The sequence below is a fragment of the Thunnus albacares genome, chromosome 1, assembly GCF_914725855.1.
Source record: "Thunnus albacares chromosome 1, fThuAlb1.1, whole genome shotgun sequence".
Lineage (NCBI taxonomy): Eukaryota > Metazoa > Chordata > Actinopteri > Scombriformes > Scombridae > Thunnus > Thunnus albacares.
Window position 1 is genome coordinate 31,403,010 of NC_058106.1, and position 70,905 is coordinate 31,473,914.

Sequence of the window (70,905 nt, forward strand, 5' to 3'; positions counted from 1 at the left end):
CAAGTTATGCTGTTCCTTATTTTCTTATTCAACATTTGTAAGTGTAGTTTTTCTGTCATGTCATATTTGCGTAAGAACATGCTTTATTTTTGTAACCACTTTGCATTAGCACACATTTCCCTGGAAACGCTATACAGGTATATGTACAAAATAAATATGATTGGTTAAAGTTTGTGCACTGTTTTCATGTTTTTATTAGATTCTGATTGTTGGAATCTCCTACTTCTGGTCAGTAGGATGACGGGATTATGAGGTTATTTTGTGCCTTTTTCACTTTTTAGGTTAACTGTAACTGTAAAGTGTTCAATGAAATCAAGTGAGTAAGGGCCGATACTCAAAATTTAAGCTAGTATTGAGCTCTTTAACTTCTCAATAAGTCATGTAAGTAATGGTTTGGGACCCCTTATACCCCTGGGACTGTGCCCAATAGGCCCATATGTAGGAATCCATACATGGTAAATAGTAAAGGTTTGTTTATGGCTAAGCTGTCAAGAGGGCCGTGGGGCAAAAGTTTGCTCTTCAGCTCTTGTTAAATGGTCTTTTTCAGCCATCAGCAATCTTTCTTAGTATCAAGGCCAAGCTGGCACTGTCCCCAGAGGCTCCTAAAAGTCCCTGGTTTGTTGCTTTATGGTAATTTTATCACTTGTAAAGTTGTTTGGGATTTTGCACCACTAAAGTCCACTATCACTTGGGTGCTGCATCATTGTGTACTCTGGTGGAGGGGACCTGTTTTAAAATCAATTAACCAAACAAACTTTATTTGTATAGTACCTTTTGTACAGGTTAGCGCAATTCAAAGTGCTTTACAGATAACTGATAAGCTGATAAGACAACAAATGTGTACAGTAAAAGCAATTGGAGACAAATGCACACACAAAAAAAATACAAATGTAATGAAACCATTAACATAGATTAAAATCTACCTATAACACCTTTATTATTTTGTGCTCACATTGTGCATTTTCCTAATTAAGTTGTGTTTAATCAAATTACCACAAAGTAACTGACATACAGAAAACCTGGCGCAAGGTTAAAATACATTTTTTCAAGTCTGCCTTAAAACAACAGTCAGGTGCCCAAATGAACATTGAAATAGCTTTTTCTTCCCATAATCATTCCTCCAGTTCATACTGGATCCCTTCATAATGCATTTATAATGTAAGTGATGGGGGACAAAATCCACAATCCTCCTTCTGTATGTAAAAGTTTATCTGAAGGTAATATGGAGTTTCAGTTATCCAAATAAGTCAAATCAAATAGATATCTTTCAATGCTACAGTCTTTTTAGTGCATAAATCCCCCTTTTTGAAATTATACTTCCACAGCAGCTCAACAGGGAAACACAAAGAGGGAATTTTATGCTAAAGAAAGTTTGTAAATGTGGCAGATATCCACTTGATATGACTAAGTCAGACTGCTGAAGCCTCATCTAAGCCTCAAATAAACTTTTTAATGCATTTTTGCACAAAATGACTGTGTGGACACACTGTGGATTTCGAGCCCCATTACTTACACTTAAAGCACATTTGAATGGGACCTTTTAATAGCCAGTATGAACAGGAGGAATGATTAGTGAGGAATACCTGTTTCAGTGTACATATGGACACCTGACACTTAAAAAAAATTGTGAACCCATCCTTTAAATTGCTGACAAACACTAATGGATGTTTTTCTCAGTTGCAGACTGACACCTAAGTATTATTAGAAAAGTTAAACATATAGTGTGTGTGTGTAATAGTTAATTAGCCTGTATCAATGTGACCTGGAAGTGTGCGCCGTGAAGCGGGCGGTGCCGTGTTTGTACATCCGGTGTGTTCGAACCTTTCACGAGCAGCGGAGGCAGGCGAGCAGTGAAGAATGGAGAGAGCTGCTACTCCGCTGTTAGCGTCAAACATCAGCGACCATAAGTAACACCGAAAACCTCACATCAGGCTCCAGCCATTCGTGTACACGTACCAAGAGCAAATACCCAAGCCGTGTCCGGATCGTCCGGAGTTAACCACAGCGAAGGTGAGCCTGTTGTGTTTGTTTGCAGCGAGCTAGCAATCCAGCGTTTGGAAGGAGGCTTTTTTTTTTGGTTGTTGGCTAATATTTTCGTTGCTAACGGAGCTAATTTCCTTGTTGCGCTCGGTCCTGCTGTCACCTAGCCATCAGTAGATGTTGGCTAAGGCGTTAACACCAAGCGATGAGTGTGGTTGCTTTATTTGCTTCCCATTAACTAACTAAATATTATGATTTATCATGAAAATGTCAGTATCTCGATTTTTCATAGATGATATTATAAGCTAGCCCAACCACTATCGCTAAGTAATGTTTGGCTAACGTTAGCTTTGCGGCTGGTTAGTCGGGTTTTACATTTGGCAAGCTGGAAAGCTAACTTGGCTAACGTTTAGATCGCTCACTAATCGATGTGAATATCACTAATGTTTGGCTGCCAGGGCTGGCTTTTGTTCATACAACGTTGGCGTACAACTGCCAACTCGTTTCCTTGTTTTGATTCAACCGGAGGCCCGCTTACAAAGAATCGATCATCTTAAAATGAACCCCAGCTGCCTCCACCAAGCACTTCCTCACATATATAGTGTTGTCACTGTTTGTCGGTGCAAGCTAAGGGATGCACAGACAGGATGGCACAGAATCATGTGCAATTTGTGATTTTTTTTATCGAGGCCCCCCTCCTCAACCTGGTCACCCTTGGTAGAGTTGTATTGAAGCTTTTAACCGGTGCAAGTTTGATTTTTTGCTCAGCCCAGATAAGGGGAGTGGATGTCAGTGTAACTGTACCTCCCAATGTAAATGTTCCTTGCTCATCAGCAGGAGCACATAGCTATCATGTATCTCAATGTAAACTGTGATTGGCTAAACTGCTAGAAGGCTTACTACTGAATTGACAGCATATGTTTTCACATGAACAAATGGGTGCTGTTTTATTACCTTTCACCTAGTACAATAATCGTTTCCTCCTATTTTTTGTTTTCCACTCAGTGACACATTGACATGCGTTAGTCAGCAGTGCAAACCAGATCTGATGTTGATGTTTTATTGGCTGACACATAACTTGCTGCAAATCTGCACAATCTAGAGTTGAGTGGATGAATGCTGATCTAATGTCCCACCAAACCAGAGGTTGACATAAAGTAACTGTTGTGCGGCATTTATACAAAAGTTGTAAATGTAAGCCTGTTTAACTTTAGTAAATCCACTTCTCAAATTAAAATACATTGTGTAGATATGTGAAATTTTTTACACTTACATTTAACACACTGCAGTTAATCATATATTGGACAAAACTTAAGTCAAAGGCAAGTCCCTTACCATGTGTGCTTATTTATTTCCTACTATAGACTAACTCAGTTAAGTTCAAATAAGTTGTAAATTGTATTAACAAATTGTAAGATGTGCTTCAGTTGATGATACAAAATTTTTGAGTTGAATACTTAAGGGGGGAAAAATGAGACTATTGTCAGTGATGTGGGTGTACATGCCAGACATGCGTGTATGCATCTGTTATTCTCTATGAATTGATGGAGGAGGGAAATGATGGATAATCTGAATTCCCACCAGTTACAGTTAATAAGAGCTGGCTTTAAGGAGAGAGAGGCAGCTGTTAGCTGGCGCTGCCACAGTAGGAGCCTGCACTATTGGCAGGCCCCCCTCTCAGGCTGATCTTTCCACTGAAGGTTAATCACTCCATTCAGAGCCTTTATGTTTCTATGAAAATGAAAAGATGTCAACAGATTAGTAGTTTTTGATGATGAGCTAGAAGTATCTCAGGTCCTCAAGACTTTTTGACAAGCAAAAATATTTGGGTTGTAAATACTTGTTGAAGTCTTGAATACAATTTTAACGCCACCTTGGTGTGTTGCTGGAAGAAATGTGCTAGTGAATAGTGCTATGCATCTTTTTGATTACATCAGTATGTCTGAACTCCTGAAATGTTTATTCTTTTTGGGTACAAACAGCATCAAATAAACCTTTTTGGCACTCTTTACAGTTGCTTGTCTTGCTGCCATGGTTTTGTTCCTGTGACTGGACAGTAGTAAGATTTTAATAGAATATCCCCATTTAACTGGAATTTGATAACAGCACTGTGAAAATAAAACCATAACACCTTTTATACATTTTTAAAAATACAATATTTCTGCTGCATCATTTTCAGCGAGATTGCAACTATAATATATTATTGTCTGATGCATATTTTCTGCTAAAAGAATATTGGTGATGTGATGCAGATTTTGTAAGGATCTTCATTAATATTACTGGCTGTCCTGTTCTTGCAGAATAAGCTTTATTCAAAAGTATAAAGCAGAGGAATTTCCTCAAGGTAGAGAAAGGCAGCTTTGTTTGAACAGAATGGCGTAGGGGTGCGATTGTTCAAAATATGCAATGTATTATTGCATTTTATTGGAATTTTTGTTTGTCTACTTGTACTATGAGGTCGGTCCATCAATAAAATTAGATTTGCCATTTTCTTGGAGGCAAAACCATTATGATTTTAATGCATAAATGACAAAAAGAGAAAACATAAATCAACACATAACAAGTTGAGTCCAGCAAGTTCTTCAGCCCAAATCAGAGAGTTGAAACATCACCTTGGAGAAGTAGGGATGGGAAATCAGAGTCAGTTTCCATGTAAACATGTTTCCAAAATGTCTCATTCCTGGCAATCATGTAGCTTAGACAATATCAATACTTCTCATTGCTTACAGTGACTAAACACCAAACTGAACAATGGCAAAATGCAATATTTGCTAAATTAATTTTAAAATAAACCTGGCAGTACCCGCAATATACTTCAACATTTGTTACCAACACATGCTATTATTAGCTCTTATGAAAAAAAAAAAAAAAGATTTGTTTAACAAACCAGTAAAGAGGTTTAGTAAGCTGATGACAAGTGGAAGTTATAAAATCCTTTTAATAGCTCCTTCTTGGAAATTGCTTTGAGAGGATGCCAGAAGGTGTGTTTTCTCCAGCACGTCTAATCTATCAGGAGACATGGCAGGGATGAAGGCCGGGGATTCCCCACCTTACATCCAAACTGGAAAAGCTATTTGGATAAACCACAGAACATTTTCTATTCCACAGTTTACAGTAAAGTGCGTTGCTTAAATTTGTTCTTTCCTTTATCAATTAGGTGGTTGATGGAGATGAATTTACCCCCGAATGTCCGTGCGATATAATGCTGTAGCTCCATAATATTTATTTTGTAATTTTTTTAAATACATATAGCAACTGAAAACAATTACAGCAACACAAAGTAATACAATTCAGTTCACCACCTACTATGTTCTCAAAATGACAATGGAGTAAACCATTTTAACACTTCACTCAGCTAAAATTTAATATCATAAGCCCTCCAAAGGTGGTAGTTTTATGTGGCTATAATATTGGATTACATTACATTTTACACCTTTTGTGTGTGTTATCGTGTTCACCTTCTGCAAGCTGGATGAAAGCCAAGTGTAACAAAATTTCATTGTGACTTTAAGATGTGAGTGAGATGGAAATAGACCGGCTAGACCATCGCCAGGACGTAAAGTAAGGTTCATTTTTAACAGATTTACATATATTTAGTATTGAGCATGTAACAACACATGAAATATGACTATGTCACAATAACCAGAGGAAATGATGCATAAGTAGATACATAATACATAGGGGCTCATTACATCATGTTGTTTGCAGCACTTAGGCCTATTTAATTAAAGGCTGGAAATTTGTTAACCCAATGTATATACACACAGCGAGCACTTTATTAGGAACATTTGTGCAAATCTAATGCAATCCAATACAACAGCTCTGCCATAAATTCTACTTTTACTTAAAGGTGATAATTGGGGTGATAATTTTATCCACCCAATTAACATACATGAAGGGGGCAAAATATTAGGAACACTTTTTGATATAATGCACTCCAGTCCACCACCACCACCACCACCACCACCACCACCCACCATGGCCTCAATAATAACCATTAAGTAAAATTATCACATTTCTGACAATGTCAACAAAAACTAAAAATGTTTTGTAAAAGTAGAATTTATGGCAGAGCTGTTGTATTGGATTGCATCAGATTTCACAGGTTTTCCTAATAATAAAATAAAAATAAACAATATTTTTCAGTCCTCACCCTCAGGTTAGACATGTCCCAACATGTTTAAATACAGACTGTGATTGTGTAATCTGTTTAGTAAAACAGCACAAAAGGAAATTCCAACCAGGTTTATGTCCAAAAATAATAAACTTGCTCGTCTTGTCCATCTTGTGACAAGAATGGATCAGTGTATACTACACCATACTCTACCTGGAAACACCTGTTGCAAAAATGTTTTTGTGTACTTGCAATTCAACATCAGTAATTAGCTCTCTGAGTTTAATTGCTGTTATTTTCACTGTTTGTGAAAACATGTTTGAACTGCCGACACATAACGTCACGCTACCATATGGATTTGTCAGAACAATGAGATAGGCAGCACATGTGTTTCTGTTTAAATCAAGCTCTTATTTTTTCACTTTAAACACAAAAACTAATAAATAAATCTAAACAAGAATCAATTAACAGATGAAATTATTTAAGATTGGTAAGAAATTATTGAAAATTTTAAATAAATTCAGGGCATTGTCCCCTTTTGAAATAATTACTTCTCACATTCAACAGGATAGACTTATTAGGCTACTGTATTTCTCTTTAAACATGAAATTAAAAAAATAAATAAATAAACACTTTAAACACTTGGAATTTAAGACTTGACTGACCAAAAAAAAAAAAAAAAAAAGACTGCTCGACTTGAAGAATCTCAGTCGAATGAGGGGTACCTGACAGATGATTCGACTCAGGGGACAACCCTACTGTAGCTTCATAAGCTGTAACATCTTAACTTCCAAAAATAAGGAGCCAAAACATAAAATAAACTTAACTGCCCATCCTTTGTGAATGTAGGTATGACTTTGTTTTTTTTGTCTGCACTCCAGGAGAAATGTTTGTTTTAGAAATAGCAGTATTTATGTGATTTACAGTGAGAGGAGAATATCCGCTTAGTCTAAGCTAACCGTCATTATTTGGTCATTTAGTTGTTAACGTTAACGGCTTAATGTTTTGTAATTTGAGATTTGATGTGTAAAATGTGTGAAATTTAAAGTGTTATGTTGACCATATTCCATATTATCTCTTTCACTCGTCCATGTAAAAAGGGCGGATATTGGCAAGCTAACGTTAGCTTTATCAGTTGGTTCATCCAGCTAGCTAACGCAACAGTTCCACCTGGCAGATTGTGGTTGTAAATGTTTAGTAACAACTCATCTCCACATGAGAACTAGTTTGTGTGGTGCAACTGGTTTCAATTTAGATCTCCCTGTTGTAAACTCTTAGGTTATAACTTAGACTAAATTAACTTCTCGTCCTTTTTATATGAAGATATTAAACTTCATTAGAATCTTCAGGAAAAACGACTTGCTATAAAGACATTTGGAAAAGACAAAAGCATTTAATATATGGTCAATTTACAAATGATTATTTGCACAATGGAAAGAGTTACAGCTCAGCATTGGTCTTTACAGCAAACCTGTTTTATGGCCATGTTGTTCTGTTCCTGGTTTTATGTAATAGCAACAGTGCACGGTTGCCCTTGAGAGCAAACTAGCTGTCTTTGATGTTGAGATCTGTGCAGGCAATACTGAGCATGAGTCATCCGGAAGCCCACACACAAATACTTCTCAGCAGCAGCCTTTCCATGCTCAGGAATTACAGCATAGTCATGATCTTTTTAAATAAAAACATTTACTAGGTGTCCATGAATTGAAAGCGAGTGTGTTTTTGTTTTGGTTGAATAATTAGCTAATAGTAGTTGGTATTCTGCCTAATTTACAGTTGAAATTAACAGCATAGGAAATCCCCTAAAGAGGCCCTCACTTGATAAACATCATATGTCTTATAACATCATATAGGGGAATGGGGGTTTGGGGGGGTAGCACGCACCTGGGCAGAAAAATGATTTTCCTGAGCACCTGATAAAATCAAAGCAGTGTCCATCAAGTTAATCTTTGGTGTCCTTGGGAGCAGACAGTAGCTTTTATATAATTGTTTACATAATATCCCCCGCCGACATTGGCCGCTAGGCTATAGCTATGGGTGACGGAGAGTCTTAGGAGATGCCTCCATGATCAGAAACTCTGACTTCTGTTGATGCTCAGACTGGTTGCTGTGTTTTCTGTGATGACTGTTAACGTGATGATTATCTCTTAAGCTCAAAGGTGTCGTCACAGCGAGCCAATCCTGTCCTCATCTGGCGTTATCTACCTGTAAACAGTGATTGTTTTTCAAACAGTGAATATGACTCATGATCTTGCTCATCTTGATCAGTAAATCTTGCAACTTTATGGTTATAATTTTGAAAATAATCATTGTTAAGATACCAGTGGAAAAACTAGTCATCACTGATGACTGGGTGGTTCTGGTTTTTTTTTCCTTTTTGATATGAAAAACCTATGAAATTTAAATAAAAATTGGCAAGTTCTCACGATTCAAATTCTTAAGATGCAACGTCTAATTGTGGTAATTAACCAGTTCACCCAGTGAAAATGAGTCCCCTCTAGCCACCCCATCATGCCCACTGTCTGTGCAGTATATGACCTACCATAAACCCTCAAATGAACTCAGATGCAGTTTGTTTTTATTACACCTTTCATCAAGTAATATTAACAATAATGAAAACTTAAATGACAGTGTATTTCCATTTTTTGCTCCACCAAGGCACTGGGCCTCGGAGCGGGAGTTGGTCACTGGGCGCTGCACTGTGGCTGCCTGCTGGTCCTAAGTAGTTTGGATGAGTCAAATAGGACAAAGTTCCTATATAGCTATAATTTAATGAAGCATAGCTACATGTACCCTGCAATAAAGCAGGTGTTGTCTGGGTAGTTTTAGGGATGTTCTAAGCTGATCTGATAACTCAAAGTGCATTTTAAATGATCATTACCAAATATTTTATTCCCAATTCAGTTCAAATCTTTCTACTTTATTGTGTTTGCTATATTCACCACTTGGGTGAGCAAGGCATGTTTTTTTTAAAATGTAGAAGTATCTAAAATGTCTTCAAATTCAGAACTGTTTCAACTTGCCATGTGTCTGCTATGCCAGTGTTTCTGGAGGCAGTAGTAGTGTTTTATCATTATCAAAGTGACTAAGGTAATATCAGATCCCCTGCAGTGGAATTATAATGTGAATGTTTTAAGTATTTTTATTTGATTTCTTGTTCAGTGTTTTTTATGTTTGTAAGAGCTAATAAGATATTTGTACAGTTGAAGCATTTTGAGAAAAAGCTCCCTGAAAAGATTAGCCTACGTGTCATAGTTGGATTTATAAACCTAACATTATTTTTTGTGATTTTTATGAGAAGGGGATTAACATGGGAGACAATCTGTGGGAACTGCGCTACATATGGGATGGTCTTTGTGGATGCTTAATGTCTTATCTCTTTGTTATTTGCTGCTTTGTTACAGGTCTTCCACCTTCTTCCTTCCTGTGACAAATGTTGAAGCCAGAGATCAGCCTGTACAACAAGTGTTAGAGGTGCCAGGGCGAGGACGGGAAGGAGTGTCTGTTAGCCTTAACAGCTTTTGTCTCATGAAAGTGACTGTGCCGTTCAGGCACCGCCAGTGACCAGGGCTGTGGCTGTGGTGGGCCCGGCCCAGGAGGCCTTTTCGTACATCACTCCAGGCACTTGCTGACCTGTGCTGCTCACACCATGGATCAACAGAGAGATAAATATGGCGAGCGACCCGCTAGGAGCACTAAAGTTTCCCAGGGAAGCCGCAGCGGACACTCGTCCCGACCGTCGGGTTCCTCTAGCTCCTCTGGGGTTCTCATGGTGGGGCCAAATTTTCGTGTGGGCAAGAAGATCGGCTGTGGAAACTTTGGTGAATTGAAGCTTGGTGAGTTGCATTTAAAACTTGTGTTAAATGGTTCAAGATATAAAGCAATATTAAGGACTTGTAGCAGCTCTTAATGGTTCTGTGTTAAGCTTTACAGAGTTTGCAGGAAATGTAAATAAAAACTTGTGTCATCACTTACAAAGTTTCACATTCCCTGGCAGATTTTTGTAAAGCCTGAAAGGTGCCCTGTGGAGTTTTCTTGTAAACAAAGTGTTTCTCGCTGTAACACACATCTCATTTCTCATAAAACATTTGCAATTTTTGATATATTTCTAATCCTGCATTGTCTACATCCATGTTAACTACTTCTTCTTCTTCGTCACTGCCTTTTGTTGGCACATTGCTACGTTTCTTTGAGCCTTACTGTCGGCAGCTGTTGTTCAGCAGAATAGCATGAAACCAATAGGCGGGATGTGAATGTGTTGTGAATCACCTCAGCCATGTGTTTGTGTTTGTGCTTGATCCAAACAAAATGCGGACACATGTGTAAGAAATATTGTTTGTAGCACTACTGGTGGTCAATAACTCCACGGGGTACGTTTTTTAAGTGGTGTAGTTCATCTTAAAAAAAAGTATCTAATGTATGCTATTCTTTTCCTTTCTTATTCAGGTAAAAATCTCTACACCAACGAGTATGTAGCTATTAAACTGGTAAGTGCACCTCACTTCTGCAGATACCACAGTCACCTGTTTCAGTCTGTAAAGTGGAGCTGACATTTTAATTCAGGATCTATGATATCGGTATTAAGGCAAAATTTAACATGAGTCTACCTGAGCAACATCACTTCATTAGAAAGGGTTGATTGTTTTATGATTGTTTCTTTTTAAACAAAGAGGTAATAAAGAGAAACTGAAATTGTTAATTCCATTCCTATAAAGAGGTAAACACCTATACCTAATGATGCAGCTTCTATTCTTGATTGTAGATATGCAGCAAAGTGTACTAATATTAGACTGTTTGTCGACTGTTGTGTTAGACAGGAAAGCTGCTGCATCAGGCAAAAGGTTATTATGATTCATTTTGACACAAATTGCATGTTTTATAATATCCATTTGAATATTCGAGGATGAAACATAACCCGACATTTTAGTTCATTGTTCTGGTTGTGCTGAAGTGGTACAGTAGGGTGTTTTGTTATACAGTGAGGATACTTGGCTAGGTGTGTCTTTCCAGTGGCCGCTGGACTGGAAATCATGACTCCTGACTCATGCCTTTATTATTGCTCACTAGAGAGTTGTAAATTGCCACAGTATCAAAGTATTAAGCTCACCAAGCCAAGTAGTTTTCAGCTATATATACGCCACTGTATGGCGCGCTGACACTGATGTAGTGCTTTTATATGATTAAGAAATGATTCACTTAGATGTGTGTTGAGTTTGAAAGCATCAGTGAAGTGGAAACCTTAGATTCGGCGGCACTATGGGGCACTCGCACAAAATCTGGTAGTGTAACTTTAGCTCGTACCCAGGTCAGTTTTCTGATTTTTTTTATTTTTTAAAAATTATAATTGTTATTTTCAATTAATTTTAATTGTCTACTTAGTAATCTATATCAAACTTACTTACATTTTTACATTTTACTGCACAAAATGAGATGTGTAAGTTGAGTGTAGTGTTGTGAAATATTATATATAAATAGGTGGAACAAAACATGCAAAATGAAGACTGATGGTGGCTCTTTTAGGATGACTGATAACGTAAGAGTCCATCATCTTCTCTTACGGAGTAGTTGGTGGAGGACAAACATGGGAGGAACGTGGTTTTTAATCCTAGGTGACGGGACATGATTAATATATTTGATATATTGGCAGTAGAAAGAGCTGCTGTTGACGTTGGTGCAAACTGCTACCCAAACACACATCTCTGACTATGTTAGAGCTGCAAGAGTCAGTTAACTTGTAGTCCTGCAAGTGGAAGATCAGTGAAGTTTCCTGGTTCCACCCAAATTTCATGGGAAGGCATGTTTTGTATATACCCTCGGGTGTGAAATGAGTCATCAAAATTGTTGTTGACAATGCAGCCCTTTAAATAAATTTCCACATGAATGTAATTCCTTTTTCCTCTTTTCTTCTTCTTCTTCATTTTCACTTTCACTTTAAGAAGTTATGTTAGTTGAAGTCGTTGTCATTAACTGTGTACTGGTTTTGGTGTCTCTTCTGTGTAGGAACCAGTGAAGTCGAGGGCACCACAGTTGCATTTAGAGTACCGGTTCTACAAAACACTGGGAACTACAGGTAAGGTCCCAGAGTTAGCCTTCCACTCATTCCTGCGTTTTTTTTTTTTTTTTTTTGTCCTGCATGATTTGACCTTTACCGTAGATCAGCCCAGAAGATTGCATCATTTCCACAACAAGTGATTACTCCTCTCAGGTTATGTATTGATATTAAGCTGGCTCAGCAACTTATTTTAATCTCCAAAACTTTATGTGTGTGTGTGTGTGTGTGTGTGTGTGTGTGTGTGTGTGTGTGTGTGTGTGTGTGTGTGTGTGTGTGTGTGTGTGTGTGTGTGTGTGTGTGTGTGTAAGTTTGTACGCCTCCGTGCATAGGGAGTGTGTTGAAAGCGGTGACCTTTCTTTTCAAGGGGTGCAATTCAAAAATGAGGAAGGGAGTTGACATACAGTCCCTACATAAAGCCACAAAACAGATGTAATATTGGATTTTTCTTCTCATCCCTTGAAAAGACATCCCTGCTGTTATCTAGGCAGAATGCAGGAGGTGTCACAGGCCGTGTTTGAAGGTGTAACTTATGCTCAAGCTCAGTGCTGTATGTCGGCTGTATTATTCAGTGTGGCACACTGGCACAGTGTTGGTCTGGGTGTGTTGGAACATGTTTCTATGTAGACAGTGAAGAACTAAGTGACTTTTTAAATTTAGGTAAATAGTTGCCTTGAAAAACTCCCTTAACACCTGCTATAACTGATTTTATGGTAACAAGCTGTAAAAACACTGTTGACATATTATCACCCTATAAAGTTGACGTAGCTGCAACTTGTTTGCAAACCACCACCTGATGAATGCAAGTCCAATATTTACTCTCCTTTTAGCTTTATTTTTGGTTTAAGGGAAATATCTGGTTCTTTCGCTGCTGAAATGCTCCACTGCGTTCACCAGCTAATTGCTAACTTTGCATGTCTGCTGTTAGGTGTTGGGCAGGTATCTTGCAGTGGGTTTTTAGAGCTTTTTTTCACTGAAAACACCTGCCTGTTGTTGACGAAGACGATGCCGATGAGAGCTGAGAGAATGAACCGAAACTGTAAAGTTGCAGGACAAAAAACCAAAACAACGAGCTGAAAGATGCTAAAAAAAGCTTCGTAGAGCTGAGAGGAACTGCTTAGTCAGGTGGTTATTTTTCTGTGGCTTCATCACCACAGCTCCTTCCACATTTCACATAGCCATTTGATCCATTGTAATAAAAAATTATTGATTGTAGCCACTTTAAGGAAATGAGTCTGTGAGGTTGACCTTAGTGTGCATGTTTGCCTGACTGAAAAAATACATTTTAATTTGCCCACATGGCTATATATCTGCAGCGTGAGGCAGGCGTATATATATTGTTGCGGCGCTGCTGAATCACTTAGTAGGGGGGCTACCTTTTTAGCTTTCTGTTGTCTTATTGAAGCATCTGGAATTAATGGACAGAAGTTATTTTCACTGCGTGAGGCCAGATCAAACAATCAAAGGTTACAAATCACCATATGGTCTTTGTTTCATATATTAAATATGCATGTTATGAAATGTCAGTGTGCAGTTTTCTCAGTTTGTCATAAAAGATTAGTCAAGGTTCGCTGACGCATCCCTGTTACAGCAACCGCTGACAAGTATCTTGTGAGGATTAAATGAACACAACAGAGAATTAAATTAAGGCACAGACTCTTTTAGTCATGGTATTAGAGGAAATGGGTGGGAGCACTTGAAACAATAGAACAATAGCTTGTCATTGCCATTTTGATAAAAAAACGGGCAAAATGATGTGCACATTGCCGGTAGTCACATGAATACACTTAAAACTTGCAGCTGTTGATCGATTAAACTCGTGAGATCATTTTCAATCCTGTGAAACAGTAAAGTCACAGATTTGTACCGGCCTGGGTCACAGTTCGGCACGGAAAATAAAAGCTATGTTTTTTTGTGATGCATGATCTTTTGATGTGCTTTTTCGGAGCTCCTCGTGCGTATATGATAACCAGACTGGGAATATAATGGCTATTGTTTTGCAAAAGGCAAGGGCTGGAAAAGGCCAACTGTGCGGAAACTCATTAAATATTTAGAGAGTGGGTCTGCCTCTCTCTCTTAGTACTAACCTGCCTCTGTCCTCTCCTCCAGATGGGATAACGTGACCTCATTTCTTCGTGTGCTGTGTTGCTGTGCCACATTCCTCTCAGCCAATGTTGTTGTCGTCGCTGCCTTTTTGCGACAGGATCTTTTATGAATTAATGTAGTCTGACTCAGACGCTCAATCAGGTGTTGTTTTCTATAACCAACTGTCACTGGATATTCATGAGGATTATTCAATTAGGAATCACGCATCTCCTTCCAAATATGTAAGAATATTTGCCAGTGAAGTCGACGCCGGTAGCGTCGCTGTCATGGCTTTATAAGAGCAGTTATTGTGCCAAGAACAAGACGGTTGTGAAGATCAAGAGGTTTTGTTCAAGGGTGGGTGGACACAATTGTGCTGTTAAAGGTATTGGCAGCCAGATCTCATCATAAAACATTACAGCAGCTCTGTAACCATTGCAGTCTCAAGGAGTAACAGCAGTCAGTGCTTCATAACGGCATCATTGTATTCAGCCATTTTAGCTGCAGTCACATAATTTTGACCACGAAGAAACTGTCATGTACATTTCCTTGTGAAACATGATCAGGCATTGCGGCGATACACGAGCACTGAAGAAATGAATTTAATATTAGAAAATCCCATTGAACATGATTGGCCTTTAACTGTTTTATGTTTTTTTTTGTGCAGTTTCTGTAACTTTTTCAGACATATGGTCACTGGTTGCATTAATAAGAGAATTTTCCATCCTTTGCCAACATTTATAATAATTCATAGATTCATTTTGTAGAATACTGCAACACTATAACTAATAGAATGCAAATGAATGTGGCGAAGTGGCACACAAATGGCCAGACAGATTGTCAGCGCTCAGCAGCGCAGGTTTCTGGAAAAGCGAGCCAGCAAATATGTCAGAAATCAAAAACCGGCCAGCTTGATGTCGAGCGTAGAGCCGAGCGATCGGAAGGCCGCGGCCGATCAAAAGCGTGTCAGCGCGGCGCACGAATCCTCACGTGAGTCGAGAGCTGGCTCTATTCCACAAGAGAACGACGTACATATTCAGTGGAGTCATTGCATTGTAGCCCTCGTCTCCTCTTTTTAAAGTGTAAAAACTCACCTTTTTAATAAATTTTTACAATGCCAAAATCCATCTATCCATCTGTTCTCTAAACTGCTTGTCCCGCGCAGGGGGGCTGGAGACAATCCCAGCACATAGTGGGTGAAATGGGGTACACTTTGGACAGGTGGCCAGTCTATCACAGGGCTGACACACAAACACACATACATGTATATTCTGATTAACACATTCACATTAACACACAGAACGACACCAGTCAGTAACGATGCAAAAAAAAAAAAAAAAAAAAAAATTCCAGTTTGCTACATCGAACCCCTGATGTAATATCTGTCTTTTCCATTATTTAAAAAGCATGCTCAAGGTTGAAGAAATCACTATTTTTAATCTTTCTGCAACATTAATTTTTTTTTTTATTCCGAGCCAAACTTCCAAGCACAGGACTTGCTCTCCTCAAGTTTTCCAGCGTCTAAAGAAAAGGTCTGCTCTTTTTGAAAGGTGGTTTGAAAAATCACCGCAGAGAAAGCAAAGCGGCGTGCAGGGAGATTTGGGCGAGTGCCTCTCAGGCTTAGAACCACTCATATTCTTTCATCACATTCATCTTGTTCCCCCCTTTTTTGTCGTAAAGGACGGCAGCCAGCAAATCTTTTAGCAACTATTAGATTACATGCATAGGAAAATGTATTCTTTTGTCCTTTTTTTAAACAGTGAGGGCTGTTTTACTCAGAAGCTGATAGAAGTGATGCATCTGTGAAGGTCTTTATCAAATCTTTTTGTAGTTATGATTTTAAACTGTTTTATTCTTATCACAGACCCACTGCTCTGCGTGATAATGAGTTATTAATGTTAATATCATGAGTCAGTATGTTTGTTTTTCACTAGATAAGACAGCTGAGAAGTACACGCTTTGCATTATGTACTTTAAATTTGTTTAAAATGAGTAAAGATAAGTCAGCCATGTATTGAAATGTTGCTATAATGTCTGTGGAAATTGAACTGTCAGTCTAGAAGGTCGTGATAAAATCTGAGCAGCATGAACTAAATACCGAAATTCAACCATTTAACCATTTGCAGGACTTAATATTGCAAAAATATTGCTCTCATTTAGGCGAATCAACATTTCTTTACTCAGCGTGGCATTGCTTATTCACTAACTGATGCATACTGTCAGCGTGGATATTCAGTTGAAACTTGTGTATGCCACTCGCAGGCATACTCGACCAAGTCGGTACTACACCCAGGCGTTGCTCTCATTATTTTTAAGAAAATTGGATGAGAGAAGTCAAAAATTGGTAGCTTCCACCGAAGTTTGACTGCTCCTGTACAATTAAAGTATGCCTCGGAGCACCGTACACACAGATTCAGTCTCTTATGAGGACTGTTTTACTGTAGATAATGATGGTTACGCCATCCTTTTTTTTTTTTTTTTTTTACTCTGCTAGTAAAAAAGCTTGACCAACCTTGTTTTTCAATTGAACAGCCGTTTATCCACTTGTTTACAGCACATCTCCAATCCGACACATTTTAGGCCTCCCACAGGCACCCGGGGTTTCGAGGCACTCATTCCTATGGTACAATTAGCAACCCACAGAACAGGATAATGGTGTCCAGAAACACAGGATGAAGCACAGCACGACTCCTACATGCCCATATGCTAGCTGACAATATTTACGCCACCTTTCATGCTGCAGTGTATTTCCCATTACCCAGCTGGCAAATCAAACGTCTTCAGCAACACATTCAGTCCAAATATGTTAACATATTACATCAGGATCAGTGTCAGTATTTAGTTTTATGATTATCAGCCTCTGCTTAAATCACTCGAGTAGAATAAAAGATTATGATAGCAGTCTGATCCCTTCTCTAAACTTGAGTCTGCCAACTTATTTCTCACTGCACACAAAACATGAATAAACACACAACTAAGATATTGCGGTCGGGCAGCCTGTAAACTAGTCTCACTCGTGTGTGCGCATGTGTTTGTGCAGAGGCAAAAATCCTCTTTAAACGTGTACTTTATGAGGCAGCTGTGGCTCCGGAGGTAGAGAGGGTCGTCCACTAATCGGAAAGTCAGCGGTTCAATCCCCGGCTTCTCCGGTCCACATGTCGGAGTGTCCTTGGGCAAGATGCTGAGCCCCAGAATTGTGGTGTGTGTGTGAGTGTGTGTTTGAATGGGTGGGCACTTTGGATAGGAAACGCTGTATCGCTCCTGATGAGCAGGTTGGAACCTTGCATGGCGGCCTCTGCCATCAGTGTATGAATGTGTGTGTGTGTGAATGGGTGAATGTTGGCAGTTGGTGTTGTAGAGTGGTTGATAAGACTAGAAAGGCAATATATATATGTCTATAAATATATATATGCAGTCCATTTACATAGACAGATACAGTAGATATGTGAGGGTAAGAAACACAATGTACCATATCTGTTGTGTGTTTAAAAAAAAGTGTAGTGTGAAAGGTGTACAGTCATAGTGACAAACCCACAGAGAATTATCACCTGACTGCAGTTCTTCTCAGTTCTAAGCAGTGAAAAAGCTCTGATAAACCTTACACTACCTTCCCAGCACCAAAGGAAAGACAAACCCACTGAACATTTAGCAGCTAAAGACCCAGATATTTCCCTCAGGAGTTGGACCAAAACAGAGCTGAAAGGAGAGTAAATATCAGACTTAGATTCATCAGTTGGCCTGAAACACAAATGCATCAACAACAACAGTAACTATATATGTTCATGTCTAAATATGTCTAAATAAATTCACAGTACATGCATAAATATACAGCACACACACATCTCCATATATACACACAGGAATGACAAAGGTACAGCACTATTCTCTTTTTAAAGTGCCCCGCTTTAGGATGGGGAACATAAAAAGCAATCAAGACATCCTTATATTTTTAAACTTCTATGCAATTATATATTTTCAAGGACTGAGCACAGCTCAAGCAGTCCGATAAAGGAAGGTCTGCCTGTATTTCTTTGAGGTTTCGTAAGGAGATCTTTTTAATGGGAATCTGACTAGCAGTACACAGGGGCAAAACTTTGGATAATGCTTCCACAAAGGCAATTAACAGTTTGACCTTATTTCCTGTTCTTTGAAACCGAAGTTCAGGACGATGTGGTCGGGAAGACGACAAAAGAATACAGATGTCACACATAATAAATAAATAATCACCAAACAAACATTAGGTATTACACAATGTGTCTGCAGGATGGTTTGTTGTTTTAATTCACTTTAAATTTAGAAAGCCCCCTTTTGTTTGCTTTGGAGGAATAAAAGAAAAGTTACAATAGCTCATACCTGCCAGCCATTTACATTACAGCCTTAGGCATTAAGCTTACATACTTCTCTAGAAGTTCAACACCAACCAGGAGCTTTAATTTCCAGATCACAAGCATTACAAATAACCCGTAAGGAGTACCAGGGTCAGAGCAGCAGCCCTGCCATTATTCCCGTCACATTAGACTGATCACACAACACTGAACTGTGCTGTGGAAAGAAGTAAAATAAGAGCCAAGGTGACAGATGGAAGGGATTTTGTGAGAGAGGATATGATTCAGTTGGGAGGTTGTGATATGAGGCAGTGAAAAGATTAGTTTTCAGCCTGCAGTAGGAGAGCGACACAGTTGCATTCGCAGGCGCCGCCGTTGTATTTTACCTCCGGAGTTAATGTTTACCGAGCAGCCTTCCCCGCTCTCTGTCCTCAGTGACCTTGTGGTGCTCCTCCTCCTCCTCCTCCGATCTGTCTAGTCTGAGGCCTCTTACGGTTCACCTCAGACCCAACTTAGAAATATCATTAGTCAAAGGAGGCAGGAATAATAAACATTCTTGCCACCCTCAGACTCTCAGGATCATTGTAGGCCTATTCTGCTTTTCATTATCCACTAATTAGTATTTTTCTTTTCTTCAAGATGTTTGAAGTTTACTATCTAAGCTATTAACAGTCTAATACACTTAACTTCACTTGCAAACACGCAAAGTTAACAGGAATTCGGATTACTTTGACAAATGCGAGAACAAGCACAGCTGTGTCTGTGGGGATTTTTCTGTTTGTATGTCTAACCGCTCTCTCCTCGTGTTTCAGCTGAAGGTGTGCCCCAGGTGTTTTACTTTGGGCCCTGTGGGAAATACAACGCCATGGTTCTGGAGCTGCTGGGCCCGAGTCTAGAGGACCTCTTTGACCTTTGCGACAGGACCTTTTCACTGAAGACTGTCTTAATGATAGCAATTCAGTTGGTGAGTGTTTAGCATTATACAACCCAGTGAGTTCTTCTTCTGCTCATTTATTTTGTATAATATGTAGGAGTATCAGGTTTTTTTCTGGTCAAAACAGCTGACCAGTTTACTGAAAATTCAAATAATGACTAGTTCTCAAAAATAGCTAGGGTGAGGTCTTTTAAACAAATCAAGGGTGGGTTAAATGAAACTCAACACTTCTTGCAAAAGAGAGTCTGTCCGCTGAATCACTGGAAGGGTTTTAAATGTGAAATAGATGAAGAAAAATCTTAACTAAAAGTATACTTACTAGCTTTTTGTTGGAGCTTTTTAGTAGGATGGAGGATTTTTTTTTTTTTTGGTCCGACCACTCTCTCCAAGGTCAGAAATGAACTCTCACACCCAAAATGAAGGAAGGAAGTGGAAGCAGCAAAATAACACAGCAAAGGAGAGCTACCAAAATATGAAAAAATATAAACTGGGAAATTAGAAATACACATGTCTCAAAAAACGGCCTGTTTCTGTTTTACACACTGTATGTACCAGACGACCTAGTACAAAACTGTGTGAACTGAGATTTTGAAAATCTAGGAAAGTTTGTACTAGTCAAGCTGAGTGAAACTGACTATATAGCTGTTGTGCAGTGTTTTAAAGCGTGTCAGTGGAATAATGGATAATGTATTGGGCTGAATGCACCCAAAGTCCTGAGCAGGTGCAAAGGAAATGGTGCAGAGTGTCCTATTACCCGGTCTGCAAAATAGGTGTCTGTCCGTCTGTACACACGTACTACTCATCAGAGTCAGGGATGCTGGGAGCTGTCAAAAAGAGCAAAGCCATCACTGAATCTCATTAAGTTCGAGCAGCTCAGAGAGTTGTTTGACCTAGTCTTTTAGCCGCCTCAGACATCTCAAAAATTTCTAACATTTCATTTTGTCAGCACAAAATCTGCAGTGCTCTTGTAATGCAGATAGCCTTTTGCAAATTTGTAAGGAAAACCTTACAAAACAGCACAACATAATCACGGTCCTGCAGAGCAGAGAGTCGCCTTGCACTTCTGCTAATCTCTCTCATATTTATCACGTAGCTCTTCCTCTTTATTTTTTTGGCAAGAACAATTGATCCCACAGTAAGTGCTGCGAGCTCGTACTCCTCCTACTCGAGATCCTTTTTTTGGTCAGCTGAAGGAAAGTCATGTTTCACGTTTAGCTTGGCGAGACAACAAGGTATCAAGATCCCTCAAGATCAAACCCTAAGAAAAGGATCTTTTGAGCACATTACTTATTGATGTTTGAGTTGATCCGGTCAATTATAGAGTTCTTTTTGGAAACAAGAGAGAGAGATTCAGTGAACGCTCGGTCAAACCTTTTCTATTTCTAATCTATTAAATGATATGTTCTGATCCTAACTGTCGGTCTTTTCATCGTCCTACATCTCGGTTAGTGGTTTGACGTTTTGGTTCAATATCAACACAGGCTTTTGTTGTGGTGTGATAGTCTGCAGCCACTGCCAAAGCTGTACTGTGCTGAAACAATTAGTGAATTAATCATTGGCCATTAAGAATAAATTAATCAGTGACTATATTAATGAACAATTCATCATTTATTGGGTAGAAGCACTAAATATTTTGTGGTTATAAGTAGACGTAACCCCAAAACCTTTCAGACATTTTACAGACTAAAAGGTTTACTGCCTAATTTAAAAAATTACTCGAATCAATTACATGAATCAATAATGAACATATTAATTAGTTGAAGCCTTCGTGTTGCATAATGATGGTGTGTTTTTGGTTGTATGATTCATGTCTTTTAAGTCAGCAATTGTGCGTTTACTGCGTGATTATGCTGAAGTCAATTTCTCATGAAATGCTGTTTTAAGACACTCTGTTGACTTCTGTTGCAGCAGTGTCAATTGTGAGTAATTGTGACTTCCGCATTCTCTGTCATTTTGACCTTCTGGTTAGCAATTATATGGGATTTTAATGTTTCTTTTCGCTGACTCTGCTGTATCCTTTCTCACCAGATTTCTCGAATGGAGTACGTGCACTCTAAAAACCTCATCTATAGAGATGTTAAACCTGAAAACTTTCTCATCGGACGGCAAGGGAATAAAAAGGAACACATTATCCACATCATTGACTTTGGTCTGGCCAAAGAGTACATCGACCCCGAGACCAAAAAACACATTCCATACCGGGAGCATAAGAGCTTGACCGGCACCGCCCGATATATGTCCATCAACACACATTTGGGCAAAGGTAAGATTTCATTTCATAGCTTTGTGTTTGTTTTTGGTCCTGTCGTTTTCTTGAAACATCTCTTTTTTTATGCAAGTCGGTTCAGCACTTTATACTTTATGAAACGTTATCAGTGAAATGTTATCAAATCTTTTGCTTTTAGAGCAAAGCCGGCGAGATGACCTGGAGGCTTTAGGCCACATGTTCATGTATTTCCTTCGTGGGAGTCTACCTTGGCAAGGACTAAAGGTACACAACGTATATGATGGAAGTGTTACAAAATCTGTCACATGATCAGTTTCAACCTATGTGGAAAGATTTTCATTGATAAAGATAGATATTTTATTTGCAGTTGTTTATTAACGGTTACGTCCTTACTACAGGTTCAAGTTAGAAACAAAGGCTACAACTAAAGAGGGATATTAAGTGATGGTATAAACTTTGACATTGACAAATCACTCAGTCTAATCCAGCAGACTGTGTAGTCAAGATTAAGCAGGTTTGGCATACTCGGGGTTATCTCAATGTTAAAAGGGTCGGACTGAAAACTGCAAGATTGTTTTCATTTAAAGATATAGTGCTGGCAAGAAAATCAGCCAGTTATAAAAAAGTCTGGATCACATCGGATGCTTACAAAGATTAAAGTTGTGTTAACATCTTTGCCACTATGAGCTTTTTAGTTAGCTTAGCTGAGTAGCCATGAAGCTGCTGTTCTGTTACTGTTACTATTTTAAGCTCAGTCTTAAAAATAGCAAGTCAAGTCTAACAAAATGTGGTTTAAGATGGCTAATTGAGATGGTCAGAGCCAACATCGAAATCAATGTACAAAACCCTGATCATGTTTCCTTTTACCAGCCTGTATTAAAAATGAAAACGACCCTGATTGATCCTCATTAGACATCAGAATCGTTTCATACATCTGTCTGCGTTTCTCCTGCAGGCTGACACGTTGAAAGAACGATACCAGAAGATCGGAGACACAAAACGAAACACTCCCATCGAGGTCCTGTGTGAGAACTTCCCAGGTATGCTGATGATTTTGTATGTAATATACCGATGGATACGGCTGTAAGGTTTAAAAGTGACCACATAGATATTGGCTGTCATTTGACCCGGCTTGATGTCATCGCAGAAGTCAGCTGTCATCTGCAGATTTTTTCACAATAATAGATTTTTCCCAATACAATATTTTTTGATATGTCTGTGGTTTTTTTTGTTTAATCCAGAGGAGATGGCCACATACCTGCGATATGTGAGACGGTTGGACTTCTTTGAAAAGCCTGACTATGAATATCTGAGGACTCTATTCACTGAACTGTTTGAGAGAAAAGGATACACCTTTGACTACACTTATGACTGGGTTGGCAGGCAGATAGTAAGTGACATATTTAAACTGTTAACAGATGCATTTTAAGTCGGACAACAAGTGTTTTTGACTGCACAGCATTGAATTGGTTATCATTCCCCACAGCCCACACCAGTGGGATCTGTTCATATAGACTCCGGAGCATCTGCTGTCACAAGAGAGAGTCATCCTCACAGAGACCGGCCCTCACAGCACGCGCCAATAAGAAATCAGGTACACCGGGTTTTGTGTTTCAGTTGTGGACAAGTGTGCGTGTTTGCCAGGCTTTTGTTTCTTTTTAAAAGAGAAAGAACCAGTGCGTTACGAGCTGAAATGTAAATATGAGGCACACACATGTGACTCAGTGCCATCCTGCTCTCCGCTCACAGGGATAGAAAGTCAGGATGACCAGCTGATGAGGAAAATCTCTCACAAAGTCCCAGAACAATTCTGGATTCTTCAATTGTTAGGATCTCATCACTATCTCCAAGTAAAGTTAATGTGTCATTCAAGTAAGATGTTTTATTGTGGGCAGAGAAAAAAATTAAAGAATAATGACAATATTAGGATCTGTCACTTATTATGTCCTGTTTTTCCATAATACACTTTTAAATACATTTAAAAGATACATATATTAAAAACCAAAAACAATTCTGTTTTATAAAAGCATCCTCGACAGGATTTGGAAGGAAGAAATGATGAGTAAACACATCGCAGTGTCGTCTGCATACATGTTTATTTGTATAGCACCTTTCAACAAAAAGGCAATGCAAAGTGCTAACATAAAACATTAAATGCATTAAGACAAGATGTAAAAGAAACATAAGACATTATAAGAAGACACATTTCTATAGGATTTAAAAGAGTAAAATAGATATGGGTCATTTTAAACTAGATTTGGCCAAAGTGCCTGATATGAATAAATGATTTGATTTAATAAAAGGCAGCGGCAAATGGAAAAGTCTTCAGCCTTGACGTGACATAAAAGAAAACGAAAGTTACTGCCAGCGCAGGTGTGTTTCATTAATTGTGTATTCGGCCGGCCTCTCTAAGGGACTGCAGTTTCCCCTCACATTTGCTGTACTCTGTTTTTTGTTTTTTTTTTTTTTAAATATTTGCCATCTGTTGTGGATGTAATTACAAAGTTCAGAGCTGTGATTCAAATTTCCGTTTTCTTTATAAAGAGGTTTGTGTGAATAGGGACAATCAAAAGTTTTATGTCAATTAAGGATTTTAATCATTATTTTCCTATATTTTGTTGTTGATTTTCGATTTGTCAACTGTTACAAAGACAGTTCATTAAACAAATGGAGCTGTTATATTAAAACGATTGTCAGGTATTGGTCAGTGGTTAAGGATTCGTTTGTATTTAACTTTTAATGAGATGTACAATCTTACTTCCATTTGGCTTGAGGCTAATTAGTTTCTGGTTCAGTTCTCTGCCTGAGGCCTTGCTTTGATTTTAATTCACTCTTTTATTTTGTTGAGATTTTTTTTTTTTCTTCTCCATTTCTCATGCTGCTTTGCATGGTACCTGGCCTCGCACACCCAAATACCCATCTTTCCTAACGCAACTATTCCATCACCCCCCCCCCTCTCCCATCGCACCCCCCCAATCCCACTTCCCCCCCTCCCATCACCGATGCCCCCGACTCCTGAGCAGACAGCGGTCTCTGATCGACGAGGAGCATGGGAGGTGCAGCCCACTCGCCAAGCAAACTCGTCCTATCTGACCTCCCACCTGGCAGCGGACAGGCACGGGGGCTCAGTACAGGTATACACCCCTCACCTGATCAACCAATAGCCCCTACACAGTCTCTATGGAGTCAGATCTGTCTCATAGGACCTGATCGAGAGTACACAAAGACTGTCTGTAAATTTCTATGGTCATCAGCCAAGATTTTTAAAGCTTAGCAGTATTTTTCAAACAGATGTCATTTTTTGGATATTTGTTTGCTAGGTTAGCTAGGTACAGCTAATTTTATTTGTATCTTTTTATCTCCCATCTTGTTTCAAAGATAAAATGATCAACTCACAATATTTTTGAACAAATTTTTAAGGTTAAGTTTTATCATTAAAATAGCGATTCTGTATTTCTCAGTCAAATTTAGCCTCATTTTAGTTGCTAATGTTAATTTAAGGCTATTTTTATACACATTTGAGAGTCATACAGAGAGGACAAAATGACACTCTCCACCCTAGAAACACTTTTTTTTCTGTAATTGAATTCTTCAGCAGAAAACCATATAAAATGACTGCTCATAGGTCATCACAAATTGGTGTTAATATCCTGAATGTCATTGGCATTTTAAATTAGTGTTTATGATTCACAAGGATATGCAAAATACTAGATACCAGACTTTTTAACAGGACACAACATTTGTATTTTAGGCGTGTGTGTGTGTGTGTGTGTGTGTATGTGTGAGACAGATCTACCACCATACTCCTCCCCCACCCCTTTACCCCTGGCTGGGAAATGTTATTTTTTCTGCACCACCATATGCATGTCATCTGGTGCCACCCACCCCAGATGGTGAAGATGTTATGAAGCTTTATAAACAGCAGCCTTGGTTTTGGCATTTTGATCTCAGGTCCTACTCGTCATGGCGCTTGAACATTCCTTGCAAGACGAAGACCGCCTCTTGCATGGCAGGGGGATATGGCTCAGCCGGCTAAGTGCATGCTCTTAAGTAGTAAAGGGTCATTATGCTTAGAGGAACATCCTTGTGTAATTTTTGACTCCTTGCCATTACCCAAGATTGTCCCTGTCTCCAAGGAGCTATGTTTGCATAGGTGTGTACAGTGTTAGGATTTAGCAGATCTCCTCTTATTCTACTAAATGCCGTTCATGTTGAAACAGTGCATACAGCTGGTATTTCCCCTTTGTCTCCCAGTTGTCTACCATGTCTCTCCAGCTCTGATTGGACTCATGGTAAAGGATGAGATACATAAAGTTAATGAAGATGTACAGATAGTTGCATTAAACTATAGATTAACACAACAAATGCCAGAAATCTGCATTGTTACACTGTCAGTTTCCAGAAGAATGGTGTTATTTTATGAGTTTATATGAAAGCAATTAACTGTATGTATAGAATGATTCCTGATCCTTCAACCTATTTATTTAGCTTTTGAAAGCTATACAATTTAAAATTTTAATATTACAGAATTTTCTTTTAAATTCTTAAATGTGCAGTGTGGCCCAGAGAAAGACATTAATGTCTTGCTGGACTAATAGCTGATCATGAAGAAGGCAAACACAGTGCTGTTGAAGTCTAAAGAAACCAAAGTGTCATTTTCATTCACATCACTTAATGCAAAAAGACAGACATAGTGGTCAGCTGGCAGTAATAAACTCAACAGTCACATTTCATCTCTTTCAAAGCACAAGTGATCTTTGTGCAGCCTGTGGGTTGTGATATTTGTAGCAGTTTGAGCGAAAATAAATAAATCATTTCATTGACAGTATGTTGTTTTTTCTACACTGTTCCAACATGAATGGCAGTAACAGGTGTGGGTAGACTGGGATTTACAAATGTTTACACTGTATACACCCATGCATATAAAAACACATTTTTTTTCAGTAATTATGTTATTTCTTCTGCAGGTTAATGGGACATCCATCAACACTTATTTATTGCATATTGTAATTTTATATTTGTCTGTCAGCAGACCATCTTTTTTTTGTTTGTTTGTTTTCACAAGTGATGTTTGTTCATTTATGTCTTTCTGATTTTCAGATTGCTTGTGTTTTTTTTTTAGGTTTTTCTTCTATACGGGACTACAACGTGAATTTTAAAAGCTAGAAAATCATTTTTGATTAAATTTAATGACATTTACAGATCAAAATTCCTGATTCTAAAAATGCAGAATGATAAATTATACACATTACACTGTTAAATATACATTATAAAACAGGTAACATCATTTGTAGGTTCCTTAAACTCCAACCACCTGTTGTTGCCTTTTAGGGCCATCTGCTTTAAAGGGCCTTATGTGTAGGATATGAACATTTCCAACTGTGGTGACTATATCCTGACAGACAGCAGTGAGGAAAAAAGTCATTTAATACAACCCATTAATGTGATGTGCTTTTTTTTTTCTTTGCTGCTGAGTGACATGTTTCCGTTGTAGAGGAGACAGTAAAGTAACATTTTCTGCACTATTTCTTTAACCAGACTACTTTCCATCACAGCAGTGCCTGTTTTTTTTTCACATGTTAACATGAAACTTGTTTTGTGGATTAACACAAACATCAGTGGGCGGATCTGAAGTAACGCCCGTCTGTGCCGCAGGTGGTCAGTTCAACCAACGGCGAGCTGAACGCGGACGATCCTCTGGCAGCTCATTCCAACGCTCCGATTACAGCTCAGGCAGAGGTGGAAGTGGTCGACGAGGCCAAGTATGTGTCATGCACCCACCACACCTCTCCTCCACGTCCCATCTGTCGCTTCCTGTCTTTTCCCGCTCTTCCTCTCTTACCTCTCTCTCTCTCGTCTCTCTCATCTTTTGCTATGCTGTGGAATTGTGACAGCCCCGCACCCCCAGCTGTCATCCTGCTCCTGCCCCTCTTATCTCCTGTCTGACTGCGTGGGGTTTTTTTTTGATCTTGACTGCTGCCTGTCTCTATACTGTTCTCTCGCTTAGATTTTTTTTTTTTTAAGACATAAAGAGCCAATAACTCAAATAGTTGGATTAACTTCTCATATGGAGCTAATGCAAGTTCTCGTAACGGTAGTCTGAGCACTAACACAGGCTACCTCACCTCTAGCAGCCTGATCATCTTCATCATGAAAGAAGTATTCCACTGTTGATCACCCAAATCTCTGTGTCTATTAACTGCTACTGATCAATGCAATACAGATTCTGTCAGTGTCCTCTGTGTTGTGGCAGCTACCAGATCATCCATGTGGAGACTTACTCACATGTACAGTATAGAGGTTACGTACATGACGCCATTGTTTGCAAAAATCACTTCTTTTCCTCCCGGAGTGGAACAGACATGGAAACTACTCTTGCTGCCGTTGGCTTTGTTCAGTTTATCTTAAGTCTTCAGCACCAACAGCAGCAATGATGCCACGCTGCTGCTGCACCGCTGGGCTGAATGACACACGGTTCAGCCGACTGAGAAGAACAGTTTGAATTTGAGGTTGTTGAATATTACATTACACAGTGTTTGTTTGTTGTTTGTTTGACTAACAGGAGCTCAGGAGCAAAAATTCGCCAACCAGAGATTAAGGACAATACAAAAAGGACTGAGAGCTGCACACAACAAGACGTAAAAGACATGTGTTTAGTCTTTCAGTTCAGGCTTCGAGGTTTGAGGGGTAGGAAGCGGTCAAGAGTTGTGTGTAGTTGGTTGCAAACCGAGCAGTTATCCGCCGTTATAAGGCCGCAGTGGAAACGCGCGTTCACGGTGAAGCCCATGGAATAATGCTACTGGATAAAAGTTTTGATTGTTAAATATTAGCTAAGTAGGCCTAGTTAGCGGTTGGGAGTGTGTAATTTAAGCAGATAAATTGCTCTTTTAATGGCCGTTACTGGTATATACACAACTAAAACAGTGGAGTATTTCTGTAATCCAAACAAAATGTGTGTTAATTCTGTTTCATGTTCAATTATAAGGTTCCAACAAAATGCTTTTGCTGATTGGGAATAAGTCCTGAATAGTTTATAGTTGACTAATATCAGAAATAAAAAAGCAAAATCAGCTCAGTTTTCCTCTATCCTAAAGAAGCTGTAAGATTTTATCCTGTGGCATCATTGCAAACAGCAAAGTTAAACTTGAAGAGGTTTCCTGTTACACTAGATGTCCTAATACATCTAATATATCAGGATAAAAGATGTTTATTAGGGTTTTTAGCTCAATTCCATGTAGTTATTTTAATAAACATGTACCATCTTTCCCACCAGAGTGAATCAAAGCCACCGTGAAAAACGATTCCCTTCTGCTCTGTTCCCTCATGAATCCTCCCAGAGGTTCACTCGCATTAATTTGCGCTCATTTCTATTTCTGCCGAGATGACAGGCCTGTCCTCCTGTTGTTTCCATTCACACAATTGTTTGATATGATGATTGGCGTGTTTACCGGCAGCCTCTTTGATACCTCGTCAAACAAGTTGATGCTTGCTATAAGAACATGAAGTGATGAATGCAAATCACACTACTCATGCCGTTTAATTAATGCTTTGCCTTTTTTGAGGGAATATCAGGGTTTCTGTGGTGAATTAATACCACACGTATAGTTGACTCTTTCATCTTTACATTTTACATTCATGGGCCGAGATTTGCATCTAACTGTCGAACAATAACAAATAATTTCCAGTCTCTTCAGGTTTAGTCTGGAACTCTGTTTCCGTCACTGATATATAGCTATAATGCATAGTTAATAAAATCATAATATAGGCTCATACATCTTCCAGCTCATTTATTCTTTTCTAGCTGACTGCATTGCACAGTGGTTGAGCCCCATTAAGTTTCAATAGATTCTTGTGGAGTATGGATTTCCTTACAGTGGTGCCACACTGACATACAATACTGTACCACCAGTACACTGTTTTTGGTTTATTTTATTGAAATAATTCCAATAGATTTATAAAACTCAACAAATCCGACTTTGTGAGGGATAAAACAGTAAAATCCTCAACTCATTTCCATCATTACGCCTGTTTTTACACTCAACTAAAGCTGCAACAATTACTCCAGTAGTAGATCAACACAAAATGAATCAGCAACTGTTTTGATCATTGTTTTAGTCTTTTTTGTTTTTTGTTGTTTTTTTTTTTTTTTGAGGAAAACTATTTTCTGGTTGCAGCTTCTCATATGTGAGGATTTGAAATATTTGTGTGTCATACATGATGTTAAACTGAATATTTGGATTTTGGACTGTTGATCAGACAAAACACATCATTTGAAGACCTCGCTTTGGGCTTTAATAATTTTTTTTTTACAGTTTTCTGACATTTAATAGACAAAAAGCTTAATTGATTAATGAAGAAAATAATCAGCAGATTAATTGATAATGAAAATAATTGTTAGTTGCCGACAATCCACCAGCTGTTACCAAGATGGAGACGGGCATTCAATGGCTGACATTAAAAAAATATTATATATAATATCATATGAACAATCCATACAATATTTCAGGAAGCAGACTGTAATTTTCAAGATTCAATACACATTCATGCACAACTTATATTGTAAACTCTGGGAGATAATAAACCCAACACTCAGCCCGGATGTGCTCTCGGACGTCTAACATAAGAAGAAACAGCTGCAGAGTAGATTTCACTATAATCTTTTCTCCTTTTTAACCTTTCAATCGTTCCCCTCTCTCCGTGTCCACCTGTGTCCTGTTGGTATGTGTATGTGTGTGTGTGCGTGTGTGCATGTTTGTGTGGCATGTGCCCGGTCCCATCATCTTGGTCTTGCTGTATTAATCTATCTTTCTTTTCTCTTTACACTCTTTCCTCTCTCTTCTTCTTCTGTAGCTGCGTGAAAATGCTCAACCTGTGGTGAGTCCCTCTCTGCTCTAGTCCACATCAGACTCATGGGACAGGGAGTGGACCAGCCTAGGCTGGGCCCAGTGGAGTTGTTATATATAAAATCTTAAATGTGAACTCTTCACTGGTACATTTTGTGCCACACACCTCTGAGAACACTGAAATACTGTGTGTTAATTTTTTATTTATTTATTTATTTTTAACCGTCACCTGATGTTGAAAGTGACACATAATGAGTAGAGAATAAATCGTGCTGCCTCTTAAAACCTAAAAGTAAGAATAAGTGTCACATCAGGGCAGAAACAACAAGAAGTATATCAATCTAAGTGAACTAAACCATCACTTCTCTCTTCTGTGTGCCTGTTAGTAACACATTTGGCTTCAGAATAAAGATCGTAAAACTCTTGTTGCATGGTGCACCATTATTTGTTTTTAATGGATTAATCTAAGAGTACCCTGTCAATGTCCTATGTCTTGATCCACAGCTTTTTTTTTTCTTGTCTTTGTATGTTTTTATTGAAAAAAAGTAAGATACAACACACTCAACTCATAATACCATGAAACCTGGGTGCTGAACCCTTAAAGTAGTTAGATAATTCTAAAGAAAGACTAGGACAGCACTCCAAATTGACTTTTTTAATCGCCACAAAGACATTTCAGGCAAGACGCCGTTCTTCAGCGTGCGTACTGGTAATTACACAATCAGCACACGCAGGGGGGGGGGGGTTAATTAGAAATGTCCACAACTGGCACAACAGGTCTATCCCAGCAGGGGGAGCCACAAACATGTGATAAAACAATTTATAGACAATAATAAATAGAAGGAAAAAACAAGCAAATGAAATCTCTTCATTCAAGCCGTTGGGAATGTATCCCATACTCTCTGAAGAAGGATTAAGATCGTTAAACTCTTGTTGCATGGTGCACCATTCTTCGTTTTTTTTTTACTGAATTAATCTAAGAGTACCCAATCACTGTCCTATGTCTTGATCCACAGCTTTTTTCTTGTCTTTGTATGTTTTTATTGATCATTCAGGCTCATTGTGTCTTGTGCTCTTTGTGTGCACTGCTCCATGTTTTTTTTTTTTTTTTTTTGCATAAGAGAAATATCGCCTTCAGAGTCACTGCAGCGGTGTGTTGTAGTCGAGTCCTCTCTGCCATGTCGCTGCTCACGTCGACAGCTCGAACATGTCGGGAGGTGAATAAGCATGCAAACACTTGGTGGATGGAAACGCATCCATCTCGTCTTTGATGCTGTTGTTGTTTTACTAATTAAAACCTTTTGCCGGCTGCAGTCGTCATTATTATGATTCCCCCCCCAAAAAAACAAATTGATGTCCAGATTTGAATGAGTCAAATTAAGCTTTGTGATATTTAACACACTAATTTAAGCAGTCCGCTCGTCTTTGTTTGTTTTTTTTTGTTTTTTTTTTTGTTCTTTCTCTTTTGTTTCATCTGAAGCCTCACTCATCTACATATGGGTTTAATGTCCGTCTCTGTCTGCAGGTGCTGCTGTTTCTTCAAGCGAAAACGGAAGAAGAACACGCCGCGACACAAATGATCATCCGCCACCGGCCTGAAACGTTCCGAGTGTCCGGCTCAGTTGATTGTGATTTCAGAAATCAGTAAAGGTCCCATTCAGAATAAAAGGAGACAGCTGAGAGATCTTGATTGAATTGTTTCTCTGGAGGGACCAGTCGAAATGGTTTGTTGAGATGTACAAGACGCTTGTGTCTTTTTGATGGGAGTCCTTTTTTTTTGTTTTGTTGTTGTTGTTTTTTTTTGTTTTTTTTTCCTCCTCCAAGATGTGTGGGAATGTTTTGCAGGCCAGTAGGCCAAAAGGGGAACTTTTTTTGTTGGAATTTTGCAGAGGATAAATTTGTTTTTGTCGTGTTTTTTTTTTTTTGTTTTTCCTCTCCAAGACGCATTTTTCTCTCCTCATTTTTGGCATTTTTTTTTTTTTTTTTGCTCCTGTTTCCCTTCCGCGGTATTGCAAAAAGGAAGAGACGGATCTTCCTGTGGAATCATGTTGCATACTAGGATTTCATTGTCCTTTTTGATTTCTTTGTGACTCACAAAATCATATTTTTCATTTCGCCTCTGTCAAGTTCCACATGAGAGTGTTTTTTTTTTTTTTTTTTTCGCCCCTTTGTTGGTTTGCTAACTCATTTTGACACAAAGCCCTTTTGGTCATTCCAGACGTGGGACTGAATGTAAACCTGAACACATGAGGAGCCAAGAGCGTAACCGCCTATATTCAACAAACAGGCACAAAGAGCGTCAGTCAGCCATTTGGCCCCCTGCACTTTTTTCCTCCAAAGAGGTCAACCCTGGCACCGGGACCCGGGCTTGAGAGAACAGAAGACCAGAGACGCCTCCTGCACTGTGTTCTCTGAGGATGATTTCTGCTCACGCTGCTTGGTTAAAGCACTCCCCTTAACCACGCCGCTGTCAAAACACACTACAGTCTCTTTTTGACTCTCATGCAGTTTTGGTCCTGTTGGCTTTTGTGATGAGCAGCAACTTGACACTTGTAGTTGGGCTGAAAAAAACAAACAAAAAAAAAATGCTATTTATGCTATTTATCTCTTAGTTGCCACCAGTTTTCTTACTAATTCTACAACATACACACTGAATGTATGGACAGAACCGTAAATGACTTTGGAGCATTTATATAATCTGTCATGCGCATGGGAAGGAAATTGCAGTTACGCAGTTTAAAAGCAAGACCAATGTTTAAAAAAAAAAAAAAAAAAAAAAAAAAAAGGAAAAAAGTGAGACCAAAACTAAATGGATTTTGGGGGGGGTGGGAGGGTCTTAAATGTTCTTGATCTTATAATGTGATGGTTAAATAATAACGGACTCTACACCAGTAGACACTGGGGGATGTTGCTTTGGAGCGCCAAGAGAAACTGGCGTGAGATGGTTTTGGAGATTAAATCACAGCCTCTCGGCGCTACTGTCCAATGCCTTAACCCCAACCAACCAACCAACCAACCAACCAACAGACCACCACATCACATCACCAGTCTGGATAAACAAGGTGGCAGCATGATGGTTGTGAGATTTTTTATTTTTTCTTTTTCTTTTTTTTTTTTTTGCAGCGCAATTGTTTGGGGGTCACCTGTATAATAAAGCCCAAAGTTGTGGACTGTTACTAGTTAGTGTAGAGCAGTTGATGACTTCCCGTTTAACACTGAAGATGTATTCCCAAGAGAGCGATGCCAAATGGAAGGTTTGGTGTAATAATCTACGACGGTGTTAAAGATGTCCCCCCCCCCCCCGCCCCTACATGTCCAGTCTGAAGACCCCTGTGCTGCAAAAGCAATGTTTGATGTTTGGGCGACTCTGCTGAACCGCTCTCTTCCGCAACGTCAAGAGAGAGAGAAAGCGTCAACGCAAAGGGCGGATACGTGAACATTTCCCTACCATTTTTCTTTTTCTTTTTCTTATTTTAATTTCGTGTCATGGAGGACTGCCTTGAAACAATATCCTCAATATGTCACCTTGCCTATCCTCCTTACAGAGTGAATTTCATAGGTGTTTTTATTTTTTTATTTTGTATCTTGCTAATGTGAATTTTTTTAATGCATTTTTTTTCCCCCATTCCAAATAGCCATGGTTTTATGGGGAAAGAGAGGGTAACAAAAAAAACAAACAAAAAAAAAAAAAGAAGCTCGACACCATGACTGCACTACATTTGTTGACCCCGGCTTTCCCTAACGAGACCCTGCCTTCTTAATACTGTACTTTAAACGTGCTTATTACTTTAATTGTAGCTGCCTCGTGTGCAAGGCCTTCCCTATAGGGTGCAGGGAATACACTTTTTTTGGGGGGTTTGTTTTTTGTTTTTGTTTTTTTTAAATCCCCGCCCACTCCTTTTTGTGCCATGACACCCTCCTCCTCCTCTCTACACACACACACACACACACACACACACACACACGCATGCACACACACACACACACACACTCACATGCAAGTCCTAGATTAAAATCAGCTCCCAGCAGAGTGTTAGATTTGGCGTTTTGCGGACCTGCTCCTTCATCTTTAGAAATACAATGTTGTAGATGTTGCAAACTATCTCAATGAATCAGTATGTAAACCTGCTTGTTGCGTGTATTTACACTGTATAGCTTTTTTTTTTGTTTGTTTGTTTTTTCTTACCCCTGGTTACTCATGTCACTTACTTCGGGGGTCTAAGTTATTGTGTTATTGAAAGTACTTGAATATGAAAATCTACGGGACCTTTTCTGTTTTGTTTTTTTTTTTTGTTTTGTTTAGTTTTTTTTATTTTTCTCAGTCGTTACCATGGTAATTCCACACATAGGATTTTAGGGGAACGGTGGGAAAACAGGCTATTTGAATGACAGGTATTCATTTCTTAGTGCCTCTTGACGGTGTTGGACAGGTTAAAGTCTGTCAGACTCACCTGCGGTGTCCCGTGTTCACTGGTGTAAATGACCGGATGAGACTTGAATCGTCATTTTTCCACCCGGACGAGAGATGCAGTCAGATGTTGGTTTGGAGGTTAAAAAAAAAATCACTTTTTTTGTTTTTCCTTTTTTGTCTCTGTGAAACATTCATCTGTATCTTTATCTGGTGTCTGTGAAATCTTTTTTTTTTTTTTTCAGACGCCAAACCTGTGACATCTGCTGCCCTGCGATTCTCCCCGCAAAGCATCAGCGACACCTAAGAAAAGTTGAAAAGTATTCCGTGCGTAGTGAGATGGATATCCAGACTATATAGCCTTCAATGTTTCCCCCCCCCTCTTGAATTCCCCGAGTGCCATTCCTGACTACTACTACTACTAGCCCATGCCTTTTACCTGTGCCAGGAAAATATGAAGTTGAATGTCTTTTGATCATCGCATTCCACCTTGTGTCCTTGACGTCAAAAACTGTGTCCACTTGTCATTTTTGAAAAATCGCAGAGCAAGATGGCTCGATTCAGTGTTGGAGAGCGTCGGGGGGGAAAAAAAAGTGTTTTTATGACTCGTTCCTGTTGGTTTCTTTTCTCTTTTTTTCTGTTATAACTCAAAAGAAACCTTTTTATCGACCAAGTTTTATAATTTCAGAGTCGGACGTGAGTTTATGTGACTGGTCATCTTTGCAACATCTGCTTCTTCCTTAAAACTGTGGGTCGCCTTGCTCTTTAGCTCACGGCTGAAATGGTAGATATAATAGATATATTACTCTGATGTATTTACTTTTTACTCTCTGGGCCTCGTACAGAGCAATATAAGAGTACTCTGTATGATTTGTATCTGCATGGCTTATCTGGAGACGACGGCGGTCTTCTCCGGTGAATTTTCTCTCCTGTAGGGCTCATATACTGTCGGGTCAGTGAGACGTTATGGCTTCCAGTCCTCATGTAAAATAAATTACAAAAAAAAAAAACAAAAAAAAAAAAAAGAAAAGTCTTCATTTCTTCTCACAACACATTCCATTTCAGTTCCCACCATTTCTGAAAGCGTTCACTTGAGTCAGACTTTGCCTCTTTGTGTTGATTGCGTTGGATTTACTCTGGTTGTGTGTAAGTCACGTTCCTGTGTGTCAAAGCTGTGTAAATCAAAGCAAAGGACAGTAAAAGTGTGAATGAATGGCTTAGGTCTTTTTTTTTTTTTTTTTTTTTTTTTTTTTTTTTGGGTTCTCTGGCACTTTTCCTTGTTGCTGTACTGTAGAATTGTCTTGGATTTACTGTATATTTTTTCTTTGAGGGAGAGGTTTAGGGTGACATTTACTGCAATATTGTGATGATTATTTGAAAATTGTAAATTGTACAGAGTTCACAGTTGTAGTCTTTGTTCTTTCTGTTGGGGTTCCAGATAAAAGATGTATTCTTTGATTTTTTTTTTTTTTTTTTCCCTCTCAGACTGTGGAAAAATCAAATTGTACAGTTCAAAGAGTTTATCCTCCCCTCAACATTGTTTTTTTTTTCTTTTTTTCCAGAGCTATGATTAAGAGAAAAACTGTAAATAAATATTATTGTGTTGAAATATGAATGTCACTTCAAAAATGTATTTGAATGAGTTAGTCAAGGGCTTCAATGAATGAAGGACCCAAGTTTCTTCTTTTTATGGTTTCATATTTTTAATTTGCAGAAAGGTAAAGGTCCTTTTTATCTGAAAAGCGTTTTTTTATTTTTTATTTTATTTTTATGTTTTTTTTGTTTTTCCTCCTTGGATTCATATAATACAATGTGTCACACATGAACCTTATAAAATCACTTTTTATTCCCTCCACACCTAAAGGGAAACTCCAGTTTGCACCCTTTTTTATGTAAAATAAAAGATCTCTCCACCTTGTGGGAATGTCTTTTGTGAAATGATTTTTGTACGTTTTGCTTCTGATACCACAAATCATTTAATGGAAACGTTAAATGTACATAGACGATGATACCAGCTAGTTTATATAAATGTTGGGAGTAGATTTATAATATGAGATTCAAATACATGATAAGATTTTGTCCTTTTTGTTTCAGGTCAGGACTACATTCTGATGTCTTGGCACTTCTTAACATACCTTCACTGATTCTCTGTTTCTAAAGTAACGGAAAAAATCTGGTTAGTGCCTAAATTGTGGAGAAGAGACTCTTTAAAAGTTTTTGTCTCATGTTTTTCTCCTCTGTCCACATGCCTTGGCCTCTTCACAGGGAGTTGATATCATTTATTTCTCTCCTCTTTTTTTTTTTTATTAGGATGTAAAACACATTACATCATGACAATAAACATGAACACAGACAGCAGGTGCTTCAATAAGTCTTTTAAAGAGGAACTTATGAAGAACTTGGTGTCAGAGGTCATCTGGCTAAGAATGAAACATTTCTTTCCAGAGTATGTTGTCCAGATGGCAGATTTACATTAGTTATAGTCGAGGATAAGATTGTGATTGGTATTTACGACGGTAGCTCCCAACTTTTTTGGTTTGTGACCCTTTAAATCAAAGCAACGTCCACACATGACCCCTCCGTCACAAGCTGTATATTTATTAGTTGTGAGTAGAGTAATGTTCCTTCGTTGACTAGTATTTAGGAGGCATAAAGACGGGTTACTTTATAGTCTTACGATAAGAAAAAATAATTTGTGTAGTTAGGACATGTTTTTCTTTTTTCCTATCCTTTTTCTTTATCATCTCATGACCTCTTAGATGTATTTTGGGATCTTTGGGGGTTCCCCACATTGAAAACAGACGATTTAGTAAGTAAAATTAAATATTAATATCAAAATTAACAGTTGTACAATTCTCTAAAGGTTAAACATGTGATGTTCCATGTTAGATGTGATGAGTTCACAGATGTGCAATATAAGATTATAGATTTTATGTCAGTATATAATGTGTAATATCCATGAGGGGGATAGAGTCTGTGTCTGTGGGGGTCCTGGGCCAGTTGATGAGACCAGCTGCAGAAGACGACATGAGGTTTTTGGTCTTGATACACCTCCCAAGTCTGTAAATGTGGCAGATATCCACTTGATCTGACAGACTGCTGACGTTTCATAAGCTTCAGATAAACTTTTAAATGCCTTTTTGCACAAAATGATCCACTGTGGACCCACTGTGGATTTTGGCCCCCATCACTTACATTGAAAGCACATTTTATGGGGATCATTTAATAGCCAATATGAACAGGAGGAATGATTACAGCGAGTGTTCACATGGACACCCGACTGTTTTAAGACAGACTTGAAGAATTGTGAACCTCTCCTTTAAGATCACAGATTAAGTTTACAATCAGTCATTCTGAGGTTGTATATTTTCTGTTGCACAAGGATGCAGGTGAGCAACTGATACAGCAACATATTTTATTTTTAAAGCAATGTTCCACCTTTGATAGAATCTTGGCTTTATATGTTTTCTGGCAAAAAAGCCGTCCAAATATTTTGGACTTTCTTTAGCAGATGACAGGTTGAGCCATTTTCAACCCATGAAATGCCGATTTTTTATAAACTTGGTGTCAGTGTCAATATTAACACCAGCATTGATGTGTTTAATCACAGTACAGTCATATAATTTGGTTTACAGCTAAAAAAAAACCCAAACATGTTTAAGTGTGCAGTATATCTTTAATAGCCACTATGGACAGAAGGAATGATTACAGACAGGAAAACTTCTGTCAGTGTTCATATGAGCACTTGACTGGAAAAACTCTGAAACTATTGCATTTTTTCTCGATTGCTAAGACACATTTCTTGAAATGATGCTCCATTTCCCAAAAATCTAAACACAAATGCATAACTACACACTCATCTTCATGTCAAAACCATGTAATCTTACATCTAAACCAAACTTTGCCTTCAGACATCACACAAAAGCCATCAAATACACACAAACACTACAAAATAGCCATTACACACATCAATTCAAAACACTACTGTAAAAATCTGTTACTGCTATTAATTATAATGCTTATGGTTTTCCCCCTCAGAACAACCTCTTTACATGATAAACACAATATAAAGACACAACACATGTATACATTTTTAAAAAAATGTAATTCCTTCAATGTACTGTAGTAAAATAAACTGACATTGAGTAAAAAAAAAAAGTAAATGTACTGTAAAAATATGCAAAAATAGAGAATAATAATAAACTTTATTTATATAGCACCTCTCATAACATAAAATGCAGCTCAAAGTGCTTTACGAAAAAGGTGTTTAAAACAAACAAAAAGCAGATATTTAAAAATAGGAAACATTTAAAGCAAAATACAATAAACAATAAACTAAGAAGGTAAAAAAAGGTAAAATCATCAGGAGATAAGAAAGATAATGCAGGTAGTAGAATGAAGAATACAGTGAAATAATTTCTATGTATTTACTAATATAAACCAATGGGAAAAAAAACAGTTTGTACATAAAGAAAGAAATCAGATTTATTCTGCCGCAGGTCTTTATGGATCCATTGTTCCAAAACAAGTGAACTGACCTGGGGTCCTGTTATCTATCCTGAAGTTCTCATTGGTGTGTGAACAATTTTAACTCTCAGTATTTCCACCTGGGGATTTGTGTGTTAATTAGTTTCCAGCTGTGATAACTTGAGTTAATGATATTAAATGTCAGTGCTTTCAAAACGAGCACATGAGTGAAAACAGGGGAATAGTGTTTATAGTTTTGGGGGGGGGGAATTGCCTGCAGTTCTCACCTCCCGCCGCTAGTGGGCGCTGTGGTCCGGCGCGCTGTGACGGCGCAGACTGTGAACTATAAACTTCCTGTATGAACCTCCGGTGCTTCTCTTCCACCGGTCCGATTCAACATGGTGGGTATCCCGAAAACATTTCACTTCACCGGCCCTCACAATCCTGTTCAATCCTCGCCGTGTGTGTGTTCAGCAGGCGGCTCGAAGCCTCCGCTGCACACTGACGGCACTGAGCTTTTCTAACGGCTGAGTTTTAACGCACAGCGGAGGAGATAAAAACCGTTAAATACAAACCGAAGCTTCCCATGTAGCTTCCTCACTGAACACCAAACCGTCAAAAAAAAAAAAACAGCCTGATATCACCGCTAAATACTTCTCTACACCGGTTTATGTCCTTCTCTGCTTTCCAAATCTCACTCGACTTTGTGTCTTGTCTGTAAAACAGATAATTTAAACGTTATTAGTGGGGTTATTTACGTTTTTTTAATGGTGATTCCGGTGTGAACGTCCCGTTACCTATCATAGTAATGGACGTTTTGCTGTCTTACCCAATAACCTGAAAGTACTGACAGATAAAAGTTTAGCTCAACATTTTGTCTTAAAGCAAATTAGTCTGAAAAAAAAGGTTTTCTGGTCTCAAATCAGTCATGCAGGCTAACTCTTCTGGTTTAATCGGAGTCATTTTAATTGCTTATATTCAATGATTACACTTAATTTGTATATTAATTGGTATGAAAAAGTCAAACTCTAGCAGGTGTGTTCTCTTACCTTGTTAGTGTGTTGCAGTTTAATTCCGTCTGAGGAAATGCACCGTTTAAATTTGTATTAAAATTAAAAAAATTGTCAAATTCTTCTCTTTGAGTCACAGCGTTCAGGCCTGCAAGTGTGTTTTTCCTTATCAACAAACACAGACTACTGTAAAGCAGCGAGTCTTAAAGTGGGGTCCAGCGAAAAGGGGAATAATTTATTTTCAATATAATTCCATCCATAAGTAACACAGTGACAGAATTTACGACTATTTTGGTCATGGGTTTCATATATTTTGTTTAATAAAGCAAATAAAGCATCTAAAAGCAAATGTCTTATCAGATGAGGGTCTGTGGTCTAATTTATGTCCGTTTGGGGTCCTTGAGGTGAAAAAGGTTGAGAACCACAGCTGTAAAGCAGTTAAATTGAGTTAATTGAAAATATTACACCAGCTGAAAATTATAGTTCCACTTTGATCACTAATATAAAATCAAATGTGTTAAATATCAGTGATTACTTCCCTTGTGATTCTTTAAAGTGACACTACATGTTTTTGGCTCTTGTTGCTGTATTTCCTTGTTTTGTGTGTGTGTGTATACTAAAGTGTGTCTGTTCTGTCTCCAGGGACGTGTCAGGACCAAGACCGTAAAGAAGGCCGCCAGGGTCATCATTGAGAAGTACTACACACGGCTGGGAAATGACTTCCACACCAACAAGAGGGTGTGCGAGGAGATCGCCATCATCCCCAGCAAACCTCTGCGCAACAAAATCGCAGGGTGAGCGAGCGAGCGAGCGGGACCGCAGCTGTGTTCTGCTTTTTCTTTGCATGAATCGACTGTTGTGCTTGATTCGAGCTTCCATTGGTGTTCAGTTGCTGTTGAAATGTGTTGCACAGGGTTTGATCAGCATCAGTGGTGTGTGGAGGACAGTGGTGGAAAATAACTAAGTACATTTACTCAAGTACTGTATTTAAGTACAACTTTGAGGTGTTTTACTTGAGTATTTCCATGTTATGCTACTTTCTACTCCACTACATTTATTTTACAGCTTTAGTTACTTTTCAGATGAAGATTTGACATAATGGATAATATAACAAGCTTTTAAAACACCTCTTCCACCACTGACAGAAGAGTCAGTTTTGCATGATGTATAATCTGTCCTGTTATGTTTCCTTTGGCTGCAGGAAGCGTAGAAATGGACAGTTTTTGTATGGATCATGTTGCTATGATTAGAAGGCAATTTTTTGATGCTTTACATAGTTTGTTTCATAACCGTGTTGATGTGGGTTTTACTAAATATTTGATGATCGTCACGGTAGCAGTGAGCTGCAGTGTTTGCCTTTTTATTTAATCAGGTTTCAATCAAGTTATCGCCAGATCTCAGTTTAATTAAAGTGAAAGTTCAAACTTACATTTCCAACATTACAGTATTATGAGAAAGCAAAAACGGCTGTGTAGGAATCATGACTGAAAGTAGGTTATTGGTTTTGGTTGTATTTGTCGTACATCAGGAGAACTTCAGCATGTTCTCAATGAGCCTCTGACAAGTTAATATAAACAAATACACACATCAGTGCATGAATTATCTCATGATGAAACTGTACATTTGATGATGCAGTGACACACTGAGCTATTAGGAAGGTTTTTTTTTAGTCTGGTTTCACTGTTTAAAGAGAGCAGGAGGTCTTGAAGCTCTCCTGGTCCTGGTCTACATCAGGTGTGGTGTTTTTAGAGATGACTAGAAAGGTTAATGGTTGATACAGATGTGTAGTTTATCTTTGTGCACGTTGGCTGTCATGCGTTCTTGACTCGGCAACTATTCTGATGGTTGAATAATCATTTAAGCAGGGTTTTTTTTTTGACAAAAAATGGCAAAATTCACTGGTTCCAGCTTCCTAAATGTGAATATTTTCTGGTTTTCATACTGCTGTGATAATAAACAGATTATCTTTGGGTTTTGGAGGATGTTCAGACAAAACAGGAGGTTTTGAAGAGGAACTATGGGCTCTGTGGACATAATTCACTGACATTTTACAGACCACACGAATAATCGATGATGAAAATAATTGTTAGTTGAAGCCCGACTTCACCATGTCAGGTACTGATGCTTGTGCTCATTGTTAAAAAGCTGCGGGATGTTAGGTGTCGATGTTTACAGAATCAAAAAGATGAGCAGTAAACTAGTCGTTAACCGTGTTCTGCTCACATGACAGTTTGCACGCTCAGCGTCGCCTCCTGCATATTGAGCTCTTGTGATCAGAAGGATCGTAAACACACTCGATGACAGCTGCTGTCTCTGTCGCAGCCTTTTTTTTACGTCCTCGCAGATTTTGGAGGAAGGAACATCTCACTCTGTGTTTTGAACTCTTCCAGACAGTTGTTTACGTATGTCAGCTGTCAGCACGAGACGGCGTTCCCTTTTTTTTTTTTTTTTTGCCGTAGCCTCGAGCGTTCCGGGTTGATGTCAAAATGAAGACGTCGTGTTAGCATGTGAACGCAGAGATGCTTCACAGTGAGAGTTTGACTGCTGTGGTTAGTTAATTGGTGCTGCTTCTGTCCTGGTTTTACTACAGGCGCTGTGCTGCAGTTATTTATGTGTTTTGATTGAAGGGTTCTCATAGCTTCCATCTTTGTTCGGATCAGACTTGAACCTTTTCCAGACAGTTTGAGGTCAGTCCTGTGTCTGCGCTCAGCAGACATGAAGGCAGAGCTCTTCTGTTGAATTAAACTGTTTTGTTTGCTTTAGTATTTATTGTGGCAGACAAATGTAGAATATTAAATTGCGTAGGCCGTCAGATATGATGTGTGGTTACTAATGGAAAGTAATTCCATTATATCTGGTTATACTGTGTAAATAAGCATTAATTCAGTTTCACTGGATCACAAAAATCCTGGATTTTGAAATAATATTTGTTTGTGAACTGTAGAGCAGCTGCACAAAGAAAATTAGGTTTAGTAACATAACAGCTCACACTGTAGCTGCAACAAACATAAAAAGATTAATTTAGTCCATGAATCGTCAGAAATGAAGGCAAATGTCCATCAAGAGTAATGTCATAAATGTGCTTAAAAACCTAATAATGAAGCACTCAGTTTATAATTATATGAAACAGAAAAAAAGCAAGCAACTATTTTTAATTGTGAGGCTGGAATCAGTTTGTTATGCATTTTTCCTCGTTCAATAACAACATATAGATCTTCTGTAGCCAGGTAACAGACCGTTTCTCTGTGTTTGACTCGTTCCTTTGTCACTCAGGTATGTGACACACCTGATGAAACGTATCCAGCGCGGTCCAGTCAGAGGAATCTCCATCAAGCTGCAGGAGGAGGAGAGAGAGAGGAGGGACAACTACGTCCCAGAGGTCTGTTCACTCTCTTCTTCTCGTCCCGTCTGTGTTTGCACATTTACTGCCGTTTTTATAAGTGCTTTGGTTGATTTGATATATTTTTTTTGAGGATACAGTCAGCATACAGTCTGTAATGTTTATTTTGCTGCACTCTGCACAACTATGAAAAGCAGATTTGTGACAGATAAACAGTGATTGCTGCTTGTAAATGTTAAACTCGAGTGTCTGAGAGGTTGAAGAAAGCTGCTACAGAGCAGGAACAGTTCAGACTAATCAACTAATGTGTTGTTCTGTTTCTCGTCCTCTAGATTTCTGCTCTGGACCAGGAGCTCATCGAGGTGGATCCAGACACAAAGGAAATGCTGAAGATGCTGGTAAGTGTAGAAAATATTTTGCTTTTTTTTTTTTTGTTCTGGACCAGAAGATGCTCCGTTGGCCACATGATTTGTGTACGGCAGACTTTATGAGTTGTAATAGCAGGAAATGCATATGTGGTAATAATAACACTAATGGTGGCTGGTTTATTCAGGTGAGTCAGTATGCACAGTAGCAAAGTTTTGGGTGTTAATGTTACTAATTGTATCTGTGTTTGACAACTCAAAAGGTGCACAAACCAGAATATTTTCTTTATTACATTAAAAAAGTAGTTTTAGACATGTCTGCATATGTGTTATATCAAGCTACACTGTCAGCTATAATAATGTCATAAGCTTTTCTTGGTGAAAAGTGTTTATTAAAGCAACTTTTCACACTGTACCTCAGATAGAAATAAGTGATTTTTCATATCTACCTAAATAACAGAAAAAGGGAAGAACTTCCATCATTATAAATGTTAAATACTTTCTTCTTCTTCTCCTAGGACTTTGGTGGCCTTTCCAACCTTCAAGTCACTCAGCCAACAATTGGAATGAACTTCAAAACACCTCGAGGACTGTAGAATCATGTGTAATATTCCTCTTAATAAAGAGATCTAATTATTAACTATGATTCCTCTTCTTTTTTTACCCATTAAGTGATGACCAATGATCAGTCTGTCTTAAATATAAACAGGAAAATTAGCTGTTTTCTATATGACTTTGAGTATTAAACTGATGGAAGCTGATATGAATTCACCATCTTGCTCTGATGCACGTATGAAGGTCAAATTTTATGTTGATGATGCAGGTATCAGTTTAATAAGTGGATGTTCCTTTATACTAAAACTCTGTTACAGTTCATCCTCAATATGTTCAATTGGATGTCGGGATTGTAGTCGGCAGGTGAAACCATTACGTCCCCACCACCCAGTTATAGCCGAGGCTCCGTCAGCTCATGTTTATGACACTAAACACATAACAGTGATGGTTATGTGTTTACAGTACAGGCTGGATGGTTGGAACAGTCAATAGGCTGCTAAAAGACTATAGTCAGAGGAGGATGGGCAGCAACTAACAACTTTTCATATTTTCATTGATCTGACTTATTTTCTTGATTAATCAACTAGTCATTTGGTCTATAAAAGGTTTAAATGGTGAAAAATGTCAAAGCCCAAGGTGATTCCCTCAAAAGTCTTGTCCTGGCCAACAGTCCACAACCCAAAGATATTCAGTTTACCATCATAGAAGACTAAAGAAACCAAAAACTCACCTTTAAGAAGCTGGAATCAGAATTTGGACTTTTTCTTAAAAAGGACTCAAAATTAATCAAAAATTTTGATAACCAATTGTTTTGTCTAATAGTTGTTGCTCTAATGGATTCAAATAACCACCCAAACCTGGTTAGTTGTGTCAAACTCATGATTAAATATAAAAAACACAAGGCATGCTTTCCCAAAAGCTAAAGGGTTAAAGGACGGTTCACAACTTCAAGTCTTTCTTAAAAACAACAGTCAGGTGTCCATATGATCTTTGAAATGTTTTTCTTGCTGTAATCATTCCTCCTGTTCATACTGGCTATTAGAAGATCTTTTCATAATGTAAGTGATGGAGGACAAAATCCACAAGCCCCCTTCAGTGCAAAAATGTATTTAAAAGTTTATCTGAAGCTCATATGAAGCTTCAATCGTCCAAATGAGTCAAATCAAATAGACGTTTTTCAACGTTAGTCTTTTTAGTGCCAAAGTCCCTCTTTTTGTTACTATACTTCCACAGCAGCTCAACAGGGGGAAACAGAGCATTTGATGCTAAAAAGACTGTAAATATGTCAGATATCCACTTGATATGACGTAAGTCAGACTGCTGAAGCCTCATAAGCTTTACATAAACTTTTAAATGCATTTTTGCACAAAATGACTGTGTGGACACTGTGGATTTTAGCCTCCATCACTTACATTGAAAGCACATTTGAATGGGATCTTTTAATAGCCAGTGTGAAGAGGAGGAATGATTAGTGAGGAAAACCCCTTTCAATGTTCATATGGACACCTGACTTTTAAGACAAGACCTGATATGCTCGTCAGTTTACCGGTCACAGTATTGTACTGTATACAAGTTGTACTCTTCATCTCTGGGAGGAGCTTTGTTGAATCTGTGAAATTAACTTTACATCACTTGAGTCATCTCAGCTCTAAATTTAATCACCAAGGCTGGAATTTGAGACGTGGCCATTTATCAGACAGGGAAGCTCTACCACAGATCAATTTGTTTGTATTATGGTAAATGTAGGATTCAGAGTTTTATGCACTTGACACATAAGCAGAGAATACTCACATGCAACTACAAATGTTATGTGTTCAGACTTGACAAAGCTCATTTAGAGCCAAAAATATAAATATATACACGCCAAGCTGTGCATTTCTCCTAATGATTACAACCCTTTCAGTGTATGTGACAGATGCTGATATGTAAAATCATTTCCCCATCTGTGTAAAAGAGGGAAATATTTTTACATACGATTCCCAATTGACACTATAAAACTCAGAAATATTTCAGTGATGCAACTAAACAAACTCAACTGAAGAGAGTCCAAACAGTAACATATTCAATAAGAGTCCAAACATGGCAGATAATGCTTAAACACCTTTATTGTGCCCAATCTGAACATACTCCACAACTGTAAGTAGCAGCAAACTTGGCAGACCACAATGAGGTAGACTTTCAAAACTCTAAAAAGCAGCTGGGCTAAAGGGACAACAAGCTCAGCATGACAAACCTAATGGATAAAGAAAAGACATCTTGTCTTTGGCACACAGCTTATATGCATTTATGTCCAACTGGAACAGGAAGGCAAAATGGGCTAAGAAAGCGTGGAATCAATTTACTGGGGTCTACTCAAGCTCTGGATAGATTATTTTATCAGCAAAGTGGAAGTTCTTACATTCAACAGGAAACAAGCAGCTGTTCTAACATAGGCGTGTCCCCCTGCTGATGTACAAAAGTGATTAAAAACCACTGCCACCTCTCCAAAGTGCAAATTAAAAAAGTGCAAAAATCAAACTATGTACAATCAAAACATGAATGTTCACTCTACTCTCATCTCAACAACATCCATCAGTTGATTGAAAAATGATGGATAACCAGTTGAAGCAGTATCCAGCACTATTTGTTACACACATTTAATGTAACTGGACCAACAAAGTCAGTTAAAGTAGTACTTCCAACATTTTGTGCCCATTTAAGTTGAAATTTGGGAGGGCAAATTAAAAAAGAAAAATAGCCACAGAAAAATGTATGAGGAAAAAAGGAAAAAAAGTAAAAGGGGGATTTTTCCCATAAACAGCCACCTGGTAGAATTCTGTTCAAAATTTTCATGTCATGACTTAAAACCGTTTGTGTACAAATTAGTAAAAAACTGCGTAAAAATGTCTGAAATGCGACTGGTTAAATGAAGCCCAACATTCAACTCCCAAAAGTAAGAAACACCAGTTGGCTTGCACAGGAAAAACAGATGCCAACTGGGGGTTAGGGGAGGAGGGGGGAAAAAAAAAAATAAAAGTTTAAAGGCACTGTATGGCATTTGCCAATGAACGGCAATGAGACTCGCGTGATTGCTCTTCACTATGCAACACATGTAAACAAAAAAGAAAAAAAAAAAAAAAAAAAAAGAAAAAAATGGCATTTTCATCCACTTCTTAACCTTAGGCTGACTCCCATCACTCTGTCTGGCCACAAGTCTGGGAAAATGCATAAGTGTGAAGGGTCCCTTGTCTCTCCCAACAAGGTCACTGTGCATAGTGCCACTGTGAACAACAGCAAAAATGTAGCAAGTGCAAAAGTGAACATTTTCTACAGTGATATCCCCAGTGCCTGGTGGAGTGCCATGGTGCCCTCGTGCTGAGGGACGTCTGGCACGCGTGCTCTCCATGGCGGGCAGCCTAGCCCCGTAGAGAGGGGCTCTTCCTCTGGCCCTTCAGTGTGTTTTGGATCCACCTGCTCTAGCTAGAATCCCTGTTCTTCTGGTTGCGCATGAGGGGCCGGTGGTTGCTCAAGATGTCCATGGAGTGCTGCCAGTGCCAGCAAGAGCGGCAGTAGTACTTGAAGCAGGCCTAGATGTTAACAGACACCGACTGAGTGTACTGCAGGCTGCCATAACTGTTTACAAAATATCATGTGCAACAGCTCAAATGAATCAGACAAAAAAGGATAATTTTGTTTATTACAACTTGTCTTTTGTGGATTTGGCTTTTATATTGTTATGACAACATTATACTCAAATTAGTTGATTTAATCTGGAAAGCATCATAGCTACAAAAAGTCCAAAAAGGATCTTGATAAACTGATCGGACTAAGTTTTTTTTGCACAGAAACAAACTTGTACACAACTACTGCAAATATTTTGTCAAAGTCAAACAAAGTAAGACTCAGCTGTGTTGGATTTTACAGATTTCAACTAATTTTACATTTGTGTAACCAATAAAAACACTGGACAAAACCACAAAAACATCAGTACTGTAATAACCAGAAGTATCCTTTAATGACCCCCAGCTTATTCATTAAAAAAATCAGTGTCAAGTTCAAGGTAACAGGGTTGTTCCTGCAGTGTCCTTGTGCTAAAACTGAACCATAACATGTTTTTCTATTTGTCCATTTTCATTTTATTGCATTTGATTTTCCTCTTTACTGTGTTTAATTGTTTTAAACCATTTTGGTCTTTTATAAAAAGCACTTTGACACACTGTCTGAAATGTGCTACACAAGTGAACCTAAACATCTCATTAAACTAGACCTTTTCTATCTCAAGGCGAGAGACATCTGGACATAAAATATTAACAGCGAGTCCCTCATAAGTACTGAGACAGCAGTTCTTCAGAGGGTTTCGACCACACCCGCTTCCAGAAACACCTACTGACTGTTATTTTGGAGCATTTACACTACCGTTTGTCTGCAATGTTAATGGTGCTACATGAAAGCTTAGGGGTCACAACAAAATCATTGGGAGTTAGACCCCAAAATCTTTATGCCTTACTTCAGTTGGAACAAAAAAAAAAAAAAAAAAAAAAAAAAAATTGTGAGACAGGAGGCTGCACTGACCTGGTCTCTGCAGAAGAAAGGCCCAGGTTGGCGAAGGCAAACTTGACACATGGAGTCTTCCAGGTACGGGTCAATCTGGACCTGAGAGGAGAAGCAAAACCATTTTACTCAGTTTACAAAGCTTTAAAAAGTGAGAATCTGCTGCCTGAGCACCAGTGTCTTTGTTATAAAAACGGATTCACAGTATTTAAGAGCATTCGTGTGGCACAGTTTTTTTTTTTTTTTTATTAAAACACCAATATTTGTATCCTGTTTAAATATCAAAAACTGAACTGATTTTCCAGTTTAAGAACAGATGAACATGAATGCAGTCACTCAACAGCAGCAGTGACACTAATCTACAAAAACTAAAGTTCAGAATATCTTCTTACCTTCTTTGTAAACTTGGGGGTTTTGATCTCTACAAATGCTGCGCATACAGCCTTTAGGTAACTGCGCTGATTGTTGAAAGTGACACGTCCAGAGCCTATGTGGAAGAATAAAGTTATATAAAAAAAGGATACTGTGTGGGTAATTCATTTTGGATCTGATTGGCATAAAACAAAAACATTCTGCAGAGAAGGTTTATATAAAATCCAGCTAAGATGATAATATGCTTCCTCCATTTTGACTGCCCAGTTATCAGTTTCCTCAATGGTCAGCACCTTCAAAATTATGCAAATAATGACTTAAAGTTCAAATCTACAGTTTATTTGGCCTCTACAGCAGTTTTACTGACATGAATTTATTTTAGTATGAAATTTCACAGTTAAAAATAAGTAGGAATGCTGGCTCAGTCACAGCAGCGTTTATGAGCAGAGGCTTCACTCAATTTCTGTTTCACATTTAAAAAAAACAAAAAAACTGCACAAAAAAGGCAATCATCAGCCGAAGAGGCATCTGAGGAAATTCTGACATTTTGCCACAAACCAACAGCAGACTCATAAGCACAACTGGACCAGTGTACTGTAAATGTACAGCTGACAACTCTTCATAAATGTTGACAAGATGTCTACAAACAGCACATGCAGCTTTTAAGTAGCCCACTCATTCAACACCCGCTGTCTTACCTATGGGGTACTTGTGCTTGTCCGTGTCGATGCCAGCATACATGACTCCTCCGAACAGGTCGTTCATGATGCTGGCCAACGCTTCAGCGTTTAGCATGCCATGCAGCGCGCCAACAAACACCGTTTTGCTGGGGTCCAAACGCTGGGCAGGGCAGCGCACATAGTTACTGTCAGAGATCACCCAGGGGATCACCTGAACCTGGAGCAGAGCAGAGGACGGACCAGAGTCACTTGACATATTAGCTGAACCATGTTTCCTTTTCTTTCCCACTGAAGAACTTAACTAGGCATGAGAGTTACTTTTGTGAAGTTTATTTTTGGCTTTTGTTGTTTTTAATATATGATTTGAACATAATTTATCAGAGTGTTACATATTGCATTATACATAAAGGCATTTAATATTTTGGGGTGGACAAAGTCTTTATGCAAGGCTCCATGTTGACTGCATTACTGTAAATATTGGTCAGTACATAATAAACTGACAACTATACTGCAGCACACAAGCTTCATACATCTAATTCCTACTCACATCCTTGCATCTCATTCTGCGGCTGGACATCTTGAAGTAGTACTCTCGGTTATCCTCGGGGTGAAACGGGTCCTGGGAGCAGGCGTGGAGCAACGCCCGCACGGACTTCTCATTCTCAAACACCAGGTAAACATAGCCTATAAACACAAAGCAGAATACTTCAGGCTATAGAAACGTGGCGGCCCCCACAGTATGGTGTTCATTTACATTTGTTCAGGCAAAATGTATTTGACAGTTTTAAAAAGGGGACCAGTGTGTAAGATTTAGTGGCATCTAGTGGAACGGACTTGGCTGAAATGGAATATTCAAGTATATTTTAATTAGTGTATAATCCCATGAAAATAAGAATCATTGCGTTTTTGTTACCTTGGATTGAGCCCTTATATCTACAGAGGGAGCGGGTCCCCTTCTACGGAGGCTGCCATGTTTCTACAGTAGCCCAGAACAGACAAACCAAACACTGGCTCTAGAGAGGCTTTTTCATTTATTGCAGCCACTGTAGGTTCTCCTACATGCTGGGAAGAGGAAGGGTATTCAGGTGGTTGCAATCTGCAACCTCACCGCCAGATGACAGTAAATCTTACACACTGGTCCTTAAAAAAGGCAGCAACTACAGTTTAGCCCAATTACAAAAAAAAGGCAGCTAACACAAGCAAATCATTAAGTTAAACAACAATTTGCCAGCTGTAAGAGGCCTGAGAATCACAAGAGTTTTAAAGGCAATTGTGAGGCACAGAAAAAAAACAGAGCTTGTGCCAAAATGAGTCACATGATAATCAGTTAAGGGTTTTTTGTTTTGTTTTGTTTTTTTAAAATCAAATGCCAAAACATTTGCCGATATCAGCTTCAATAGATCGATAATGAAAATAATCAGTTGCAGCTCTAGACAGATATTCACTGAGTGGTCCATGTGTAAAATTGTGTAGCAAGAGGAAATGTCTCAAATCATGAGGGAATTTACCAGATATGAAACCTGTATTAACAAAAACAAGAGTTACAAGTAGAACCTCAAACACATGATACAGGATATTTAACAGCCTTTAAATATTACTAGTAAATGATCACCTCTAGAAGTCAACCCAACCCATTTATCACCAGTGTTACATTTATTCCCAGTATCACCATACAAAAGTCATTCTAAAGGCCCGACAGTAAAACTCACCAGCATGCCATGTGATCACAACAGTGCCACCCTAAAACCATGAAGAAAAAAAAAAAGATATATATATAGCCTACCAGCTTGTTGTTACCTTTGGCCACATTACCTTTGGGAGGACAGCGAGGGTGCTTTCCATCCTTACCCGGCCACTCCACAGTCAGAGGGCCATAGCCACTGAAGGTGTTGATCAGGCCGGCTGAAATAAAAGGACAAGGCAGTAAAAGGTGGGGTGATGACAAAAAAATGAATGTAATAGGAGACTTTATAGTCAAATGGAACCAGCATTTCAGTTGAGTCTTATTTTCTGAGCAGGGATAAGTGTCGTTGTGGGAAGTTAACACTGAGACAACTTAAAAATGCTCGGCATGCCGCTATTAGCAGCTAGCTGTATTTTTTGAGTTTTTACCATTTAGAATTCATTGCTTCATATTTGCTAAATATGATTGTTAAAGTGAAAGGATTTTTGCTTTACAAGGAAAAAAATGTCACACCACAAATTGTTATCATCTACTTTTCTACATTATAAACAAACAATTTCCTTTATCCATTTATGTATTTGTACAAAATTTTCCAGCGAAATTGTTGTCTATGCTGGTTGTTAAACCCATAATATAAACAGGCAAATATTTAAAGAAACAAACGTCATAAGCTGAAATCTCTCCTACACAGAAAGTGCAGAAGAAATCGGCAAAAAAAAAAAAAAACCAAAATACAGCACACACCAGAGGAATAAAACATTTTGTATATATATACACTGCTTGTAAACCACTCAGTTTTCCCTATAATTGTACAGGCTTGGCAGACCACCAGGCCAATAAGAACCCCCGCCAGGCCGAAAAAAAAAAGCCTTTTTTTTAAAATGCCAAAATAAGGCCAAATACGTAGTCATTCGGAAATCAATAGCGTCTGGGGGCCTCTGTGCTGCGCTGTTCCAAAACATGAGTTAACCTTTGTGTGGTTACCTGGGAAACTCTTGGTAGTAGCTCATTTTAAGGAATAGGACAGTGCGTAATGTTTGTGCGTAGTGAGAGAGAGAGTGGTTGAGTGAGAGAGCGACAGAAAAGTGACAGTGAAAAGGTTAGCAGTAAGTTGTCAATCTCGCAGTAAATGTACAGTACAGACTACAGCTTCACAAGACCAAGAAAAGTCACGTCTGTCGTTTCCCCAACTGCTAGAAAAGTGAAGGGGGTTAGCTCCAAAGTTAGCGACAATGTGTTAGCCTAGCCTGATGGCTAAACCACTAAACAGAGACCAGAGAAGTGTGGGGCTGAGTCTCCTGAGATTTATGACAGTTGACTTTCAAAACATTTAAACTATTTTGAACTCTTGCTCACATTACATCCCACTCCTCACTGTTAACTTTATTCCACTAGAATGTGGATTGTGAAAGCATGGATTTAACATGGCTGCTCATCCATTTCACTGTAAATTTAGGTTAAAAAGCATCTATGAAAAGGCATCTCAAGAGAACAGGTCTGGCGTTGTGAAATGAAAGCAGACAGTATGTTCACAGCAGCCGTTACCTTCTGTGATGTCCCAGGGCACGCCACCAAGAAAGACCTTGCAGGAGTACAGAGGATCCTTGTTGTTTCTGGGAGGCAGCTGGCCGCTCCAGGTGAACGTGGCCTCGTTCACAGCTGAAAGGTTAAGCCAAAATTCATACTTGTGTCCACAAAGCCACCACAACTACCATGTACACAATCAAAGCTGAGCTATTAGACCGTTAAAAAGGTTAATTCAATGATAATCAGAGATGTAAAGTTTTTATATTTACCTGCAGCCTGTCTGTGCAGGCGGGCTTCCCTCTCAATGCTGAATGTATCGTCAGACTGGTCAAGCATGTCCGCTCCAGGCCACGGAGAGCCAGTACGCCAGCGACGGGAAAGGGCTGAGGAGGCGGGGCTGGCACTGGGTGGTGGGGTCAGAGGAGAGCTGGTGTCCTGGGGGTCCAGGCGGGAGCCCAGTCGCAGCAGATCCTTCTGCATGTTTGATGCAAGATAAGGCAGGGGAGGGGAAATCCGCAAAGTCGACTGGAGAAAGACAAATCCAGACAATTGATCAATAACGGAGAGAGAAATTGATATGACTTAATATAAAAATATGTGAAGTTTGAATCATGAATTTGAAAAATCTCAATTAAAAACTGGCATGAACAAATAAAGGCCAGGCGCCACTGAGGGAGTACTGGAACCTTTACTACAACAACATTTCCACAGAACTAATTCCATCACTACAACAACAGGAGTCATGTCAGGGCGACTGCTTGGCTCAGGGGTTAATGTCCCCTAGTTCAAGTCCAGCTGGGGACATTTGTTGCATCTTTCTCTTCTATTATTTCATGTCATTTCTACGGTCAATAATAAAAGGCTTAAAATGCGCCAAACAGTAAAGCCGTTCTCAATCTGCAGCTCTCAGTTTCTCTTAATAGAATAAAACTGAATTGGTGAATTAAAACATTTCTACTTTGCTGTTTTTTTTGATCGGTGTTAAACCATTGTCAATGAAACTCAGACTCCCTGCAGATATGAGTTATGCTCTTAGAGCTGCTCAAACGCTTTTAAGGTGAAACATTTGTGCAGGAAGCAGTGCATTTCATCAATAGTAACTTTTAACGGCGACAGAAAATGTAAAGTAGAACCAGAATTAAATTAGTGAGTTTGAACAGTATTTCTGTTAAACAGAAATTTAAAACAAAAAGGAGTTGATGAAGAAGTTGAAGTGTACTGGTGAAAATATACATTATCCTGAATCTAATTACTTTGAGACCACAAGAAAAACACTGAAGTGCTGAGTTTGCGTCAACAGAAAACAGCACTGACAGCAAATTGAAACAGGAGCCAATCTTAAAAAAAACAACAAACAAAAACAGACCTCATTACTAAAAATATATGACACTATTGAAAAACAGGAAAGGCCAGTCTCTTAATTAACCCTGTTTGAAATAAAGGTCTGATTTTATTCTCTGCAGGTGTGGTAAATAAAGGCCTCAGTCACTATTTGAGAATTTACAGTATCGACATGTCACCATATTGTGACCTTGCTGTCCAATGTTGGACCATTAGGGCCCAGTAAGGTGGGGAATGTTTGTCTCAAAAACACAGAAAACCAAAGTTACAGAACAAGCATAATGTGCCATACCAGCATGTCACAAAGGTGGTCCGAGCCAGAACTGAAGCCGCTGGTCTCCGAGTCTTCAGGACTGCTGGAGCGTGAGTCCAAAAAGGAGCTAGAGTCCAGTCGGTTTGCCATGCGAGCCATGCCAGGGAACTTCTCCAGGAAGTCAGCGGTCATACTCATGGACTCAGGGGGCAGGTAGCCTGGGGGCTTCCCGAGGATACTGCTGAAGGGACTGTTCAGGATACCTAGCACTGGAGACACGAGACAGTTACAACATTTACAGTCATATTAAAAGTTGACTCATGGATGTTTCTGTGCAAGTAGCCATGGCGGTGTTACCTCTTAGCTTGTGCGGCTGAGACAACTGAAAAATGGGATGTGTGCTGAATCTACAGAGCCGTATCGATTTCTCAGGAAGTATGCCGCATTGCAAGTTCAAGTTTCTAAAAAAATATTTTTATTTTTCACTGCTCTTCGAAAGGTTTATGTTTGGCAAACGGAAGAGCAACCGAAAGAAAACTGGGTTTGTGTGCTGAATCTACAGATCCATATCGATTTGTAACAACTGAAAGGCAGCGGTGTAGAAGAAGGTAGTTGATGTGAAAGCTGGCTGCCAGTAGGAATCCAAAATGCTCGAGTTGATCCTCAAAGCTTTTTAAATTTTTACATTTGATCATATGTAACCTGACTGCTGTTAATTTGGATCACTATGTCAGAAGCTAAATTTAAAACACCTTCTTTCCCTTTAGCAAAATTTCTGGGGACCATTTCATCTGTCACCTTTTCTAAGCAAAGCCCAGTAACTCCTAAGCAGCAATTCTTTAAAGTATTAACCAGCGTCTTCCTCCCTCTTGATATCCAAGTGAGTCAGCTAGCAACTGTGACAGATATGTACATACTGCGTGGCCTGTAACAGTGTACTCAACATGAGGCTCCAGGGGGATTATTCAGCTGTAGGCCGCATTCAAAGCTCTGTCCCACTTTGTTGCAGGCCCAGTTTAGAAAGCTCTAAATGAAGTTATGCCGGGTTGGTTTAGACATGCAGCGATAAAAACTACGGCACTACAAATGGGTCAGGACAAATGGGACATCATTGTAGTTGTACAACCTCTCTAAGGACATGCTGGTCTCAACTGACAGCCCAAATGTGAGCATTTACATAATTTTAGTTCACTAATGTTAAGCAGCTATTTGGGATTGTTGGTCTACTTTTCTGGTTTGTGTTCTGCCCCCCTCCAACCTAGTCACTCATGCTGAAAAATACCCACATCTTGGCATTATCAGTGTGATCAACAGGTATTGTTAAATACAGAGAAAATATCTTCACGTCATTAAAGCATATCCACAGCAGGCCTGTTCAGGTTTGAGAGGAAAAATGGAGCTTCACTGGATTGTTTTGTACCTTCCAGATTGCTAGAGATGCAGCAAAGCAAAAGTGCCACATCATCCTCCCTAGTGACGCTACAGCCTGTTCCAAACGCACAGAAATGCTGCTGTTAATAACCATCCATGACATTTCAGTACAAATGAGTGCTACACAAATCAAGACACAACCTATGAGACTAATATCTACTGTGTTATCTGAATAAACGGGGTCATGGGGAGAGCTAACAAACTCTTCCATACTCCGGGACATTATGTGGTATAAAGCAGGAGGTTTTGCCGTGATTGCTAGAATAGAAGCAGGTAAACGAGAGGCTGGTACTTACTGGAGGGTGAGCTAGTCTGAACCTGGGAGGGAGAAGTGTGTGTATCCGTCTCCTGGCTGCTCCAGGGTCTGTCCCAGCCGGACAAACGGAGAGACTGGAGGCCCAGGCCCAGGTCTGTGACACCCGGCGGGCCCCTGGATGACTGCATGTCCTGGGAGCCAGGCATGCCACCGCAGTTGGGGAAGAGCATCCTCCTGCTGCCCACCGCAGCCAGCTCCGACTCTTTTCGATCCGAGATCCAGTTCAGAAATGTAGAAAAAGAGGGGAGAGAAAGTGTTAGACGGCCACAAGGAACTCAGTTGTTAACAGTCGAACGCGTTACATAGAAAAGGGCAGGGAGAGATTAGTCATACAAACTGTTTCTGTAAAAGAGACATCTCATTAAAAACTTCCCTCATCGTCACATCTTCTCCCCCCCCCCCCCCCCCCCCCCCCCACCCCTACCCTGGCTGACGAGGGAGCTAACCTGCTGCCTCTGTGCCCGGTGCAACTGCCATGCATCTCCGTCCGCATCACTGACCCACCTAGCAGCATGTGACATGGCTGCTGATGCACTCGCACACCCCTGCTAATGACATCAGCTTTCCCCCACCTCCCTGCTTCCTTGCCTAACAACTGTGTAATGAAAAATTCCTGTCGGAGCTATTGGCTTGTTGATAGAAGTACTCCCCTCTCTGGTAGGCACAGCACGTCTGTCGGTGAAGACAGCCGCCGCCGCTGCCACTGTTACTGCTGCTTACACTGTGTCTAGCCTTGTTTCCTGAGCGAGCTGACGGAGAGGCAGCAGGAGGGAGGGGGAGGCGAGGGGCAGAGCTACAGCAGCATGGGGGAGGCAGCATGGGAGATGAGAGTGACTCAGCAGACTTGAACTTAAAGTATTTCAGACTCGAGGATGCTTGATAACCAACAGAACTGAAATCAAATCATTGTTCTCATTGGTTGGTGTAGATTTTTTTTGCGCACAAAAAACACACAAGAGTTAAAAAGACAAGCCGGCAGAGCCTCACTGTAACAGAAGCAGCTGACTGATCAGATGTTGAGGACGGAGCGATTTGCACCGCCAGCTCCTCCCTTCCCTCTCCAGGCCTGGAAAGCTTCCAACTGCCAGCTACAGCCCTGATTCAGCAACACCCAGCTGGGGTGGATGGAGCAATGAGGGGGGTGGTGGTGGGCAGAGAAGCCACACCAGGAGTTTAGCTCAGTTTGCTTCGAGATCCAATTTACTCTTTAAACACTTAAGCAGCAGTACAAAACAAATGTTCTGTAACTCTTATATATCAAACCTTGATATCATAACTTGTACATACAAGTAGAACAAGATAAGATTTCAAGTCAGAAGTGCGGACATGCCCCGAGCAAATTATCAATTCAGAAGGAAAGGACGCAGGCTCTGTGCTGAGCTTAAATCTTGGCAAATCTCACTCTTGGGATAAAAAAAAAAAAAAACACTTAGAAGTGCTGCAATGCAGCATGAATCAGCTGCTGGCACTCAAATGATGACAAGGTGAAGGAGATTTAACAGATGGCAATTATAGAAAAGACTTTGTCTACTTTTTGCATGCAAAAGGAAGAAATTTGTCATCGGTTTGCACATGCAAAAAATCTGCTATTAAAAAAAAAAAAAAAAAAAAAAAAAGTACACTAAAACACATCACATCCCGACAGGACACATTAAAAACACATTTACATAAAAACAATAGAAGCTACATTAAAAAGGAGCACCAGCTTCTCGATGGTGAGGACTGAATCAGGGTTAAATAAATAGATATTAAGTGCTGTATGCTGAGGTAGCAGACCAGCTTTAAAGAAAAAAAAAAAAACAAACAAAAAAACTGGCTGTGTCCATTAGTTAAGATATTTTATGGCAACAGGGACAAATGATTTTTTATAGATGTTTTTCTTTGCACAGGGGACCTTTGCCCAGAGCAGCAGCTCAAAGTAGTGATTTAAGAGATGGCTGCGGTCCTCTAAGATTTTGCCACTTAAGCGTTAGACTGCTTTGCCGTGGTTACAGGACAGTTGGGTTGTTTGCAGCCTGTAATTGTCCCACTGCCCAGTTTAACTACTTTGGAAAGATTTGTCTTGCTTTTGACACTTAGGTGCTTGAACCAGGACACAATGTTAAAAATGAGTATACTTTCAATTAGGGGATCTGCTGACCTCAAGATTCCTCAGTTTATGCAGCAGGAAGAGTCTCTGCTGTGCTTTTTTTGTGAATGCATTACTACATGATCTGTGAAGGTAAAACTTCAGTCTAACAGTCCCAAGGTACTCGAAGGAGCTCACTTGCTCCACCTCCTGGCTCTTAGCCAATTCTGGCTATGAAAGTGAAAGGAGGTCTTTCTTTGGCAGGGATGCAACTTAAAAAAAAAAAAAAATCCACCCTGACACACTAACGCTGACATTGTACCTTTCAGTTCTGGGTTCTTTTATGTTTGCTGGTCTAAATGTGTAGCTACAACTGAAACGCAAACCACAAAATGACAACCGTATCCAACATAAGACTCACAGACTTATTACCATGAAGGACACAGAGGTTATGTCATGTTTTTTTTCCCCTGGGAATTTGCAGCTTTTATGGAGCTGGGGGGAGTTTACATTTGCATGCAACTTGAACTTACACACAGTGGGTGTTATACAGGCTGACTGCAGTATTTTAAGACTCTGATGAAGACACAGTAGTGTTGAAATGTTAAGTCTGTTTGACTCACAGCCTTTTAATAGTGCAATCAGTGTGCTCCAGTCTTTTCTCTTAAGTTTGCAGTATTTTAAGACTCAGTATAGCCTATTTATCTTTAGTGCTTGTTACTGATGATTAGTCCATCACCAGAAAATTAACTGCCAAAAATTATGATAATCGGGTAATCAGTTAAGACATTTATTTAGAAAAAATGCCAAACACCAAGTTTTCAGCGTATTAAAAGTGACCATTTGCTGATTTTATACGTTTATAGTTTCAAGTGTAATATTTTGTTTTTTTCAACTGTTGAATGGATAAAACCAGCAATTTGAAGATGTCATATGCAGCTACTGACATTTTTCCTCCGCAGACTAAATGATTAATCAATTAAAACCACAACAAATTCACTGATAACTAAAAAAAAAAAAAAAAGCTTCATTTGCAGGCCTACATTTGGCTACCTCTGGGCCGACAACAAATGAACGGCTTCCAAGCAAAGGGTTATTCCTGGCAGTGAATTTGGACCTTCACATGAGGAAGCCAAATCACAGAAACTAGTCAGTTGACTGAACAAATATGTAGTTAATTAAAATATGACAATACAGTCCCTTTGTTGGGGTCTGAGAAGGGCAGGGGTGGCTGTGGATGGACTTTGACTCATCACCCTGGAGTATTTTTTAAATCCTAGCTGGCCCTGACCAGACTGTGTCACGTGTTTATACCTCAGCAGCTTAAAGGATAGTTCAAATTTTTTTCAAGTGTGTCATAAAACAACAGTCAGGTGTCCATATGAACAGTGAAAGATGTTTTCCCTCGCTGTAATCATTCCTCCTGTTCATACTGGCTATAAAAAAGATCCCCTGCTTTCAATGTAAGTGATGGGGACCAAAATCCACAGTCATTTAGTGCAAAAATGCATTTAAAAGTTTATTTGAAGCTTATGAGGCTTCAGCAGTCTGAGTTAGTCATGTCAAGTGGATATCTGTCACATTTACAGTCTTTTTAGCATCAAATTCCCTCTTTGTGTGTCCCTGTTGAGCTGTGATGGGAGTATAGTAACAAAAAGAGGGACTCTTGGCACTAAAAAGACTGAAAAGTTGAAAAATATCTATTTGATTTGAGTCATTTGGACGACTGAAGCTTCATATTAGCTTCGATAAACTTAAATACATTTTTGCACAGAAGGACAGAAGGAGGGCTGTGGATTTTGGCTCCCATCACTTAGCCTACATCGTAAGTGCATTATGAAGAGATCTTCTAATAGTCAGTATGAACAGGAGGAATGATTACAGCAAGCAAAACATGTTTAAATGTTCATTTGGGCACCTGACTGTTGTTTTCAGACACTTAAAAAAATAATGCTTTTGCATCCACCTGCTCCACAGTGAGAGAAATGAGACTTTACCACACAGCAGGTCCGGCTTTCCCTTAGCGTTGTTGGGTGTGGTGCACACACCGGTGAAGTCCAGAGCGTTGCCCAGCATGGTGTTCATCCTGCGGAAGATGTCTGCGTTGCTGCAGGTGGACAGGGCCGGAGACTCGGGGTCGGGGCTCTCAGGCCTGCGGGGGTCGTTCCTCTGCAGGGAGGCAACCAGAAAAGAGTAGATAAGTTATTTCTGCATTAATGCTAAAACTTAAACGTAAAATTAGCGTACTTGTTACAGCATGAAACTCGCTTTTTAACCGTTTTTGAACAGCTCGTGGCCGTTATTTCAGGTAGGAATTAAAGTTTCGGGGTCAAGTCTTAAACAAAAAAGACGTCGGTGTCAGTTTTGGTGACACACAAAAGGTCAAATTATAACGTTGAACGTGGCACAAAAATAATTAAAATTCACCGTTTTAATTGAGCTTTTTTTAAACTCACCAGGGAAAACGCCATGACGTGGACTGACAGCCTATGAGAAATGCAACAATAATAACCGCTGGCTGCAATAAAAGGTCATATTTAATGAAGTCTGCTAGCCAGCTAATTAGTCTCAATTTAGTGAACGTGTGCTCAGCAAATGACTGTGCCTCGAGGGCCTCCGTCTGTTCACGTGCTCCACATCAAAGAGCAAACCGCATAAAGAAAACTCACGTGTCACAATAGATGAAATTTTGCAGTTTTACACTTATATCAGCAGAGTGTAGGTGAAGTTATATATATCTACCCAATGTATTCTAAGATATGCACCAGACTGCTTCAAATGAGTACAACAATTACTTGAACAAAGTAGAATACAATAAAATTGAGCTTTATTGTCCATTAAGATGTAAAATTAACTTTCGTCCATCTGGCAGTTCATTAAAACACACTTAAATACACTGCCAGTCCTACAAATAATAATAAACAACATTTAAAAAAACATCTTAAAAAAAAAAAAACAAGATTAAAATTAAATTTCAAAGCCATTTTATTCATTTTGAAGCATCAATAGTAGTGATTGATGGTTAAAATCCACAACACATCCAACGCATCCCACACAAATGTCATCCTATTATTGTGGTTTCTACTTGATTACTGTCAACACAAGTACCATGTTTGTGTATTACTGGCCTACATCATTTTATTCAACTTGTAATTATTCAGGAAGTTTAACTGAGCCCTCTTTTTACAGGAACGCCATGATTGTAGCTAAAACAGAAAAAAAAAAAGCTCTTCCATGAAAACTTGTAAGCATGTATTACCTTTAAAGTGACAAATCTTTTCCACATTTGTGCTCCATTGTTCCAAAAGAGGAGGAAATGGAAGCTGCATTACTTGGTGCAGAAAAGTCACCACTGACCTGCCCTTTACTATGATTGCATAAGCTTCCTCCGTCTGTCATAATGGGGTCTTTCTTATGTTTCCAAGGTCCTACATCCCAGCGCTCAACACAGTCAGCTGTACGGATCTTTTTTTAACTCTCCACCTCATGTGTCGCCTCTGCAGTTGCAAGAAATGCACTGGTTAGTGAAGGTCTATAATCGCTCTCCACACTATGCAAATCATCCAACGGCTGCTGCATAAACTGAAGTAGTTATAATACAACTTTGCCATGCAGTAAACTCACCAAAATATAAAAGCAGCACAAGAACATGTAACATATCGTACAAATATGGTAACAAAAACACAACTGGAGTATAAAACATAGTACACTTAATACTTAAAACAAAGCATTAAAACATAAAATGAGATACTGTGGCGCAAGATTAGCATATTCAGCTGTTCCTATCACTGATGACAACGTATAGTTAAGACAGTTATGGTTGAGGTTGACTGCTGGCAAAGAGATTAGGATGAAAAGCTGTCAGCCAAATGTTGAGGTTCAAAGATGCTCAGGGTCAAGATAGTTGGGTCCATTGATGTAGGTAGTGAAGGTAGTGATAGGTAAGTAGTTTTATGTTTGATTGAGGGATCATGAGGTTGTTTTGAACTTAAAATAAATGTTCACAGAGGTAACATACTGTACATACACATTGTTCTGTATGTTGAACTGTGTCGAGGTTTGAATTGTCTAGTTAACTGAGTGTGTTTTGACAAACTTTATGGATCCACATGGGGTATATTGTTCATAGTGAGGAAGTTCAGCAAGGAAAAAGAATAAAGGAACATCAGCACACAAATATATCAAATCGGAAATAAAAACCGCTTCAAAAAAATCAATTAAATATAGAAAGCAATGAGCTGTGTGTTTGATAAAAGCACGAGGTTCCCACTTTAAACTCCACACAGTACATGTTACATGCTTGATTATGGGTTATTCATTTAACATCATGTGCTACAAAAGTGTGTATAAACATGAGGTTGTCAAAATACAAACATTTTAAATATGCATGCTTTATGAGCAGGAAAAGAAGTTCAAATTAGATCTGTTATTTATCCTCTTGTCTTCTATTACAGTGAGAGGATTTGTGATGCAGGTGTACATGTTAAAATGAATATTCTCAGCACCTAAAAGTGAGTCTTGATGTCTTTGAGAGCAAAGTTGAGAGAAGACACATTTTTATTTCATCTGTACAAAGCCTTTATTTCCGCAAGGTGTCAGCTTGCTCCATCCAGCTGCTTCATGTCTGCTGGTCATGTAGGCGTTGGGCCAGTAGAGGGCAACACAGTCCCGCATTAAAAAATCTCCACCCCTCCTCCAGTGATCTTCATGCTGTTTTATTGCTGACCATAATATGTATTTTAACTCCTTTATTGCCTTTATCATGTTGGCACAATATTAAAACTTTCTTGTAGCATGGATATAATGCTGTTTCTTTACAGATGGTAACAATGACATGATAATTGTGATTTAATTCATAATGTACTGCTCCAGTTGTGTGATACATAATCCAGTTATTGATGTAAATAACAGAAAGATTTCTTAAAAACATGAGAAGAAATGCAAAAACAGTATTTAATACATGTTTTTCTTCCACATTTCTTTGAAACCTATAATAGCAAAGCAATTATCTGAACTATATTTTAATTCTAATAGCATGAACAATATTGTTTATTGAAGATTTTACAGAATATATAACTAAATACCTGCAAATCACATTATTAAGCCTCTCTTCCTTCTCTTTGAGACAGAGAAGTTCATTCCCTCAGATAATTTCTCACAGAAATAAATGTGGAAATGGCAACATACCAATTATGAATGACATAAAACAGCTGCTTGTGCTGTCTGATTGTGCTCTAACCCCTAAATAAACTACTGATATACTTAATGTGAAACTTTATTTTGCAACAGGAATTATTAGACCTCCTAAAATCAATGCAGCATAATCCAGCTGCAAATAAACTGTTTAGTATAAATAGTTGGAACATAAAAGTATATAGAAATTAAAATGTTTTCTGATGTTCAGCTTTCTTGTAAGGTCCTTAACAATTTCCAGTGTAAAAACTACAAATATCTTACATGATGTCAGTAATAGAAGTTACTATATGTTTGTTTTAATCTGATCCTGGCATACAGGTCGTGTCTGTGTTGTTGAAAATAGTGAGAAGGAAATGTTCTGCCTTCCAATCCGTAGCATCCCCATCTTCGCACTCTGTATTGATTTCATGTCAATCCAAATATTCTGTGTGAAAGTGATGTTAAATGACCCAGTTTTCTATAAAGGGTGCGTGGCTGATTCTTGAGAGAATATTTGCTTCCTCTGAACCACCTCTGTTGTTCATTTAGGTTTTAAACCTGTAAATTTAAACAAGTCTCTATTAAGACGTGGTCAGTATCCACTGATATCGTTATAGAGTTCCCTTCAGGGCTGCGACACATTAATATTTTAATTCTGGATTCATCTGTCAATTATTTTTCTGATCCATCAGTTAATTATTTTATAGAATACCAAAAAAAAGTGAAAATGTTAATTTTCTTAGAGCCCAAGAGGATATCTGACCAAAATAAACTCCCAAATATTAAATATACAATGATATAAAAATAGAAAAAATAGCAAATCCTCTCATTTGAGAAAGTGGAAACAGAAAATGGGGCATTTTTGTTTCATAATTAACTTGGTTGATTATCAAAATTGTTTTAGATTACCTTCATGTGCATGAATGTTTTTGTACTAGTCACCTTAATTCTCAAAACAGGATTGTTCAAATGGTCAAAAACCTAGAAAAAAAAAAAACATTTCAAATTAACATTTTTAATCTGTAACATCAATGCTATTTAATACTTAACCTCTAGTCTGAATTCTTAAGGTTTAAAGTATTACTAGCTTAGTATTACTTGCATAGAGTTACTAAGTAATACTATGCTGTTTTATACAGGAGCAGAATATAACAGTACATGATAACTTAGCCTTCTGGAAGCTTTAAATCAATGATGCATTAGTGATCCTGTATGTTCCATAAAACATACAACCATAGCTTAAAATGGCACTATATGTACCAAATGTTCATAGTTAACCATCAGCACAGTCACCACTACAATTAAGCAGCTGGTCGTATAGAGACCAGTCACTTAAGAGTCTCTCGAGGAGCCGTCACGGTTGGCTGAGCAGTGCGTCTTACCAGCTTATGTGGGCAGAGTGTGGAGGTCAGCTCCACACATGATACAAAGAGACACTAATGCAATGGTGCATTACAAATGAATAGTTGGCATGAATTATTGATGTCAACATCTGATGTCCACAGAGTTCAAGTCTTTCAGTTAGCATGCAGTGTCGGAGCGTTTTTGTTAACTTTGATTGGCCGCCGACTCGCCACGGTGATAAATGAGAGAGATGGCCGACAACAGAGTAATGCATTCACTTCTTTTATTCATAAGATGGGAATATTTTTTACATCTTATGCACAGCAGATACAAAGACAAACATGTTTCTAAACCACAAACTAAATTCCTCCATCACTCTAATCCTGCTTCCCATTTCAAAATGGCCCCCCAAAAAAAGCAACCCTTTTACGTTTGTAGTCCAGTTTCACATTCTGAAAGATCGTTTTACAGCAATCTCATTTTAGCAGAATGGCACAAGCCACGTTCAGAATACTTCCTTTTTTTTTTTTGACAGATACCCACTTCCCCTTTAAACAAATTGCACTTTTTTTTCTTCTTTAAAACTACTTCAACAGGATTATAGGATCAAAAATTAACACCAAGAACACAAGAGACGACTAAACATCCAACTTATACAGGTTCATTATTTAGTTGCACAAAAATGCATAAATATACATTACGCAAAAAAGTACAAAAATATTTGTACTTTCTTTTGCTCAAATAATGACAGACATTGATATGATCATAAGGACTGGGATTGTCATAGAACGTAGGGATGCATTCACAAGGTCCATGCGAGATAAGCCATTTACACAACAGCCTAGCTTTCACAGAGGTAAGACCAAGGTTCTACAGGAAAACAAAACATTTCGCTGTCTAGGCCAAGGTAAAGAGGCAACACAAACACTAAGAAAATTAGGATACACAGAACTCTGCGTTCTAAATTCATGCCAAAAAGACTTTAACATGCAATGACTCTTAACGCTTCTAAACCTCCCAGGAGCAGCGGTAACCCATAGAAGGACTAGCTTAACAACGGTAACTTCAATGTGTCAATTTTTCTCAGCAATTATGATCCATGGAGTTTGACTAGGATTGCATGAGGTTATTTTTTTTTGTTTGTTTTTTTTTGAAGTGCTAAGATGGTACCGCAATAGTCGCCAAGGATAAGCTCAGATTGTCGACAGCAAGATGGTTTCAACTCAGACTCCCCCCAGAGACAATCGGGAAGAGATATAAATACTGTTTGTTTATAATAATGCACATTTGTCCATTAAATAAACCTGATTAAATTAATGAAGAGCTTGGCAAACCTCACTTCAGCTGGACAAAGGTGTGGTTTCCAGAGGCCTGAAGAGAACAAGGAGGGGAAAAAAGGAGTTATTAAAAAAGATGCCAGTAAAAAAAAGCATTAATTTTAAAACAAAAAAAACTTGAGTTAAAAAAAAGGATAAGGCTGGTTTTATCTTACATTTTTGTCAAAGCCAACAAAAAGACAGAAACCAACAATGTGTTATTATGTCTTTCAGTTTGTGCCTCAACACCAAGTCAATTACAGTAAAATATAGATACAGTATGAAGCTTCATTTTTAAAAAAAAGGTTAAATAATCTCCTAAAATAGCCAGGCACTGTCATTTTTACCAAACATTACTCAAATAAGAGAAAAACTATTTGTTGGAAACTGTTTTCAGCCACAAATTAATACACATTTGGTTTGTTTGTGAGTATTTACAGCAGCAGGACAGTATGATCGAGCAGCAGTGTCATCTAGTGTAACAGTCTGGCTAGTTTATGTACAATGATGGAGCTCTATGGCACAGAGGAATCAGCTATAACAAGACGACAAGCTGTATTAGAAAAATATAGACTACCAACAGCCATAAAAGGAAAAGTCTGATGATATTCTAGTTCTTATCAACAAATTCCCATGAAAAGACCAAAGCCAGTGATTTGATCCTACAATTACCTTTGTAGCTGTGCCATAGAGCTCCATTGTTTCCAAAAACTAACACACATAAATGTATCACACCCTCAAACTGGATGACATGTTCCTTCCTACCTTACGATGAACATTGACACTGTAGTTTTAGAGTCAATCCCACATACACCATTGTGCTACTGTTAATACTCAGAGAACCAAATCTGCAGGTGAAAATAGTCCAAACAACTCCCAATCTACTCCTGTTTGTCTGGCTGTTTTAGGAAATTTGGCATTTTCTGAAAAGTATATATTTATAGGCCGTTTACATCTTCAGTAGGAATGAATGTTCCTGGGGCTGAGTGCCACAGACAGGCTGGGGAAGTCAAAACGTATTGAGATTTACTGACACTGCTGGTTTGTTGACAATAAAAAAAACGTAGAATATCACCAGCCTTAACCTTCATAATAGCACATCAGTTTAACGAGGCATTTTAATTTATCTTGACACATTTTGCAGTTTCCAGTAAAACATTGTGTTGGTGTCATCATGCAGGTTTCAGTTTGCATGACATCAGTCTAGCAGTTAGAGGATGGTGGGTGGGGGTTGCCAAATCTAGAAACACTGTTGGACCAAAGGTTACTCACTAAATATCTAACAAAACTGCCGGGACTTCCATCCAGGCTGGGAAGTCTCAGAGGGAGTAGGATACCAGCGCATCTAAAGAAACACAAACATAGACATACACCAGACCAAAAACAGGCTTCAGTGCTTCAATCCTCAAATTCTGGGGATTTTTATACAGAAATATGCTTTGAAATCTACTTTGACAAGAAGTTTTGGGAGGACTGTCCCTTTAAGCCCTGGTCACTGAAGCCATGGGAATGTGGGTCACGTAGCTGTTCATTGCGGACAACAGTCCTGGAGTAATTAACAGGCATGGAAATGTGGAGAGTTGCACCTCCCCTTGTGTTAAACATTTCCACGGGGCAAGAGCTGGTATGCCTGTACCTTTCCATACCTGTGACTAAAGCCTGTGGCAGAATGAGGCCTCATTTCTTTCACTGAATTAAAAAAAAAAAAAAAAAAAAAGACAGAGGCCATGACTACAGGGCCAAACAGCTTAATATACTCAGGAGGTTATCAGCAGTTGTTCAGAGACATTTGGAGACTCTTAATGTGGCACTGCTGTGTCATACAGTCGAGCTAAAAGGGCCGAGAGTCAGTGGGAATAGATCTCAGGGCATTTTACAGATCTTTCATCAGATTGCAATTAAAAGGCTCCCCCCCTTTGTACGGCTACACAGTCAGCTTATGTTCCAACAGGAACGTGGACAGTAAGTTGGCACCTCCAGAGAAGGCCATCAGGACGGACAATTTCTCCAAGCAAATACCTTACATTCCTCTGCCTCTTGTGCCCAACAAAATGGCCTGTGCAATCGCTGCCTGCTCTGCAGTGTAGCACTCCCACTATGCACTTACATTGCAGGAAGTTAGCTCACAATGAACTTTAAATGACCCAACAAGAGAAATATTTTCCATTGCTATTGTTACAAAAGCCCTGCCCACTGCCTTGTAGTTAGCTGCACTACTGCTAGCATTTAGACAGCAATTAGCTTAAGATGGAAAATGCTATACGCCCCTTTGATGAACATGATGGCACTGCTATTACAATGATGAATAGTTTTTTGTAAACCAAATCTAAAAAAGTGTAATTAAATGTTTTAAACTGATTTTAAACTTAAACACTGATAGCATGTTAGGAGATGTTAAAGCTAGTAGTCATTGCTACTTTCGGTGTAGCTAGTGTAAATGCTAACCCACCAGCTGCCAGTTTGGGATAAAAGTTCCTCTTAAAAAGGCTCATTTTGTATTTCTTAAACCATTTTCTGCATCTTAGTTCATGCTGTAGAAAAACAAATTGGTATTTGACCAGTAAAAACTCCTTTTATCCCCCAAATGCTTGAAGCTGCACACTGACAGGACAGTGATGGCAGGGAGCTCCATTAAAGGAAAAAGTTACAACTCCTCATCTGAGACTCATCCACTGTGAAAGCCAAAAACAGCCAACTGACGACCATCGAGAGGGATTCTGAGGTAAGTGCATGGCAGTGTAAGGTTACACTACATCAAGGAATGTTCATCTACTCTAGGAATCAAGACATTTTCCATTTTAAAATGACATTTCAGTAGGATCATAGATTTAACTTCCCATCAGCTCTCTGTTTAAGTGATATAAGACTGGGCACAAGTTGTGCAGCCAAAAGCAACATGCAACACATTTAATACCTGTGGCTTCAGCAACACAGGTCTTTGTGGTGTTATTGTAATACCTCAGACGACCACTGGAGTGTTTCCAGAATCAGAACCTCCATTTTAAAAAAAGGTGTACAATGTTATCAAGTTTGAAATTGCAGTGATGCTTCCTTAATAATCCAATGGTTAAAAGTTAGGACTTCACTTCTTTGTAGGTGTGATGAAGGACAAAATTAACACATTTGCGTACTGCAGCTCAGTGCAAAAACAGACCACCATAACCTTACAAAAACCATGCATTAAATGGCAGCCATGCATGATAATCTGTAGCGTACCCAGGTGAAAGCATAATTTATGTGACTCTAAAAAGGGGTTTCCTACATTGTCAAATATGAATGTTTTCTAAAGGATACTTGTGAAATAGAAGATAAGAGAAACACACACCGGTTGGTCCCTCACCTGGGCGTGGAGGGCTGCAGCAGCGGCAGCGGCCGCTGGGTAAGTGAAGGCCGCGTGAGGGAGGCCTGGGGTCAGCTCCGTGGTATACAGAGGGTAAGGAGTCCAGGCATCCGGCGATGCTGGGATCAGTGCTGCCCCTGTCAGGTCATCTGGGGATGTACAGGGCGGGAGGAAACAAAAAGCTGACTAACCTACCCTTGAACACAGCTGCTTGCATCATGTAAGAAGTTAATAGAGGCTAAAAAAAAAATGTAAAAAAGTTAAATCAGGAAGTAATCAAAACATGCTGCAAAGAGAGGATCTGTTACCGCTTTGTGCCGTCATAATGTGGCTTTTAGGTTTACTACTGACCAGTGATAAATCTTACTGTAAGTTCTGTACAGTCTCTAAAAGAAAAAGAACCAATTTATAACCCATTTTACCACCCTAAAAAGTGTCTACAACCTGCCAAAATCTAATGAATCAAGCAGGTGTTTAGGCAAAGAAAACAGACACAACTGCTGACTAAACCCTGTGACAGAGGAATTTCCCAGCTGGGAAGAAGCAAAGCGGCTGTCTTAGAGTCAAGATGACACATGCATGTGGAGGGTGAGTTAGTCCTTAATTTGTTAGATTCTGTTTTTTTTTTTTTCCCCTTGTCCATTTTACTTCAATACCACAACATCTAAAAGACAGATTAAAAGAGGGTAATAAGGACAATCGAGTACTGGCATTGCCAAGGTGAGAGTGGATGAGAGAGCCTAGAGTGGTGCAGCCGTACAACTTACATGGGTCCCGTGCAATGAAGTGTGCTCCTAGAGCAGGGTGGATATTTGTGGGGTTCGGT

The 70,905-nt window shown here is 38.9% G+C and overlaps 5 protein-coding genes across 13 annotated transcripts in view; 3 read left to right on the top strand and 2 right to left on the bottom strand.

Moving 5' to 3' along the window:
• Window positions 1-169, top strand: part of LOC122984466 (sorting nexin-1-like) — a 10,321-nt gene extending 10,152 nt beyond the window's left edge. For both annotated transcript variants that reach the window (XM_044354938.1, XM_044354944.1), the window contains exon 15: window positions 1-169. This exon is cut by the window's left edge and continues 1,098 nt beyond it. The gene's annotated coding sequence lies outside the window, so the exon portion shown is untranslated.
• A 1,621-nt stretch (window positions 170-1,790) lies between these two features.
• On the top strand, window positions 1,791-36,883 carry csnk1g1 (casein kinase 1, gamma 1). 4 transcript variants are annotated; one of them, XR_006403901.1, is made up of 14 exons: window positions 1,791-2,010; window positions 9,499-9,930; window positions 10,541-10,581; window positions 12,095-12,164; window positions 19,366-19,517; window positions 21,516-21,750; window positions 21,893-21,978; window positions 22,670-22,754; window positions 22,956-23,104; window positions 23,201-23,308; window positions 24,738-24,848; window positions 27,370-27,476; window positions 32,083-35,106; window positions 35,211-36,883. XR_006403901.1 is itself a non-coding variant. In XM_044354957.1 (13 exons), exons 2-13 carry the CDS (start codon window positions 9,744-9,746, stop codon window positions 32,135-32,137), a joined length of 1,386 nt encoding a protein of 461 aa, XP_044210892.1. In that variant the 5' UTR covers window positions 1,791-2,010; window positions 9,499-9,743; the 3' UTR covers window positions 32,138-36,883. The 4 variants fall into 4 exon arrangements, 3 of the variants coding, with proteins under 3 accessions (XP_044210892.1, XP_044210903.1, XP_044210911.1); XM_044354957.1 differs by having other exon boundaries at window positions 32,083-36,883; XM_044354968.1 differs by lacking the exon at window positions 24,738-24,848 and having other exon boundaries at window positions 1,792-2,010; window positions 32,083-36,883.
• Window positions 36,884-39,726: 2,843 nt separating this feature from the next.
• On the top strand, window positions 39,727-44,787 carry LOC122984497 (40S ribosomal protein S17-like). Its single transcript, XM_044354990.1, has 5 exons — window positions 39,727-39,833; window positions 41,085-41,236; window positions 43,716-43,821; window positions 44,115-44,180; window positions 44,666-44,787. The coding sequence occupies exons 1-5, from the start codon at window positions 39,831-39,833 to the stop codon at window positions 44,741-44,743; spliced, it is 405 nt and encodes a 134-aa protein (XP_044210925.1). The 5' UTR covers window positions 39,727-39,830; the 3' UTR covers window positions 44,744-44,787.
• A 2,002-nt stretch (window positions 44,788-46,789) lies between these two features.
• Window positions 46,790-61,506, bottom strand: cpeb1b (cytoplasmic polyadenylation element binding protein 1b). Of its 2 annotated transcripts, none has more exons than XM_044355008.1 (12): window positions 61,361-61,506; window positions 60,902-61,073; window positions 56,817-57,038; window positions 55,129-55,358; window positions 53,765-54,020; window positions 53,514-53,627; window positions 52,097-52,186; window positions 50,832-50,968; window positions 50,303-50,501; window positions 49,625-49,719; window positions 49,254-49,334; window positions 46,790-48,268 (listed from the first exon to the last, which is right to left on the bottom strand). In XM_044355008.1, the coding sequence occupies exons 1-12, from the start codon at window positions 61,373-61,375 to the stop codon at window positions 48,158-48,160; spliced, it is 1,722 nt and encodes a 573-aa protein (XP_044210943.1). In that variant the 5' UTR covers window positions 61,376-61,506; the 3' UTR covers window positions 46,790-48,157. The 2 variants fall into 2 exon arrangements, with proteins under 2 accessions (XP_044210943.1, XP_044210935.1); XM_044355000.1 differs by having other exon boundaries at window positions 52,082-52,186.
• Window positions 61,507-65,689: 4,183 nt separating this feature from the next.
• Window positions 65,690-70,905, bottom strand: part of LOC122984517 (RNA-binding protein, mRNA-processing factor 2a) — an 11,695-nt gene continuing 6,479 nt past the window's right edge. The window contains exons 5-8 of one of the 4 annotated variants that reach the window (XM_044355020.1): window positions 70,847-70,905; window positions 70,065-70,228; window positions 68,012-68,084; window positions 65,690-66,794 (exon numbers count right to left, since the gene is read on the bottom strand). The exon at window positions 70,847-70,905 is cut by the window's right edge and continues 92 nt beyond it. In XM_044355020.1, the coding sequence (XP_044210955.1) occupies window positions 68,019-68,084; window positions 70,065-70,228; window positions 70,847-70,905 (289 nt within the window). In that variant the 3' untranslated portion in view covers window positions 65,690-66,794; window positions 68,012-68,018. The remainder of the gene's footprint in view (window positions 66,795-68,011; window positions 68,085-70,064; window positions 70,229-70,846) is intronic. The other 3 variants (XM_044355028.1, XM_044355047.1, XM_044355036.1) reach the window with 3 other exon arrangements.

What these genes read in the sequence shown, in the direction of transcription:
- csnk1g1 (XM_044354957.1), top strand. Translation starts at nt 9,744, where the DNA reads ATGGATCAACAGAGAGATAAATATGGCGAGCGACCCGCTAGGAGCACT. An exon ending in CTTTGGTGAATTGAAGCTTG is followed by an intron (nt 9,931 to 10,540) that starts GTGAGTTGCATT and finishes TTTCTTATTCAG; the next exon opens with GTAAAAATCTCTACACCAAC. An exon ending in TACCTTGGCAAGGACTAAAG is followed by an intron (nt 21,979 to 22,669) that starts GTACACAACGTA and finishes TTTCTCCTGCAG; the next exon opens with GCTGACACGTTGAAAGAACG.
- LOC122984497 (XM_044354990.1), top strand. An exon ending in GGGACAACTACGTCCCAGAG is followed by an intron (nt 43,822 to 44,114) that starts GTCTGTTCACTC and finishes CTCGTCCTCTAG; the next exon opens with ATTTCTGCTCTGGACCAGGA. An exon ending in AGGAAATGCTGAAGATGCTG is followed by an intron (nt 44,181 to 44,665) that starts GTAAGTGTAGAA and finishes TTCTTCTCCTAG; the next exon opens with GACTTTGGTGGCCTTTCCAA.
- cpeb1b (XM_044355000.1), bottom strand. An exon ending in AAAGCCGGACCTGCTGTGTG is followed by an intron (nt 57,039 to 60,901) that starts GTAAAGTCTCAT and finishes CGGATCGAAAAG; the next exon opens with AGTCGGAGCTGGCTGCGGTG. An exon ending in ACCACCTTTGTGACATGCTG is followed by an intron (nt 54,021 to 55,128) that starts GTATGGCACATT and finishes GTCTTTCTCCAG; the next exon opens with TCGACTTTGCGGATTTCCCC.